At 35.3% G+C, this 72,089-nt stretch overlaps 1 protein-coding gene across 1 annotated transcript; it reads right to left on the reverse strand.

The window, feature by feature from the left end:
* Nucleotides 1-23,583: 23,583 nt before the first annotated feature.
* Nucleotides 23,584-26,027, reverse strand: LOC145115628 (pollen receptor-like kinase 4). Its single transcript, XM_079051969.1, has 3 exons — nt 25,363-26,027; nt 24,600-25,187; nt 23,584-24,461 (listed from the first exon to the last, which is right to left on the reverse strand). The coding sequence occupies exons 1-3, from the start codon at nt 26,021-26,023 to the stop codon at nt 23,791-23,793; spliced, it is 1,920 nt and encodes a 639-aa protein (XP_078908095.1). The 5' UTR covers nt 26,024-26,027; the 3' UTR covers nt 23,584-23,790.
* Nucleotides 26,028-72,089: the final 46,062 nt, after the last annotated feature.

Here is a 72,089-nt window from a genome sequence, read left to right on the forward strand (position 1 = left end):
CATCTCTTTATTGAAAGCGTAAAATGTAAAAATCTAATCCTCGGGTTGCCTCCCGGGAAACCGCCCATTTTTAAAGTCGTTGGCTTGACTTTGCCCAACCGGATTAACTAGCTAGTATGGTTGGGACTTCTTTAAAGCTCAACTATTTTTCTTGTGAATCTAGATCCCTTCAAATGTGGCAAGATGGGTGGATCTGGAACTTGTTCAGCACATTGGAAAGACTTTAGAGTGTCTTCAGATAAGTCATTCAGACGATTAGACTTCTTTCTCTTTCTGATCTTCTTTTTCTTTCCAGAGTTATCTTCTGAAGTTTCTTTTCTTTTCAGATTTTTCTCTGACATCATCATTTTTTCTTTAATCCTTTTCCCATAAATCTTATTTTCCTCATTCTCAGTTTTTATCAGCTTCTGCTAATTTCTCTTCAACAACTAATTTCCCTCATTCGATTTCCCCAAGCTTTTCCTTTTCCAGCTCTTTTGATATGTATGATAAATTTCTGTCTACAAATGTTTCTTGCACAGAGACATTAGAAAACCCACGACATCCCTCTAATAAAGTAGTGTTGGTAACAAGATAATTTACAGAAATATTTTCAGAAGGAAAATCATCATTATTAATTTGAATTTTAACCACTTCCTCATCAAACTCCATTGAAATCATTCCATTAAAAACATCAATTTTAGTTTTTTTCAGTTTTCATAAAAGGCCTTCCCAAAATAATAGAGTTTGTATCTGACGTGTCCAAGTTTCCCATGTCCAAAATATAAAAATCAGCGGGAAAAATCAGATTATCGACTTGGACAAGAACATCCTTTAGTACACCTTTTGGGTGTACTATCGAGTGGTCAGCCAATTGTATAATTGTCCCGGTCTTTTGTAAAGTTCTCATTTATAATTTTTCAAAAACAGAAAAGAGAAGGACATTAACTGAAGCTCCAAGGTCAAGCATGGCTTTTGGAAAATTTAGGTTCCCCAATTTACAAGGAACTGAGAAAATTCTTGGATCCTTGCACTTTGGAGGTAAGCCCTTTTGCAAAATTAAAGAAATATTCTTGCCAACTTTTACAATCTCATTAAATTTTAGTTTTTCCTTTGAAATACATAAAATTTTAAGAAACTTAGCATAGCGAGGGACATGTTGGATAATATCCAAAAGTGGAAGATTTACCTCAACCTTGCGAAAAATTTCCATAATATCTTCATCCTCTCTTTCGCTCTTCGCACTCCTCAGTCTCGATGGGAATGGAGGTAAGGGCTTATATTCTTTCAGATCTGGTCCTTTTGGAAAAGGTGTTGGTTGGAGTTTATTTTTCTTCTAGCTTTTCAGATTCTTCTTCAACCAACACCTCTTTAAACTCTTCAGCTTCAACTTATTTTTCTGTCCCTTCCATGTCTCCTTCTTCCACCAAAACTTCTTTAAACCCTTCCTCAACCTTGTTTTCTGGTTCTGATAAGCTTGGGCCTTCATAAGTCTTTTCGCTTGTCAAGGAGATAGCAGTCACATTGTGCTTCAGTTGTTTTCTGTGTGTCTTGGTAACTTCCCTTGAGACTCCAGACGACCCACATAAGTGGCAAGTTGAGACACCTGCTGCTCCAAATTCTTGATACTAGCTCTGGTTTCTGTCTGGAATGCTTGGGTGCTTGTGGAAAGACTCTTCACTATATCTTCTAAGGCTACGATGGAACTACTGGGTTGCTGATTTGAAGATTGATGCTGAAAATTCAGATTCTGGAAATTGAGCTGAAAATGAGAATTCAACTGAAAGCTTGTCTGCTGAAAACCCAAGGTGGATGAAACTGCTATCTTTGCTGATAACCGTTCTGATAAAAATTTGGAGGCTGATTATAAGTCTTCTGTTGCTGGGATCCTCCGACAGCTTTGACTGGAGCAAAATCCTCTTGAAAAATCGGACACATATCAGGTGGATGTTCCGTCTTCAAGCATATACCACATGGTTTCTTCGCAGCTGCTTTTTCTTTAGTCAACAGCCACACTGCTTTCGTGAGCTCATAAATATGGGTTTCAAGGTGAGCATTGCTGATTTATTTTACTCCTATTGGCTGATCTGGATACCACTCGTCTTTATTTCCAGAATGTTTAGACTCGATCTCCGGCTTTTCGATCAGCTCTCTGATTTCTGTTGTTGTCATATCACCCAAGGAACCACCACTGGAAGCTTTTATCAGGCACCTCTCCATGGGTTTCATACCTTCACAAAATCCATTATAAAGTTGATAATAACTGATCCCATGTTGTGGGCACCGAACCAGCAGCTTCTTGAACCTTTCCCAGTAAGTATGTAAAGCCTCTCTTTTTCCTTGTTTGATCCCAAGGATTTCCCTTCTGAGACTGGAGACTCGCGTTTCCGGAAAGTGTTTTTCTAAGTACAGCTTCGCGAGTTCTGTCCAAGTAGTGATGGAACCAGATGGGAGTTCATATAACCATTCCCTTGCTAAATCTTGAAGTAAAAAGGGGGAATGCCCTTAGTTTGATATGGTCTTCAGTAACTGCATGCGGCTTCATTCCTGAACAAACCACATGAAATTCCTTGAGGAATTTATATGGGTCTTCGTTTTCCAGTCCGCGAAATGTGGGAATGTCACACCCCAAACCGGATGGCGGAAATGTCCGGGGGTGGAACGATAACACAATATCACAATAATTGTATACAACTAAACACAAGTACATAAACAACCATCATATCATATGATTATATCAGTTACATTACCCATATGTTACTTAGTATCAAAATACATTACAATGTTTGCATGTTATCAAATAAAGTAGTTCCCGTAATGATATTTGGTGTCTTGTCTTCAAAAGTAGCTCCACTGATCCGAGCTTAATTGTTTCCTGAGATTACATGCCATTTTAAAGGTCAACATAAAGTTGGTGAGTTCATATGAGTTCAGTTGTAGAAAAATCTGATATTTTTCCGTAGATGAAAATCGTATCTCCGTCTTGTAAAAAGTTTTGTATTTGTACTCCTTCAGCGTAAAAGAAGAATGCATGTGTGTAGTATGTATCCAAAAGCATTCGTAAAATAAAAGTTCCCATAACTTCTAAACTTATAAAAAGTGTGACTTGTCATGTGATTTTTATTATCCAAAAATCGAGTGTATAAGTAAATAGTCATATTATAAATGTAGTATATAAGTAAATAACCATACTTATAAATGTTGTGTATAAGTAAATAACCATACTTATAAATGTTGTGTATAAGTAAATAACTATACTTATAAATTTATAAATGTGGTGTATAAGTAAATAACCATACTTATAAATGTTGTGTATAAGTAAATAACCATACTTATAAATGTAGTGTATAAGTAAATAACCATACTTATAAATGTAGTGTATAAGTAAATAACCATACTTATAAATGTTGTGTATAAGTAAATAACCATACTTATAAATGTGTTTTGCACTAGAATTTCACTATTCGATGTTATAGTGAGCCCTTATAATCGAGCTATCGACTGTAATGCTGCCCGCCACGACGCTTCTTCGGACGCCGTGAAATGTTAAGACAATTGTCACCCCAGACCTGCCGGTCTAGCTGTAACTAGCAGCTTAGGTGCGGGATTGTCAGTCCCATATAGATCTATACATAATTCTCCTGCTCACTTACAATTTAATGATTATAAGGTCTGGGACTTAGTGTAATGGTTGAAGAAATGTCTCACATAATCCGTCGAAAGTATCGTGTTCTTGGTTGTAAATGGAATCAAAGCTTTTCCATGTTCAAAATGTTGTTCAAAATGTATGTTGATTACCCAGTGTGTAATAGTATTACCCAACGGATAATGGTATTATCCAATGGGTAATGGTTTTATCCAATGTGTAAACAAAAAGTTTTAATCTTTCATAACTAGACTTTTGGTAAAAATGTTAGTTTATGTTTATCCAATGTGTAATAATATTATCCAATGGATAAATATATTATCCACCGTACAATAACTCTAATATGAGAAATTTGTGCATATGAAAGAATAAGAGTTGTGTGCTTTCTTTAAAAACATGAATATATGTATATGTCTTCATAAAAAGAACACAAGCATGCATGTAATAATATTATCCAAAGGTTAAAAGTTTTATCCAACATATATTAGATGTAGGACCTTTGTCTAAAGTTATTGTCCAAAATGTATTTTGTTTGCATGGCATGTAACCTCCACCGAAAGTGTAAAATGAGGGAAAACTAGTAGAAAAGGGGGTATGAACTCACCTTTTGTGCTTTCCCTAGAAGATGGCAAGAAATGGTGAGAAAGATGAGGTAGAATTCGAGCTTTGGAAGACAACACCTTCTTGAACTTCAAGATCTTAGCTAGGGTTTTTGTTTAAAGAGTGAAAATGAGATAACCAAAATATGAAGATAGAATGGAGAAGGATCTCGAAAATATGAAGGGAAACTTACCAAAATGCCTTGCAAAATACTTGCCAAAGACTCTTGAATTAGCTAGAGTGTTTCTTGGAGAGTTTAGAGAGAATAAGAGTAAGTTTGAAGGAGTAATGAGAGAGGGGGAAGGGCCTCTTGGCCATGTTTTATAGGAGGAAGAGGTGGTGTTTTTTGATTAAATTAATCAAGGTAAGGTTCATTGATTATTAAAATGAAGTATGGTGTTTTGAATATAAAAATATATGGTAAGGTTTTTTCATTATTATAACATTAGAATATAATGATGATGTTGGGAAATGGTGGGATATTTTGGAAGATGAGAGACATAATTTGTCTTATATGGTTTTTATAAAAGCCTAGCCCTTTTTATAACTGTTTGACATTTTTATAAAAGTGCGGTGAGATTTGAGAAATTGGTAAGGTTTAATAAATAATAAAAATATTGTTATTTAATATTATTAACAATAATATTAAAACCTTATTATTAATTTTTTTTCTTCTCAAACTCGTTGTATAAAATGTGAGCGTTAAACGTGATAACTTTCATTTTCTTGATGTATGACCCTTTTTCCAGAACAGCCACCGGAGTATCAACTAAATAGTAAGTCATATGATGTTTAAAATGTGTTTATGGATTTTTGAACACGTAAACCTCGTGTTATGAATACCCAATTCCCGATAATATTTGTATGTTTTACCGAATTACTACATTACCGTAGTTTATTGAACGCAATAAAAGCGTTTATTCGATAATGGATTTCAAAATAGCGTAAGTAGCGTTATAATATTCAATAATACATTGTGGATGTTATGAAAATTACATTTCGCCCTTTTCTTCCTAATATACGCACAATTGACTTTTGCTGACCCTCGTTGACTTTTGTTGACCAAAATTTGATGGATGTCACACGGAAGAAAATGAATCAGCCCAGATTCAAGTTCGAAGTTCTAGGCTTTTGGAAATGTAATGCAAAGGGGCTGCTGATTGACCTCTTGGGTGGCCCACTCTCTGAGTGTCTTTTCTGCTTCGTCTCCACTCATGGTTGATCCTTCAGATTCGGATTTTGAAGAATTTGTGGGTTCAGATTTGATGGAAGTGGGTGGGGAATATGTTTTATAAGGGATATTTTGAGGAGAAGATGGGGGGGTACTTTCGGAAAAAACATATCTGATTTGTTCCACAAGGGAGTTCCTTGTGGTGTGGAGGCTCTGGGGGTATGCATGATGATGCACCAAAGAGACCAGGTGATCGTTTCTTTCTTGTTGTTTCTTTCTTTAGTCTCCTTGTAGTTCTTTCGATTTCTGGATCAAAACTAAAGGTATACCTGAACGAAAAATTCTTGGCATAAAACTATTAGAAAGCACCGTGTCCCCAACAACGACGCCAATTTGTTAAACCCGGTTGTCGCACCCGATTTAAACAAACAAAATGATCACTGCTGGTTGCACTAAAAATATAGCATAGAGAAACAGAATTGAATCCTCAGGGACACAACGTAATGGTCAAGGCCTTTTTGCATCAGGCACACTCTAGTCAAAACATAAATTATTAAGAAGGGGATTTTCAAATTAAACTAAAAACTAAAAATGCAGTGCTATTAAAATTAAACAAAAATCAATATTAAAAACGATTTCAGTTCTGCTGCGACTTTCCTAATCATGCAACTAGCCCAAATATGATTATTTGAGATGCATTCTATCTAACCAGGTACTGAGAAAAACTAACAAGCTCTAGTATACCCTCTTTTACCTAGATTATTTAACAAAAACAAGCTCTTTGAATTAACCCTAACTTTTTAATGTTTAATTAAAAAATCTCTTAATTAAATCAGGAAAGTTGCATTAAGTTCTGTAAAATACCCAACAATACCCAACACTTCTCATAAACTCGGAAGCATAAAAGTATGATTTTTCCAGTTTATACCAGAGTTAAATCGCAAAACGGAACCAATCTGATACTTGTTAATTATTACCAGTTGACAAGAACAATTACATATTCTATTAACTGATTAACTGGGATGATTAAACCCTAATTAGGTAATCAGACTAACAAGAATTTAAAATCAAACATTCATTAAGCTCAAAACTGAAAAATGTAGATAGAAACACAAAACGAAAATCAGATCTGAAAACTAATCACATGAAAAGTACTAGTCTATGAAGAACTGAAAACTAAAGTTTAGCCATACATGGCTAAAATCAGATGAAAACAGATGAAATGAGACATCAAACAACTAATCTTACTAATCTAATTGAGGGAGATGATCCACAGTCTTTAGAAATCGTTGAAAACGGAGAAGAAACGCCTCCAAAATCATATTTTCGTCGTTTGGAACTTCAGGAATCGACTAGGGTACCAAATCCCCCAACTAGAATGTCATTTGAGTCTTTTTATAAGCCCAACAGGAAAAACGACAATACATGCGATCGCATGTAGCAAGGTTGCGATTGCATGTTTATAAAAAAATGCATCTCGAGTCTTTTTAATGAAGTAGAATGATATTTTGGAAGTTTTCGGCAAAGATGCGATCGCATATGGCAAAGTTGCTATCGCATGTTTTCATTTTTTTCTCCTAGATGAATTTTTGGCACAAAAAAACCTTGAAGACAAGTCACGACCATAAATGCGATCGCATAAATGCTCCATGCGATAGCATTGACAAGAGTTGCAATCACATGTTTTTCCTAAGTCGTCCGGAATTTTTTCTACTTTTCAGAATATTTTAAATCTCATCAATCGAAGTTACGGTTCATGAGATATGGTCAAAATACTGGCAGGGGGTCAAAGCTGCCAACAACATCCTTTATTTTCAGATTGTAGAATCTATCTTCGTGTGATCAATTCGATCGAATGTTTCTTGACCAAAACATCTTCCAAGCATTCCTCAAAATCCTTCATAAGTTCCAAGCTCCATTTTAAGCTTCAAACGCACATCCAACTGCTCCCAAAGCACTGCTTTACTCGAACTATCTAAAATTGACATAAAAACATGAGCAGTACGGGAATTCTAATGAAAGACATGAGCTGGAAATTATTTAAATAAATGACATGCAAATGTACAAAATATTATGCTAAAATGATAATAAAAATACCCTAAAATATTCATAAAGTGACATCTAGCACACCAATATACAACCGATTTGTAAATTCCAACTTATGTATCTCCATTTGAAGAATAGTAGATATTATCGTCTTAGAATTACTCGTGACTAGATCCATAAAGTAATTTCTAAGCTTGAGTTTATCAAATACCTAAAATCTATATTTTCAAAGTACTCATGATTATTGTAGCAATTCCAATTGCAACGTCTTAACCTCAATCAACAATCTATAATCAATTCATGACAGTCTTGATTCACTATTTACTTCTAAAAGTACGAACGATTGTGGAGGTTTGAATAATTCATATTACTCAGGAAGTATAAACATTCAAAAAGAAACACAATAATAAATAATTGAATAAGGCAGTATAATACTCATAAACAATTATCTATTATTTATTCACCAAAACAATTACCTTTATTTTGTCATACATTTCAAAAATATCACCTAACTACTTCAACTAATATCGTCTCTTAGGTCAATGCTCCTAGCATGCCGGTAGTGTTTGACTCTGCTCAAGGATTTTGTGAAAGGATTTGTAACATTATCTTCTGATGATACTTTCTTCACTAAAAGGTGTCACTCTTCTACCCGATGTTGAATATAATGGTATTTTCTGTCGATATGCTTGTTCTGCCATGATCCTTTAGTTCTTTCGTCAAAGCAACCGAACCTTCATTATCACAGAAAAGCTCCATTGATTCCTAAATAGTTGGAACGACTCCAAGATCTCCAATAAAGTTCTTTAGCGAAGTCGCTTCCTTCGATGCTTCACTCGCTGCAATGCACTCTGACTCACAGGTGGAATCATCCACTGTGTCGTGCTTGGAACTCTTCCATGTAACTGCTCCCCATTTAATAAGAACACCTAGCCAAACTGCGAACATAATTTGTCTCGGTCTATTTGAAAGTTGGCGTCACTGTAATCTTTAATTCTTAATCTATCACTACCGCCAAGAACTAGGAACATATCTTTTGTTCTTCTCAGATACTTAAGAATATTTTTCACTGCAATTCAATGGTCTCTGCCAAGATTTTCCTAAAATCGACTAACCCTGCTCAAAGCATAAGACACATCAGGACGAGTACATGTCATTACATATATGATCGATCCTATAGCCGAAGCATAGGGAACTTGACTTATGTCAACAATTTCTTCATCACTGCTGGAACTTTGAGTCTTACTCAACTTGATAGCACTATGAATAGGAAATTATCGTTTCTTTAAACTCTCCATACTGAAATGTTTCAGTATTTTATCCAAATATGTACTTTGGCTAAAACCAATAAGATGATTCTTTCTATCACGATGAATCCTTCTTCCCAGAATATAGGTTGCTTCTTCTAGATCCTTTATAGTGAAACATTTCCCAAGCCAAGACTTAACTTCTTACAATGTTGGAACATTGTTTCATGTAAAGAGTATGTCATCAACATACAACACTAGGAAAGTTACTATACTTCCACTAGCTTTGACATATACACAAGACTCATTTTTGCTTCTAGAGAATCCAAACTCTTTTACTTTCTCATGGAAGCAAAGATTCAAGATGTGAGATTCTTGTTTCAATCCATATTTGAATTTCTTAAGCATACACACTCTATCAGGAAACTTGGATTGTACAAAACCTTCTGGTTGACTCATGTAGACGTCCTCTGATAACTTCCCATTAAGGAACACGATTTTAACATCCATCTGCCAAATTTCATAATCGTGAAACACAACTATAGAAAGCATAATCTTGATAGACTTTATCTTAGCTACTGGTGAAAAGGTCTCATTAGAGTCAACCCCTTGGGTTTGAGTAAAGCCCTTTATAACCAACCTAGCTTTGAAAGGGTGTACTTTCCCATCCATGTCGTTCTTCTTCTTCAAGATCCATTTGCACCCGACTATCTTTCGACTAGGTACTTGATCAACCAAGTTCCACACTTGATTATCATACATCGACTGAATCTCACTCTCCATTGCCTCCTTCCATTTAGCAGCCTTAGGGCCTACCATTGCTTCCTTGTAGTTAACAGGTTCATCAAAATTTACCAGTGTTTGATCACTGATAAACATATCACCATCCGATGTAATTAGGAAACCATAGAACGTGGGTGACATGCTAACCTTACTAGATTACGAAGGGGTAATGAGTTGTCAACTAGCTCAACTAGAATTTCTTCCTCAACTTGAGTGCTAGTGTTTTCATAGGTTCCTTCATTGGATGACTCTTGAATTTCTTAAATATCAATAGCACTCCGATCGTCCTCTTTGAATACGAGATCTCCCTCGCAAAAGACTCCTCTTCGAGATACAAAGACCACATTCTCACTAAGTCTGTAGAACAAGTATCCAAAGGACTTTTGTGGGTAGCCTATCAAATAAAACTTCTCGGCTCTAGGTTCAAGTTTTTCGTGAATCTCTCGTCTTACGAGTGCCTCACAACCACATTCCTTGATATGTGCAAGCGAGGGAGCTTTCTCCATCCACATTTCATGAGACGTTTTGGCAACTTCTTTATTGGGACAAGATTCAAGATATGGGTAATTGTCTCTAACGCATACCCCCAGAAATGAATAGGAAGAGAAGCTCGAATCATCATGGAACAAACTATATATAGTAAGGTTCGATTACTCCTCTAAGCCACACCATTAATTTGTGGTGTTCTTGGAGGAGTCAATTGTGAAAAAAATTCCACATTCCTTAAGATAGTTCTGGAACTCGATGCTAAGATACTCACCACATCTATCACATATGAGCATCTTTATCTTCCTGCCCAATTGATTCTCGACTTCGTGCTTAAACTCTTTGAACTTTTCAAAGGTTTCCGATTTATGTTTGAGCAAGTAGATATAACCATATCTGCTATAATCATCTGTAAACATAACCTAATATCGATTTGCATCTCTTGTGGTGGATCTGAATGGGCCACACACATCTGTATGGATGAGATCCAGTAATCCTTCACCTCTTTCACATGTTCTGGTGAAAGTTGATTTCTTCATCTTGTCAAAGAGATAAGATTCACATTCATCATTTGTCCTAAGGTCAAATGATTCCAACACTCCATCTTTTTGGAGTTGGTTGATGCGTTTCTTGTTTATGTGCCCAAGATGACAATGCCACAAACATGCCTTGTCTACACCATTGGACAAATCAATATGAAACATATTATTGCCTAAGTTATCAACACAAACACAATTTCATACACTCCATTACAAGGTAAAGATTTAAACATAAAAACACCATTTTTGAAAGCAGAAATTGAACTAATATCATTATCAAAAGTGTATTTAAAACCTTGTCTGAACAATGCATGGAAAGAAATAATGGTTTGTGTCATTTCTGACGAGTAGGAACAATTCAACAAATCAATCCTAACATCACTACTAAGCATAAGTTCATAAGTCCCAATCTTGGTAACAGGTGAAGATCACCTAATCCCTATGATCAGGTACACTCTTTCATGCTCCACTTCCTCACTTTTTCTTACTCCCTGAAAATCAGAACAAATGTGGAAACGACATCATGTATCAAGAACCCAAATATAAGAAAGTTGTGTGTTATTGACTTGGATAGTGTAAATACTTGATAAGGATGCCTTGAATTTTCCATCCTTCAAGTCCTGCAAGTATTTTGGGCAGCTTCTTCTCCAATGACCCTTTTTGCCACAATGGAAGAAAGTGGCCTATTTTGGATCATTGATCGCAGACACATTAAAGTTGGGCTTCGTATTAGACCCATTGCTAGACCCTCCATCACGGTCCTTCCCTTTCCTAGTGGATCACTATTGCAGTAGAGGCATAATTTTTCTTCATCACCGAATCAATAGTTTGCAACAAATTATGGAGCTGGGTCAATGTTGTCTCCGTGTTGTTCAAATGATTAGTTAGAAAAACCTAATCATAAGAGTCAAGGAGTTAAGGACCATATCAATGGCCAACTCCTCATCGAACGACACATCGATCCTCTGGAGTTTCTTCATGTACATTTTCATTTTTTGTACGTGAGCACAAATCGATTTTCCTTCTTTGAGCTTGCATTCCATAAGAGATTTGACCACTTCATAGTGCTTTTGTCTGGCCTTCTTACAGAACTTTCCAGCAAGGTCAAGACTCATCTCATATGGCCAGTAGTCCTCATAGAATTTGGCCAGGTCAGGTGCCATAATGGCCACCATGATGCAAACGACCTTCGTGGCGTCATTAAAATGCTTGTTGCAGAAAGCAATTTCCTCAGGAGTAGCGGTGGATTGATTGATTTCAACAAGAGGCTTATCGAGGACATTTTCCTTGCCCTCGTATCGAAGATTCATCTTCAAATTTCTCATCCAATCCATGTACTTAGGACCAATGAGCTTTTCTTGTAACAAAACTGAGAGTAAGGAGAAGTTTGAGTTTGAGGAGCCGGTCTTAGTAGTTGAGAGATCACTGTTTCCAGACATCTATTAAGAGACATAGTTTTAGTTAGTAATATAAATCTTTAGTATTTTAACCCAAAATTAATATTCAAGGCTAGGATCCTAAATACAATTCACAACAAAGAAAAGGGATGCTGTAATCTAATTATGAATTTATTAAGGTAGGTAACATAAATTTACTAATTCCAAACTATCTTGAAATTCCTATATTATTTGAGATTCATTGAATCTTATCAATGACATGTTTAATCTGAGATTATGCTCTTCAATTTGTGACTAGGATACCAATGATCACAAATATGATGTGAATAACCATGTAAAACCTCTTGACAACATCGATGTAATTTATCATCTAAAGTTAATGTGCTAGTAAACCATACACGCTCCATTAACAATGATAAATTTCGATTTATCCATCACTCAAATTTATAGTCCCAAATTAGTGTGTTGGTTAACAATATGCGCTCCACTAACGACTTATAAAGAGTGATGTGTGTTTTCATTGATTAGCATACATTTCACATTTTGTCTTAAAGTAACCACAGTTGGGATTTTATAAAAGGTTTAGTTACTTTATAACGTCATACTTTTAGAGGTTATGTCCTATCAACCCGTTCGGCTAACGACCCTTCACAATGCAAGGGTGCTGTGAGTAAGAGTGGACACCCATTCAACGATCATTTTACAGGCCGTTTTCTTATACCCCCTTATAGCAAGGCTTCCTTAATGAGGCCTACTAACGATCGACTGACTTGTCTTATACATATAATATATTAAACTGTTAATCCTATATATAGTATAAGATGTACTTTAAAACTTTTAAAAATACGAGGTTTAAATATTAATTATCCAAATTATCATATAATTAGTTAATCATTTTAAACATATTATGACTTTATAATTATCATTTAATTATATTACTATTAAATTAATTATTAAATTTATAAGAGATAATTCAATCTAATTTTATCTAATTAAAAATTATAAAATAAGGATATCTCCTAATATTTATGGTTTTATGGATTATCACATAAGACATTCAAAGTTTAGAATCTTATAGGATTAATATCGAATAATTACCAAAATTAACACATAAATTTGATTAGGAGGATGAAAACCCGAAATTCTGGAAAACGCTAAGCTCACGTCGTGAGAGTTATCTCTCACGCCCCGAGATCAGTATTTTGAAAAACACATTTAGTTCGATTCATCTCATGTGCAATCAATGTTTGAAAAATCTAGGCTCTAATACCAATGATGGGTTTTGTAGATAGAAAGTATGTATAATACGGAAAACAATTAACAATTAATAGGGTACACGCATCCTATAAAAGATCTATTTCATACACCTTGATAGCAACATACAATGAACAACTAAGCCAGCCTAAACCAAGTGTAAATTGAAAATTACAAAGTTTAGGTTACATAACTTCTGATTTGTTATAGAAAATAAGTCAAACCAATCCTTGAAGTTATGAAGCTTGGAAAGACTAGAACCAAAGAGATGATGCTCTAATGGTTTGTACCCAAACCTTACCAACAAGAACACAAGAGGAGAGAGGAGAGTATAGCACAATTTTGGCTTCGGAAAGAGTATGAGAGGTGCATGAAAATATGAACCCAAGGGGTCCTATTTATAGGTGACAATGAATCCTTGGATAACACTCGATTGAATATAATAGTAATATCTCAAAACAGGTAGTTATCCAAACCTTTTATTTATCCTCCAAGGCTTCCTAGAAGCCTTAGAAATCTCTACCAAAACTGTCCCCTAGGGGGAGGTTCTAGAAACTCTCTATTGCTCAACTTTTTAATAATGTCACCTTAAGTCCACGCACTTCCAATTAATTTAATTAATCCCGAAATTAATTCTTATTAATTTCTAATTAATTCTAAACTAATAGTTACTATTTCTAATTAATATATTAATCACATAATATATTAATAAATTATCCTCTCTCAAAATGTAATTCTTCTCAGTTTCTAGTTTTGAGGGCAACCCAAAAAGGACTTTGCTTTTATTTCAAGAATCTACTAATTTAGTTATTGGCTTGGACATCAAAATCAACAAACAAAAGGATCATTGTCGGTTGACTCTTGCAAGATTTGGCATATGAGTTTTCTCTCGAGGAACATTCCTTGATGAGCTAAAACAAATATTCAAAATTTCTTGCGGATTCCCAACAAGAGAACACTTCATACAATAGGACTCAATTTATCTTTTATTTCTTGTTCAATGAAAACTTCAAAACTCCAATTCTAAATTTGCTAGAGTAAGGAAATCATTATTACTCCACATTTTACGATGTGTTATCATCATTCTTAGTTTGAAATGAGTTTCAAGATACAATTTAAAGTTACTAAAGTATGGATCTAAAACTTGATTAGAATAAAGTATGACTTATCTATGATTGAACCACTTCTTAGTCATCCAATTCACTAAGATGTTCTTAGATGATTAATTGTGATACAATTCCACAATTACCAAGATGATCAAAAAACGTGATACTAAAGTACTCTCCTTTCTTTTTTTATATTGGAGAATCTTTTATCTTTTTTCCTAACAGATTCTTCTATTCGTTCTGCAACTCTTTGAACCTTTCTAAAGTATTAGAATTCTATTTAATCTTATAAAAACAACCATATTTACTGAAGCATCAGTAAATCATGACGAATAGAGTCATTGTCCCGTGTGGTGGATTTAAAGAGACCATATCAACATGTACTGTATCGATTAGTCCTTCACTTTTCTCACATAAACATGTGAACAACGAATTAGTCATAATTTTCCAATGAACAAGATTCTCATTCATCATGCAATTCAAATTGTATGACTATAACTTTTTGTCCAATTGAAACATGGCGATAAGATTTCTTTTCACGTCATGAAATATGACTGTACCACAAGCACATTCTAAAAGAATCAATATCCATTATCAATATTGCTATTATGAGAAACATAACCAATACTTTCATAAATACCATTTCAAGGAAATACATAAATAAGGAAACTTCATAAACCAAAACTTCATTTTATTGCTAAAAAGAAAGTTGGAACTTGTCCTTACAATCCATAAAATGAAAAGTATATTTCTAGATATCTTTGAAGAGTAATAGAAATGTATTAACATTATCCTAACTCCTTAGTAGTAGCTCCAAATTCTGACCATCGAAACATTTGACCAAAGTCCATTTCCCATAATTAGATTTAGCTCACGTTGCTTAAGTTTCCTTCTTTCTTTTATATCCTGCAATACCATCAAAATGTGATCATCACATAATGTATTAAGAGTTTATGAATAAGAACTTATGGAGTTAGATAATGGATGTACCTGAAATAGAGTTTCACAAATTGAAATTACCATCTTTAACATCATTTAGGTATTTAGGGCAGCTTTGTTTTCAATGCCCCTTTAGTTGGCAGTAGAAACAAATAGACTCATTTGGGTCAACATGTGGAATGATATCAAAACGAGCCTTTATCTTTACCATATGATTAAACGGTTTGACCTTGGCCAATCCCTTTTGATTGGGAAGAGAAATTTTTTTCTTGATCACTAATGTTACCATTGTCAATGTCTATGGAATTCTTGAGATTAGATCTCTTAAGCATTTATGCTTTAGTTGTGTTGTTAAGCATCCCTACTTCAACAACCATCAACATATGGGAAAAAACAATTAGGGTGACATCAACATTCTTCATATGAAAATTCTTAACGAACTGACCATATGAATTTGGAAGCGAATGAAGAACCAATTCATTGGCTTTCTCCTTTGGGAATACGACACCCATTCTTTCCAATTTGCCAGTATGCGATCTTAATAGAATCTCCATCTTGATGTTTACATGCCAATAAGGCTTGAGTAGTCTCATATCTTTCAACTTGAGAAAAACATGACGTTGGGATAGTCACAAGAGGAGGATGTCGAGGAGTTGAAGAGAGATAATGTCCAGTTCCCCTATTTCCTGAGGAAGTGGAGACAATTTCACCTTGACTTGAATGTGGAAGGTTATCTCCAGAAGAACGAGGAAAAACATTTCTAAAAGAAAGAGGAAGACCATATCTATCTTCATAAGACTTCTAAAATTGGGAGAAGAGAGAATTCAAGTTACTTGATTTTAATCCTTAATTATTAACCCATAATTTAAAATAAGGCTAGGATCCATATTTTCATTTCGTAATATGAAGAAGGATGTCGTAGTCATACCACAAAACTATTTTAGGTAGGTAGAAACATTTCACCAATTTCAATCACATGAAACTCCTAGATCCTTTTTGATTCATTGAATCTTATTAATGACATGTTTAATCTCAGGTTATGCTCTAACCAATTGTGACTAGGATGCTGACGGTCACAATTAAGATTTGAATAACCATGCAAACCCACTCAAACACCGTCGATTGATTTTTGATCTCCCATTTATGTGTCGGTTAACCACATATGATCCATCATCTTTATAATCCCAAATTAGTGTTTCGGTTAACCACACACGCTCCACTAATGAATCATAAATAATTGATGTGCGTTTTCATGGGTTAGCATACAATTTCACATTTTTCCTAATGTAACTAGAGTGAGATTTTAAAAGAATGTTGTGGTACTTTATAAATTATACTTTTAATCTTTTATCTCCTATGAAATCTGTCCGGCTACCGACCCTCCACCATACAAATGAGCGGTTGGTGAAAAAGGCACCCATTCAACGATCATTTTATAGGCGGTTCCTTATATCCCTCTTAGAGTATGACTTCATGAATGCGACCTACTATTGATTCGACTGACTTTTAGTTATGCATATAGTAATAAACATTTTATATATGTATAAGGTGTATTTTAAAACTTTTTAAAGCATAAGGTTTAAATATTAACTATCGAAATTATCATATAATTAATTAATCAATTTAAACCTATCAATAGATTTATAATTATCATTTAATTATCTTATAAATAAATATATTAAATCCATAAGGATAATTCATTTAATTAATCTTATAATTAAATATTATCTTTCCAAGACTATATCATAGTATTTAGGGTTTTTATTTTAATCATCTAAGGCATCAAAAATTAGATTTTGATAGATTTAAAAACAAATAATTACCAAAATTAACCAAACAAATCAGATTAGGCAGAAAATCTGGAATTTTCGTATTGAGCTGGAGTCACATCGTGACAGGCAGAGCATCACGACATGACCAATAGATTTTAGTAAAATCGATTTTGTTCAGTTCAACTCATGTACAATAAAAGTTAGACATACCTAGACTCTGATATGACTGATGGATTTTATAGGTTACAAGAACTATATGCTTGCGAAATTACACTTAACACTTAAGGGCACATGCAACCTCAATGATCTATGTCATAACACTTTAAATGTGACATACTATGAACAATAAAATTAACATGTACCCTAATTAAAACCATAGTATAACCAAAATACAAGAATTAGGGTTACATACCATTTATTTGTTGTAGCAAACAAATCACTTCAATCCCTTGTAGTTGTTGGTCTTGGAAAGCTTAACACCAAAAGGATAATGTCTTTAATGTCTCACACCCAAACTCTAGAACTAGATGACAACAGAGGAGAGAAGAGAGAGGTAAATTTTTGTTCACATCCCTTTAGGAAGTGAGAGCCATGAAAATAAGGACCCAGAAGGTCATATTTATAGCTACATCTCAAGGATAAACCCTGATTTGAATAATTAAATATTAGATTTAATCTATTCAAGGCAGTTATCTTTATCAGCTTCAGTAGGCTTCTAGAAACCTTAAAAGCTCCACAAAAATCGTTCAACCTATAGAACCATCTAGATTTGCCTTTCCTTGCTCAACTATGAACAATTACAATTCACCCCTTGCACCTTTAATTAATTCCGATTAATCCCGAATCAATTCAAGATTAGTTCTGATTAATAATTTATTAATCATGTAAATTAACAAATCAATTATTTAACAATTGATCTCATGTTAATTTATTAATCGCATAATAAATTAACAAATCAACTATCTATTTTCCAATTAATATATTAATCATATAATATATTAACCAATTATTTCCTCATAATTTCCAATTAGTTTATTAATCATATAATAATCTAATAAATTATCCTTGATCTACAAATGTGTTTCTAACCAAGTTCTCATTATGAGGGCAGCCTAAAAAAGTCTTTGCTTCTAATTACATGTTTATATCAATTTAGTTATGAGTTTAAACACATTAATCCAACAAGCATACTCTGCCATGTAAAATGTTCCTGAAATTAAGAAATTTAGAGATTCTCTTAGCATAAAAAACCTAACTATACTTCGGGTGCTTAGAACAATCGCAAAACATTAGAGATAATAATCGAAAAACTTTCTTTTTGGCAGTTTGAAGTCTAATAAGGGAATAAATCACTTAGTTGTTGGCTATTTGAACTCAAAAAAGACAGAATTCATTCAATAAACATCAAATTCAAACGTATCTAATCAGAAGTTGGGGGATTCAAACGTGAAAAACACAACCCTTTAGAAGAGGGTATTGGCAATTTCACAAATCTAGTTAGCAAAATATAAGGTAATCAAAATAAAAAATAAGAAAACTCATGAAAGTTTCAGAACTGGAAACAAGAGCAGGATGTAATGAGTGAATTGGAATAAAAAATTAGAAAACTTAGGAACGTTTCGGTCTTCAGGAAAACGAGAAAGACAATCGAAACCTAGTTGCGTTAGTTTCCTGTAATACATTCAGGATTTCAAGGATTCAAGAGTTTTCTCCTCGTTTTTTAAAACAACCTGAAGACATTCCATATCCTCGTCTTCTAAACTGAGTTGTAATTTCTGCCTTTACTTCAAGTTGATTCGGCGTGGACGTGACTAGTACTTCAACTAGCGGTGTATGTATATCTGGATAAATATGGGCCTAAATTCATAGGCTAACACTTAACAAGTATAATTAAAATTGATGCCCCTTACAACTTGTTGGCCTGGGCTATGGCCCAACTCGCCCAACCTTTGCGCTGACCCTGAAGACTAACATTTGATATATCTTCCAAACCAATCTTCCTTTTCATCTAATACATAAATTCACTAAATTTGATGGCCTCATAAAATGATACACCGTAATTGAACATTCTTGGATTATAATCTGGTGGCTATACATATGATAGTTGAGAACCAACTAATTGCCATCTCTTTTTATTGATAACCAAAACGAAATATTCAACTTAACTTATACTATGATATTTGAGAGGAAAAATAACACTGAAACTATTTTCATTAGAAAGTCGTTTATGACACACAATTTTCTTTAGAAAGTCGCTTATGACACACACGACTACGTGTTTGGGTCAATTGTGGTCTGGGTGGTTTTTATGGGATATTGGCTAATTTTGGTTAAATTGTGAAAGGTCATTAGCCTTTTACACTAAATTTGTAATTTTATTTTCTTATATATATATATATATATATATATATATATATATATATATATATATATATATATATATATATATATATATATATATATATATATATATATATATATATAGTAGGAGCGTACCCGCGCGATGCGGCGGACGGGTGATTATGGGGCAGTGAATAGTTTCATTTTAGTGATTAGTTTCTATTTGGGAGTCGGCAGTCGATTAAATTGTTTCCCATAAGGAAAATAGTTTTTTTTTTTCGAAAATCCGGAATTGGGAAACCTGCGCGATGCAGCGGACGGGTGATTATGGGGTGGTGAATAGTTTCATTTTAGTGATTAGTTTCTATTTGGGAGTTGACAGTCGATTAAATTGTTTCCCTTAGGAAAATAGCTTCTTGTCGAAATTATGGTATACTAAAAATTGCAATAGATCGACAAATATCATTTATTGACAACCATGAATTGTATTTTTGGTGGCTAATTTGCTTTTAGAAAAGTTACAACCATGTTATTATTTTTTATGTAAAGTAAATATTAATAACTTGTTATTATGGATAAAAATAAATATGTCTAATTATTTTGCCTAAAAAGTAAAAGAACGTCGTTATTGAAAAATGTGCATTCCATCTTAGTTTGGTGGACAATTTAGTTGGTTGATTTTGTGTTTGATGGAATTTCGTTTAAGTTAGTATCATACTAATGGTCATGACATGCGGTGGTAGTGATTAGTTTCAATTTGAGCGATTGTTTTTTCTTTGTAAAATTTGTTTTCTTTCAATTAATTCAATTAGATTTGTTTATGTTTGTTAATTATCGTTTGTATCCGTTTGTTTAGATTTGTTTGCGTTTGTAGATATTTATATTGTCCTAATTTTATTCTAGAAACATATATTAAAAAGTCATATATGTTCAACATAAAGTTTTATGCTCATCGCTATGAACGGTCTTATATTATAAAAAAAATATAAAAAATAAATAATATAAAATCAAATAATTAATGTTGGATACCCAAATCTAGTTTTTGTATGTCTTTTATACTATCTAAGTGATCGAAATGTCTGCATATATTAAAAAAATGTAATTTTTTTTGTTGAAGGAAATAGAAGATGTTACGTGTATATAAATCAAAATCAAGTGAACCTATATAAAATGTCTTGTTTTTACGTCCATAAAAACTTCAAAAATAATAACCAAAATTTTAAAATTTTAAAATATTTCCTTTATCTGCAAAAATAATAACCAAAATTTTCAAAAAAGAAAAATGTCTTGTCTTATAAAGTGTGTTTAGGTATATGAGTGAGTAGGCAGTAGCTGTCATTTCCTTTATCTGAAAAAAAAAATGATGAAATACATTTATTTTATTCTCATCGGTTCATTTATCGATACATAGTAAAATAATATTATTTATATAAAAAATAAATAAAAAGATAATCAAATTCTAATTTGATATCAATTATAATTATAACTAGAAAAGATTCCCCGGCGTTACTGGGGTCGGAAGGTATTGTTTTGTAAAGTAAAGTAGCATGTTGGTTGCTTTTTGTCCGTTAATGTGAGGGTAATTTGGTCTTTTAAAATAGTAGAGACTGAATTTGTCACCATGGGTAAACCATATGGACCATTTATGTAATTTTGACGGTGGTGGTGGTGGTGATGATGACAGATGGTGGCTGGGTTTATAGTATTGGGTGAGTATTTTCTAATAAATAAAACATTAATTTTAAACCAAAAAGAAAATGTTAAATCGGGTAAACCACAGGGACCAATCGTATAATTTTGTCTAACAATAATAATGAGGGACTTTAATATATATATAATAATCAAACACACCTCTTTCTCAATTTCTAATACTTAGTTCCTTGATTGTATCATTACTACCACGGCATATTAAACAATTATTTTTAGCATTTCTTTATTATATGTTTATACAAATAATATTTGTTTTTTAAAATAACTTACAATATAATAATTAATTTTTAACATATTTAATTAATAAACGTTGTTTTTTTAATAGTACTTAACTTTTTATATAATAATAAAATAAGTTAATAAAATACAAATAATATTGTATAATATAATCCACTCACACAGTCACACAAAGCCATTTAAACATAAACTTAGTGTTACACTCTTAAGGTTTTTTGAAATAGTTTTTAGACCAAAGAACTTTTTAATCCACATTTATGTTAAAAAAAAGCTTCTACAAACTTTTGATTAGTCTTAAAAGCTCATTTTTAATTATATTTATAATAAAATAATTCATTAAATATATTCCAGCAGCAAATTGCTTCTCTTAAATAAAAATTAAATCAAGCTAATCGTGGAAATATATTCGTCTATCAAATTAATAGTTTAGTTTTTAGCACATTTCTTTAAACTGAATTTTATATATATCTTCATCATATTTCGTTTTATATAATTTAATAAATATTTATTATAAACTAAAACTACCGTTTTAAAAGAATTGTAACAATCTTTATATTAAAGACATTATATTACAACAATAGTATATGACTACTATAATTATAATAAATTACATTCATAATCAAATAATAAAAACAGAACAAACATGATGAACAAACATGCAGAGAGATCTAAAAACCAAAATTATTTATGTACACAGCAAAGAGATCTTGACAAAACCTTTTACAACAACGAAAAATAATAGCAAAAAGAACAAAGTTTATATCATATACATAACACCACATCACCATCCTAATCTCCTCTAATGATTTCTCGGTGTCCTCCGTTTTTCTCAGATATGCAATATATAAAAGAGAAGACAAACTAATATTAACGCATATTACTCAGATTTATACATACACTAAGATATTAAAAATCTAACTATTACTTTTAAAATGGTACAATTATTTCGTAACTCATGCCACGTATAAGTTAATAATAGTAATGACAAATTTGATAGATGTACATGGAAGTATTTTTTTTAAGATCATATACTTTCATTTTATATTCATTTATCTAAAAATAAATGCAATTTATGAGTTTTTAGTTCCAACCTGTATTGGAAATCCTATCGAAAAAAAATACATTATAAAAAAATATTAACAGTAACAATATTCATGAGTTATAATCCATTATATTTATTATTTTAGCAACAAAAATGACGATATTTTTTCATAAATAATAGGTGTAGAAATATAATAAAGATATTATGTAGGATCAATTTGTAAATTCCATCTGCATTACATAATCGCTATCAGGTTTGCATATGTATAACGAAAGACAATAAATTAATCATATTAATACACATCCACATATTTGTACATCCTCCATCAGATTTATAAATAGCCACAGAGTTTTATACATACACTAAGATCTAAAGCGTGCACACACAAGCATATACACATATCTGAATAATCCTAGCATAACCTATAGTTACACAATCAACAAACAATCCATCAAAAGAACCAATGTTTAAGGTAGGGCACAGGCGACCGCCGATCTCCTTACAACTTTTAAATTTTCTAATTTTCCCGGTTTCATGTCTTGATTACGAGATTTGGATCTAGTTCAACGATCAGATCCATGAACAGGTTCATGAACCAGCAAAAGAGGCGGAGAGGTCATGACCGCGAACAGAAAATGACAGAGAAGGGAAGCGATGATATCTATACGATAGCATGGTTTACTGAAGGTGAGTGGTGGTGCGGTGGTGGAGGATTATGTTGGTAATGATGGCTAAGGGTGGTAGTTCTAGGGTTTTAGAGAGAGGTTGAGACTTGTGAGAGAGTGGGGGGTGAGGAGAGAAAGTAATGATCGATCTCTATAATGTGTGAGATACAATGTTTGGGTGCAGGCAAGTATGATACATTTATAGACTAAATGTGTTGATTTTGATTGGTTGATTTTTATTTATTTGGATCACCATTTTATAAATGTATACCATTAAAATTAGATCAATGGCTCATATTTGAGCTCCTTATTTTTAAGACTTTGGTGTTAAAACTTTTAAATTTCATATTATATATGCATTATAAAGTAGTATATATATATATATATATATATATATATATATATATATATATATATATATATATATATATATATGTGTGTGTGTGTGTGTGTGTTTAGGTAGATGTATTTATGTGTGTCTATGAGTTACAAAAATGAAATGTACAACATAATACATATACAAAACCGTTTTATTGTAAAATTTGGAGGATAAAAAAAGTGAAAGCCTTATTACATAAATAGAAATTAATTTGTTCAGAAGTTGCCAATTCTGTTATAGTATTCCTACGGTAACTAAAAAAACAAAACAAGATGGACATAAGATATAGGACTAGATCTTTTACATATGACATGCATCTTTGAGATACCCATAGTTATATCCATTTAGTTTTGACGTAAAACACATCAGCATCGGAAAACCTTTCTGTTTGTTATCTTTTCATCTTAAGTATTGTATGATTGTGCAAGCAATCGGCATTATCAGACACCAAGTTAACTGGTAACAGAGAAAGAAAAGTTATCTTCATCCATGGCTCTTGAAGAGTAAGCGTCTCCTTCACTTGCATAAGATGAGTACTCCTCATCCTCTTCCCTCTCCTTCAACTCCTCTATCTTCTCAATGGCCTCTTTTATATCCCACCTCCTCGTGATATCCCACTCGCAGCAGCACATCCCAATCTTCAATAGCTTCAGCATCTCACCCTCGCCGTTCTTTGTCTCTTTCATGTCTTTATCAAAAACCTCGCCTGTCCATTCTTCTCTCACCACAGAGTTCACCCATGTCCCCAGATCTGGTTTCCCGCCCTTACCTTGGTCCATATAGTTTCCTGGAAATTTCCCTGTAAGCATCTCTAGTATCAAGATCCCAAGGCACCACACGTCTGTTTTCTTTGTGGTGCGTTCGTGTTGAGTAAATTCTGGAGACTTGTACGCCACCATGAGTTGTTGTGCGTGTTCCTTGTTTATAACGGGTATTAGAGCATAGTCTGCTAGAAGGGGATTGAAAGTATCGTCAAGAAGGACATTAGACGATTTTAGGTGACCATGAGGTAGCGACAATCGAGGAAGCTCGTGGTAAAGATAATCAAGCCCTCGTGCTACACCTTTGATTATTTTTAGCCGTGTCGCCCAATTCAATCCTGGTTCATCAGGTCTCCGTTTGACTGTATATATACAAAACAAGATAAATCAAAGAGGATTTTAAATTTTAATCCTCTCATATAAACTCCTAAAGTGATGTTTGCTCAGACATGAGTCTCTATATGTTCGAACAAGGGAAATATATTGAATGAAACACTTACCATGAAGATGACTAGCCAAGCTACCATTTACAGCAAAATCAGTGATCAAAAGCTTTTCATCTTTCTTGTAGTAGAAAGCCACAAGAGGTAGCAAATTCGGGTGTGACAAGCTTCCTAGCAATCTCATATGTGCATAAAAGTCTTCTTTGCCAGCATTGCTCATTTCCTTGAATCTCTTTACAACCACCTCTACTCCTCCCGCAAGAATCGCCTTGTATGAAGATCCAAAACTCCCACTTCCTAAAACATCAGCCGAGGCTCTAAGAAGGTCTTCCAACTCGAATTTTTCCCTATCAGTCCTCACAAAGTGAAGCTTCCCACCATTGTCAGTTCTTTTGTAAGTTTCTTGCTTGTTGTGCATCTGGATTTCAGTTCCATTCGCCTTGTAAGTATTCTTTTTTTCGGTCTTTGTTAGTTGCTGGTGTGTGTACTTGTTTTTGGGTTTCCTTCTACGCAAGACCAATAAGAGTATGGTAATGATAACCAAGACTGCAAGAAGGGATGCAATACCGATGATGATGATCTTTCGCTTGTTTAGTTTCTTTTTTACCTTACAGGGGCCAAGAGGTTTACCACAAACGTCGTTTCCTGCATGTCCCAAATCACAAATTTCCTTCTTAAAAATGTTTTACTCATTAGCTTAGTAATCAAACATTTAGTAAAACAGTATATCAAATCAATTAAATATTGCATTATCTAAAGAAAATAGTATTGATGGAAGACTTTCGAGATGTATGAAAAGGCATTGATATTGTACAATTACCTGCAAATGACTTTGGATCCTGGTTGCTGAGCCCATTAGGTATTGAACCATCAAGTTTATTGTTTGCAAAATTTACTATCAGATCTTTCTGCTCAAAATCTGGTATCTCTCCTTCAAACGCGTTGTTCTGAAGCTGCAAATCCACAAGGATTGGCAACTGTGTAAGAGATATTGGAATTTTACCCGTGAAACCATTATTCCCCAATTCCACTTTCCTCAAGTCACTCATTCCCGAAAAAGCGTCTACTCCTATCTCCCCAGAAAACTTGTTATGTGAGAGGAAAACCCCATGCAACGCGCCAATTTTACCCACGTTAGGGATTGAGCCCTCAAAGCTATTATTAATGAAACTTAACGTTCTGATACTGGTTACCTCAGCCAACGTGTCCATATCTATCGTCCCTCCTAAACCCATGTTCTCGAGCTGTAACCCAAACACATTTCCATTTTTATCACAGATCACTCCTTTCCAGTTTTCTTTTAGACCATTGCAAGGTGGAACAGTATCCGACCAGTCACTTAGTTCCCCGACGTTGGTGAGTGAGCCTCTGAACTTTATTAGCCTTGCATGGTCTTGTTCGTCGGATATAACTGGTGACCATGTTAGTGAAAGGAGAATCGTGAGGAGTGGAAGCCAATACGGTGGCCTGAAACATGCCATATGTGGCAAAAATTGGAAGGAACAACAGAAGTTGGGCTGTATTAAGTGCTTTTCGGTGGGCGATATCACATATAATGTGTCGACGTCAGGGAAAAAGTGGAGGGAAATGGTTGAAGGGCTGAAATACTGAGGTTTTTATGGGAAAAAGACAAGGTGTCAAGGGGTGAAAGTCCCAATGTCTTGGGATTGATTCTTCTCAGCTGTTTTCTTGAAAGCCGGCAAATATTTATGCCATATGTTTGAGTTATAACCTCTAACCGCTAGAACAGATCAAACTAAAGTTTATGATCAGTTTTGTTTCATTCGATTCTGAAGGTGTTTTGTGTGGTTGTTTATTTATAATGTAAAATGAAGGATAATTTGGCCAACAGTTTAATTCAATCCGGAGTAAATTAGACGGATCAACCTTCTAGTCGCTATCGATCCTGTTATGATATAAGAAAAGCATGGAAACACAAAGCCAAGACAATTTTGATGGAGAATTATTGTTATCAATGTTCCCTTGTTTGATTTTGTCCGTTGACTCTTGTGTTGGTTGGCCTCATCGCCATAGATTTCAGTGTTGTTTGTATTTGTAACTTAAAGAAACAAGAGAAGTTGCATTCACACTATATATAAAGTCTTTATTTACTAACTTAGTGTTGTCTGTCTTTTCGTTAGATACAACGTGTAAGACCAGCCACATCGGGCTGACCAACATCTTGCAAATAAAACACTTGCATATGACAATTTGCTAGCAAAGTAGATGCCACCTTTCAAAATTTGAAAGAGTTGTTGCATTGCCACAGGTAGATATGCAAGCAAAGTAGAATGCCATCTTTCAATTCTTTAAGGGATTGAGACCTTTTCAAACATTTGTTAGGGCTAGGTCAATGGTACTTTAGCATTATTAAACTGCTAACTACATCCTATTTTATTTATGCTATTTATAAAGAATATGTATTACATAGGAATGGTTATCTTTTAGTCTAATTCATCACCTTTTTTTTTTTGGAAGTTCTATGATCTCATATTCTCATGAAATGGTATGTTGAATGTTCGGTTTTTCACAACCTTATATATAATCCAAAAATATCCTATAAATAACATGATTTTATAGTTGACAAGTTTTATTTTTTGGTCTAATTAAGTCGCAATTAAGATGAATTTCTGAATTTAAATTCATTGTGTTCTATATTTTTGTAATACATATGGATTTAAATTAGGAAAAATGAATTATGAGGATAACTAATTGTCATTTTTGTTCAATTTTGATAACTACTTTTTATACACACGTTTGAATATTAAACTTACGTAAAGTGTTCAAAAATTACAATTATAACTAATAGTTAAAGATTAAATCGGTTTCCGACAGCTTTACCGACTACCGTTAAATTTATGAGGGTAGTTGCAATTGAACACATTAATTTCGTCATTTTTTGTATACATATTCAATCAATAAACTTATATTATTGTCAAATTTAGCTAACAAACTAGTTAATTTTGTTTTGTACACATTTCTTTTTGTATAATGTTTTTTACAATTTATATATATGCCTTTTATACACTTGTTTACTTATGTATCCTTATATTTTTATTTGTATGAATGTTTTTATTTGATTTTTTCCTAATCAGAAATTAGTTTTCTATTTATAAATTAGTTTTTTTTAATAAATTCGATTTTTAACTATTTTACATAATAAATTTCATGCATATAGAATGTAAAACTCATTTTCTTAAAAAAAATATTCCCACTATTAGAAAAAAGAGGGATTTCTTACGAATATTTCCGAGGAAAAAGAATTTATCGATATTACCTACGAATTACCGAGGAAAATCTTAGGAATAACCATAAACGCGATTTCCTCCGAAATCCCTCGGAAGTTCATACACTTATCCTAGGATATTTATAAATACCAAACTTTCCTCGATATTTCCTTAGTAATAATTTTTTAACAAATTTTTTCTTGTAACAAAAAAAATCATATCGAGTTTATGTAGAGAATACACTCATTGTTCCTACACTTTTCCTATGAAGATTGTGCTAACTACACTTTCCCTCAGTATTTGTAACATTCCGATGTGAGGTACTTCTAAATTAACCTCTTTAATTCATTTATATTGCATTTGGTTCCAACGTTCAATAAATGTATGAAAAAGGGCATTAAGGGCATTGTTGTAATTAGGGACCTTCGGAGTATGTCATGCGTATGTGGTGTATGCTGAGCATACTAGGGCGTGCCCTAGTACGCTGGGTGTACATCAGTGTACGCTGGGCGTACTTACTAAATAAAGCAACCCTAATTTTTAGGGTTTGACTGGTATTTAAGCATCCTTTTGACCTTATTTCTCTTCATCTTATCAGCTTCCACCATCTCATTTGTGTTTGTAGCCCTAGCTCACCTTGAGAAGCCATTTCTAGCCAAAAAGTATGTGTTTGTGTGCTTAGAAGAAGAAGGAAGGAAGCCAAGCTCATCTTGGAAGAGTGGAGCATTAAGGATCTGGGACTTATTCTTCATTTACAACCTTTCAAGGGTATAAAACTTGCAACTTTATCTTTCAATAAAGTAGATCTAGAAATGGGTGTTTTAGTGATGGTTTTTCTCCCAAATGTCTTATCTTGAGCATGACATGTTCTTGACGATTTGAGTTGTCCTTTCAGACCCTAGGAGGGGTTCTAAGTCATAAAAATGTAGTCCCAATGGTTAGTTTTGCTTCATGCATCTTGTAGAAGGTCTTAATGGATTAAGACCTTAAGTTAAGCACTTAATGGGCATGTAAAGTCATAAAGTTGGAAACTTTATGACTCTAGTATGTATTTTAGCCTTGGATGTGAACTGTGGACGTAAGTGCTTAAGCCATCAAGCACTTATTGAGTTTTGAAGTCTGCGAGAGTACGCCCCGCATACTCAGAGTACACCCTGCGTACGAGGTCAACCACCCCGATGGTGGTCAACTGTGAAGGTTTGGAGTTTGCTCTGCGTACCTTCGGAGTATGCCCCACGTACTTGCACTGGGTCAATCTGGTTGAGTGACTCGGTTGGGTTGACTCAGTTAACTTAGTGGATTTCACCAATTGACTTTGACTTTGACCAAGTTTTACCTTAAGTGTATTTTGGGTATTTTGGGATTTTGATTGAGATTTGGGTCATTTTGTTGGAATAGGAGTCCGTTAGAGCTGAGGTTCGGCGTCGAGATCTCATCAGATTTTGTCCAGTTTGCGAGGTGAGTTTTCCTCATTGTACTTGCAGGTTGAAGGCATTAAGGCCGGAGTCGAGGTTATTATGTTGTAGTGATCTGTTACATCGGAATCCTGGTATATAGGATGATGCTATGCTTAGATCTGTCTGTTGACTCGTTATATGTATAAATGTTTATTTGTTATGTTTATGTCGACATGTTGTGTGGTTGGGTTGAGGCGGAACAATGTAGACTAAAGGCCAAGAGACCCAGGGCGGCCCAGATAGACTGAAGGCCTGTGAGGCGGACGAGTCAGGCCGAAGGCTGTAACATCCTGTTTCGGATCGTTTGTGATTTAAGGCTCGTGGGCTGTAACCCGAGCATGAGAAGGTTATGAGGCTTTGAAGGAGAGAAAGGTTTAGGCCTTTTTTGGATATGGATAAGGTAGGTTATGTGATAAAAGAGTTCAGGTTGTGCTTTAGAGCCCAAGAGTATCGATGTTAGCTCAGTCTTTTTATGAATTTAAGGTTTTTTTTCGTGGGGTTTTAAGACTGTGATGAGTTGCTAGAAGCGTAGGGCTTCTCGCCACCTTTCAATGGATATAAGGTTCGTTGGAAACGAACTTATAACGAAGAAGTTATGATAGTTTGAAGTTTTGGCAAGTTTAGTCCTTATTGAGAAATGGGTGCCAACTGAGTATGTGGGGCGTAAGCATGTGTATGGTCAGCGTACTCATGTGCGTCGCATGAACGCGAAGGCCACCTAGTACACTGGGCGTACCAGAGGATACGCTGAGCGTACTAGGCTCAGAGTGTAAACCCTAATGACTTGTGTGCCCCTATTTAAGGAACATGGTGGCCTCATTTCCAGCCACCATTTCCAGCCTCCAACTCCCCTCAAACCCTATATCCCGTTTCCATAGCTTGTGTGAGTATTTGTGGCTTATTGAGTGTTCTTGTGGAGTTCTTTTGTGAAGAAGGAACCTTGAAGGAAGGAGATTTGGTGTCGAAGCTCTTGGATCTAGGTTTTTCTATGATTGGTGCATCGTCTAGAGGTATCAAGCTCGAAGCTTTCTAATTATTTTGAATAGTTCATGTTTTGGTACATTTATATGGTTTTATATCCCAAGCTTGAAGCTTTATGAGTTTGATGAACTCTAGAGCATAGCTCCTGTCCTTGTAGGTGTTTTTAGACGTTTGGGTACATAAAAATGAGATCTTGGTTGTTAAGATCTCCCCATGCATGAGATTGATGGGTTTTGAGCATTCTAACACTTCCTAAGTGTACATGCAACCCTAATAACCTTGGATCTATGTTTGTCTAATTATCATGCAAAGTTGAATTCCAAGGTTATATTCCTATGTAGCATACATGGGGAACAAATTTTAGCTTGCATGAAAGATAGAATAACTTACCTTGTTGTTGCTTATGATCCTTGAAACCTTGTGAGCCTAGCACCCCAAGTGTGATGCCTCAAATGCTTCACACAACACCAAATGCTTTTGGAATAACTTTAGAGAGAATACACACTTCTAAAATCGGCCTAGCCCTCTTGTTTCTTATTGTCGCCGATTTTGGTGGAGAATGGGTTTCTTATATAGTGTTGACACATCTAGGGTTACACCATGTAAACCCTAATGTGTCATGACTCTTCATTTCCATGACCCATGGGTTTGTAACTCCCATGGAGCATCCATGGAGCATCCTATAGGTGGAACCCAACTTGATAATCCATGGAGCCTCTTAGCCCACTATATAAGATATGGAAGATTTACATAATCTACCCATATATTTAATTAGTTATCTTTTGATCACTTAATTAATTCTAAATTAATTCTTGATCAAACTAATTAATTAATATATTAGAACTTATAATATATTAATAAACCATAAGTGTTATTTCTCTCATTTTAGTTTATCCAATTGCATGGTGCCATGCAACCCAAATAGACCATGCCGGGTCGGGTCAAGTACATACCAGAAATAGTTATGGACTTATACACCTTATCCAACAGTCTCCCACTTGGATAAGTCTAATAACTATAACTGCAATACTTCAGGAACCGATCGGCAATCGTAGCTCTTTCAAGGTCTCTCGGAACTGAGAAGATGATGATACGCCATTTAAGATAAGTGATCATATAATCCTCTGTTCTAGATATCAGCCGGACAAATACATGGAACAATGTCTTACTTATTGTCGAGCAGTTTGTTTCCCGATTTCCGATTTGTTTGACAAAGAACTTAATTGAACACATCAACTTAGTTCTGACCGGGCCCGGTACATAGGTCAAAACAAAATCATCGAGGGGCCCAGATATCAGCTTCTAATCCAAGAAGGAACAGATAAACTTCGACTCATATGTTTGTTCTACCACTCATTGAATTATACACAAAAGCACGTTTTATAACATCGAGTTACCAATGCGTTAACGTACAATCAATGCATAACCAACTCATAAGTAACAAATCATATCTCTAGGTCTGAAGACTTATATGATATTACCGTCTCACGATCACTCGAGATAAATTCCATGAAGTGATTCCAGTGAGCGTGGGTTGAGTCCAATGCTCAGAACTTATGAGCACTCATGAGTGTTGTAGCCATGTCCAACAACTTAGACCTCTGCAATCAATCATGACAGTCTTGATTCGTACCTACTTCCGACATATGACCGACTGTGGAGGTTCGAATAATATGTATACCAAACATAATTATTCTGGAAGTCAAAACATGCAAAAGAAATATAGTAAACGATCGACAAGAGATAGGAACACTTTACTCATAAATAAAACACCTTTTATTCATCATCTAATGTCAATTACACTTTACAAATTTCAAGGTTATCTAACTACTAAATCTAATATCATCCTTCAGCCTTATGCTCCGAGCATGCTGGAGATGCTTAACCCGAGTCAGTCCTTTCGTGAGGGGATCTGCTGGATTCTTATCCGATGATACCCTCTTTGCCACGAGGAGTCCTTCTTCTATTCGATGTATGATGAAATGGTATTTTATGTCGATGTGTCTGGATCTCCCGTGATCCCTTGGTTCCTTGGCTAAGGCAACTGCACTTTCACTATCACAGAAAATTTCCATTGGCTCTTTAATAGCTGGTACAACTCCAAGGTCTCCAATGAAGTTCTTCAGCCATATCGCCTCCTTTTCTGCCTCGCTAGCTGCTATATACTCTGATTCGCAAGTTGAATCAGCCACTGTCTCTTGCTTGGAACTCTTCCAAGAAATTGCTCCTCCATTTAAGGTAAAGACCCAGCCTGACTGAGAGCGGAAATTATCCCTATCAGTCTGAAAGCTAGCATCACTATACCCTACAACTCTCAAGTCTTCACTCCCACCGAGGGTAAGGACCCAGTCCTTAGTCCTCCGTAGGTACTTGAGGATATTCTTTACCGCAGTCCAGTGTGCCTTGCCAGGGTTCCCCTGATACCTGCTAACCATGCTCAAAGAAAAGGCTACATCAGGTCGAGTACACGTCACAACATACATGATCGATCCTACAGCCGAAGCATAAGGTATTCGACTCATTTCTGCTATCTCAGCCTCAGTACTAGGGCTTTGTGTCTTACTCAATCCGGCGTTACTCTGGATGGGTAACTCTCCTTTCTTGGAGTCCTGCATGCCGAATCTCTTCAGCACCTTATCCAAGTAGGTACTCTGACTAAGTCCAATTAGTCTTTTACTCCGGTCTCTCAAGATCCTTATCCCTAGAATATAGGCAGCTTCTCCTAGGTCCTTCATAGAGAAACACTTCCCAAGCCAGGACTTAACTTCCTGCAGAGTTGGGATGTCATTTCCTATGAGTAGTATGTCATCCACATACAATACCAAAAAGCTAACTATACTCCCACTATCCTTGACATATACACAAGATTCATCTTCACTCCTAGAAAAGCCAAATTCCTTGACTTTCTCATCAAAGCAAAGATTCCATCTGTGAGGTGCTTGCTTTAACCCATAAATGGATTTCTCAAGCTTACACACTCTATTAGGGTACTCTGTGTTGACAAAACCCTCTGGCTGACTCATGTAAACATCCTCAGCCAACTTTCCATTAAGGAAAGCGGTTTTGACATCCATTTGCCATATTTCATAGTCATGAAATGCGGCTATGGCTAACAGAACCCTAATAGACTTAATCTTGGCCACTGGAGAAAAGGTCTCATCATAATCAACTCCCGGAGTTTGTGAGAAACCCTTTGCAACCAGTCGTGCCTTATAAGTGTGTACATTACCATCCATGTCGGTCTTCTTCTTGAAGATCCATTTGCACCCTATAGTCTGACGACCTGGTACATTCTCAACCAAGTTCCAAACTTGATTGTCATACATGGACTGTATCTCGCTGTCCATTGCCTCTTTCCACTTGGCTGACTCAGGGCCTGCCATGGCTTCCGCGTAACTGTTAGGTTCATCCAGACCTATCAGTGTCTCATCACTGATAAGTGTATCACCTTCCGCAGTAATATGGAATCCATAGTAATGCTCAGGTGCATTCCTAACCCTTGTGGAACGCCTCAGAGGTACAGACTTGTCAATTGGCTCAACAGAAGTTTCCTCCTCAAGTTGAGTGCTAGGGTTTGAAGTTCCTTCACCACTTGACTCTTGAATTTCTTCAAGGTCAACTTGCCTCACACTGTCTCCTTGGCTTATGAACTCTCTCTCTCGAAAGAAAGCCCTCCTAGCTACAAAGACTACATTCTCACTAGGTCTGTAGAAGAGGTAACCAAAGGATTTCTGTGGGTAGCCGATGAAAATACACCTCTCACTTCGAGGTTTGAGCTTATCATCAGTCTCGCATCTCACAAAAGCCTCGCAACCCCAAATCTTAATGTGGTCTAGTTTGGGTACTTTACCGGCCCACATCTCATGAGGAGTTTTGGCAACTTTCTTTGTGGGAACTAGATTAAGGATATGGGCGGCAGTCTCTAAGGCATACCCCACAAATGAGATTGGTAGCGAAGCTCGACTCATCATGGAACGAACCATATCCAACAAGGTTCGATTACGCCTCTCAGCTACACCATTCAACTGCGGTGTCTTGGGAGGTGTCATGTCACACCCCGCTAAAGCGGAAACACGATGCGTGGCAGTATAAAGGGTTTCATAGCAAAAGTTAAAAGACAACACCAACCATAGTATTAAAAATCATTACAAATTTACAATGGGTTTGAACAACTTTTAAAAGAAATTACAATGTAAATTGAAATACAACCCATGCGAATGCTCCTAAAAGTGATGTGTCCCTAAGTGCCACTTACTCGATGATTCCTGAAAAAGCATGTAAAACGAGCGTCAACTATAAAAATAGTTGGTGAGTACTCACAAGTTTAACAAAATAATATTGGTTCATGAATTGAAATCAAAGTTTTGATAAAAGTTTCCAATAATAAAAGTATATTGTTAAAATGAGTAAATAAGTTTGTAAAAACAAAGTTCTTTGTCATCATGAGAGATAAAGTATGTTGCCCAAATAAGATGCAACATTCATATTCTCATGGAAGATAAAGTTCGTTACTCAAACGAGTAAACAAGTTTCATTGCTAAAATGAGCAATCAATTTCGTTGCTACAAGGAGCAAACAATTTCATTGCTAAAACATGTAAATAAGTTTTCAGTAATAAAAGTTCGTTGTTGTAATGAGAAACAAAGTTCATTGCTATAATTAATAACAAGTTTATTGCTATAACGAGAAACGAGTTTGTATGTGTATGAGCAAACAATGAGTCTCAACCAAACCTATGACTGAAGCCCTATCAAGATCTATGCTTATCGTTCCATAGATGAATATGGTATCATGCACTCCAGCAATAAGGCGAGTGAGGAGTTGTCAATTCCTAATAGCGCTATCCATAATGACCATTGGCTCAAAGAGTTAATGGTTAGAGATAAGGGAAGGGCCTTAGTACGATAAGTTCTCATGTTCCGTGTTGCATAGACATACATAGAGAGACATAGCAATAAAATAGCAATCATGTTTGATACAAATCAATTTAAATACAACATTCAAATAATAGTTTTTCGGGACATGCTTTTCCACCCCAAAACATAAAAACTGAAAATAGGGGAGTGTGTGAATACTCACTATATATAAAATATAGTAACCAAGTTTATACGAGTCAAATAAATACAACGAATATAAATAGTTTAGGACATGCTTTTCCACCCCAAAACATTTAAAAACCAAAAATAAGGGAGTGGTGAATACTCACTATGCATTTAGATGATGCAAATGGTGCCTTGAACTACGTTCCACGTGTACCACTACCGATTCCTACAATAATGGTATTCGCTAGTGAGTCTCTAATCGAAATCTAACACTAGTATACTTACTACTACAATAGAATTATGCCAATAATGTGTCAAAAATTAATATTGATAAGTTACAAATATTTTTCTGTGGAAATTAAGTTTCAATGGATCAATTGTTATATAACAATTTAAGTGGAAAATTCTCATTATTGAAATGTTAATATTTAATATTTTAAGAAGTGTTCAAATGATTAAATATTCAAAAACTAAATCAATTTAGTTCTAAATTTCCCAAACTTTGTATTTCAGTTTTAATTGAAGTCAAAGACCTTAAGATAAAGTTTCTTGACTTTTTGATTTGTCTAACTATTTTTCACCATTTAATTCCTTGAATAATCATAAAATCATGGAAAAATAGTAAACTATCATGAAAAATTCTTATAATTTTTGTGTAACTGTTTTATAGTGTACATAATCTAGGAAAAATATTAATATGTGTTTTCAAAAAGTTTAACACAATTTGTCTGATTTTTGTACATTTAAGTGTATTAAATCTTGGGAAAATAGAAGAAAAATAGCATACAGAAGATAAAATTCATCAAAATTTTTATGTATCATCCTAACATATTATGAGAGTTTCTGGTAAATTTTCATGAATTTTGGATGAGTAAAACTATTTTTCCTGTTTTTAGTCCATTATAAACACAAAAATTCAAGAAAAATAGATATACATTTTCAAAAATTCCCAAAATATTTTTCTGAGTCTTAAATATAAGGTACAAGCTGCGAAAAATAAGAACTAATATTTTCACATTCCCTAAAGTGGTTTTATGATTTATTGGAGCTAAATAAAAAGAAAATTAAAAACTACACTAAACAGTAACAAAAATCGATGAAACTTAATGAGAGATGTTTATTAATTTAAAGGGTCATCCACAAATATTTCCAGAATTTATTTACAAGCTTAAGCATTTTATATGCTTTAACACTCTATTTTATTATTATTTTCATGTAAAAATAAAGAAAATATATATTGAGCTGAAAATTTCCAGAATGCATCTTCAACCAATTTAATAAAAATGAAAAATTGTTTTCTTATTTTTGATGTCGAAAAACATGCCTAAAGGCTCAAACAATTTTAGAGAAAACTTGATTTTTGTGATTTTGGTAAAGATTATTGATGTTACTTTAAGAATTTTTGCAACATGTTATAAAGACTTTTGAATCAAGATCTTTTTGTACCTATTAATACATGGTATTAAGAGTTCAAAATAATTTTTGAATGATTTTTAGTGATGAATAAGTCATTTGAACATGCAATACAAAACTAGTATTCACAAAAAGGTGCTGATTGAGCAACAGTTTTGTAAAAAGAATCCCGAATTTTGGTTAAGAAATGAGTGAGATATGACAGTTTAAAGTCAAGTAAAGAAATCTGGCAGATTGCATGCATGATGATTGGTTAGAAAAGTGAGTTTTCATCATTTCCTTGAGTAAATCTTTTGAAATATTTTAAATATATCATGATAAACTCATATTTTAGTCATGTTTCCAGAGATCAAAAGATTAAAACCTATCAAAATGTATACATGCATTTATGAACAAAATTTTGTTTCTCAAAAACTCTTAACTTGAGTTTGATGTTTTAGTCCTTAAAACCGATTTTTGCACTAAGATCATGATCATGCAACCTTGTTTATCATACATGCATGGTGTTAAAACACATCCATGATGTTCTAAAAACCATTTTAACAAAAAAGAAAACAATTTTGAAGAAGATGAAGAAGGAGAAAGTGTAAGAAAAATAGCAAAACTTGAAGGAATAGTGAAGTAGAAATCGTTTTTACCTTCAAGAACACCACAAGATGATGAAGATTTCGAGTTTGAGGAGTATTCTTGGGTTTGTTTTCTGGAAAATTTCGTGGTTCTTAGAGGGAGGAAGAGAGAATGGAGTGGTGTTTGGAGAAAAAATTAGAGAGAAGGTAGAGAGAGTTTTCTAGAGAGAGAAAGAAGAGAGATGTGTGTGTGTTGGAGAATGAGAGTGTGAGAGAGAGATATGGGGAGAGAGGGATCCGAATTTTTTAGTATAATAACCCTTTCTCATTCATTTTCTTTTATAAAATTTAATTTCTTTTATAAAATATCTCAATTTTTATATAAAATGTGCACTAAAATCAAGTTTTTATTCATAAAACGTTGATTTTTGATTTAAAAATTAAGGGTAAATGTTAATGAGTTAAATTTTATTTTCCTTGAATGAATTTTTATAATTTTAATTATTATAAGTTCATATTATGAGGTTCATAACTATGTTTATAGAAATTTTAAGGTTAAATTTCATAAATTTAGGTTTTTAGGGCATTTAGGGTTTTGGAGAGTTTGTAAGTCTTTGGATATCAAAATAAATTGAATCTTTGAGACTTTAAATTATTTTTGAGTTTCATAACCCTTATTCAAATTAGAAATAATTCTTCTAATTTATTTTTACCGGTTTATTGGCATTCTATGTAGCGATTCCGAGATTCAAGCGAAATTGAGGAATCAAGTATACTAGTCCTAGTATGCAACTTTGAATTAAGTTTCTATGAGACTTTGACCTAATTTCTACTACTAATTCAAGTGCACAATGTGTGTATATGATTCATGAAAAGGTGTTCGAGTCAAAGAGTGACCCGAATATGGATAGTGTCTACAGTTAAGTAGTTATAGAATTCACATATCAATGTGAAATCTAAGTACACCATCCATTGTTTCTATCTGTTTCCAAGTTTCTACTAGGTTATAACTTAGTTTCTAGTCACTAAGTCTAGTATGTGTTGTGCCTATATGTGCAACTAAGTTTATCAAATCTAGAACTGACTCGAATTTTGACGGTTGTCACAGTCTCCCCCGGTTGAAAGAATTTCGTCCCGAAATTCAATTCGTGACACATTCTATTAGAACTCAGCCGAATACAATAGTATAATTGGAGAGATGGTGACTTGAAGAGCTCTTTGATTATTTTGGGTTAATTCCTCAAGGGAAGAGCCCAACTCTTTAGCTATAATCAAATTAATGTTTCCCTAATTCGAGTTCTACAATCTAGATTGCGAGAAATTAGGATCATGGAAATCATGATCCAACCATGGCGACCTAGTTGAAAAAGATTATATAGTTAGATATTATCTAACTTAAAAGAACGTTATAAGTTTTGCTGAAGCACCAACTGCATTGAGCGTTAAATCCACATTGATCCTCAAGTCGCATTTTAAATTAGCACTAAGTGTAAATCGTCATCTAATAAAGAAGGGATTAAGAACAATTTGTTCACTTCCGGGTTGGCGACTAAATTTGGAAAATACATATTCCGAAATAAGAAGGGGTAGCACGAATGAAAATAAATGATCAAGGGTAAGTTCCTAAAGATACGTACTAAGGGTAAGCAACGAAGTTTTTGGTACCTCTCGAATGTAAGGGCTATTTAAGTGTCGTCTATAAAATAAATTACGAAATGATCGAGGATTTCCGAAGCAATATTTACTACTACGGTTACTCTTACTATAATAAAACAATATTCGAAGAATATGTATATTTAGAGAGTTATTGTCGCAAATGGAGGTGATGCAAGTTTATGATAAATTAAATCACATTGTGTAGATAGCATTTTAAGTGTTTAGAAGTGATAAAAATCTCACTGTTATCAAAATGTGTGTTTAGAAATGATAATTAATCTCACTATTATCAAAATGTGTCATAATTCCAAGATAATGAAGATATATGTGTGGCGATCCAACGAAGTAGTAAAATAATATAAAGATTAATTAATGTTAAAGGTTTAAGTCGTCATTAAAGGAATTTATATAGAAATATTTGTATTAAATTTTTGAGAAATTGTCCAATTGTCTAAGTCAGGACAAATTCAAGTTTACGAGGAGTCAGAATACTTATGAAAACAAGTTTGAGAGTTTAGGAACTCACTGAAAATTGCAAAGTAAAATACTATTTTAAGAAATGTGTAAAAATGTCAATCTTTGAAAATAGTACACTCTTAGTTTAGTGTTTCTACAAAAACAATCATTTAGAGAATAGATCATAGTAAAATTCAAGACTTTTGATGTATTTAAAGAAAACAAGAAGCATAAGAAAATGTATTCTTTCACATATATTTTATGGATTTAGAAAAATGATAAGAACAATGGTATTCATCTTGTGTATTAATTGTAACAAAAATACAATGAAAATTACATATTAAATCAAGTTTCCGAATTTAGGACGAAAAAGCAAATGTAAATAAGGATTACTTGTTTATTGTAGATTTCAAAATAAAAACAAGATGTATATGGTAAAAGGCGTAATTGAATATATCAAAGTTAACTAAATCAAAATTATTCTTCAAGACTATACACGTATTAATCGCTCAAAACGAAAGGGCAGACTTCTAGTCTATATGTGCACGGACATGGTACCAAGAGAAGCAAAATACAGAGAAACAGAGTTAGACAATGTACTATGTTATTATTATGGGTTTGCGAGATCTCATATCAGAGGGAGAGCAAGAATCAAGTTCGGGGGAAAGAAAAAGGAAGGTAGCGGCGGCAATGATTGCGATTGTTAAAATTTTGAAAACAATACACATAGGTAGATTTAAAACCAGGTTGAGATATATTTCAAACTTCAATATTTGATTTATATTGATGATTAAATAGACATGTGAGAGTCTTAAAATGTTTGCTAAAAATCATGAGTTATCTTATTAAGTTAAACTCCATTTGTGAAAAAAAAAGAAGAAGCACTACAAACGGTAGTTGAAAATCTGAGAATTTGACTTTTTAGAATGGAGTTCAATAATAGTTAAAACATATAAGGTAAACACTCAATAGATTTAGAAGAGTATTTATACATTGTTGAAAGTGCGTCACTGGAAATTTAAAAGTGAACACTAAGTTTTGCAATGCTTTATATTTTAGAAGTTTTACAGATTGTATAACTAATTTGTAATAAAATATACAAATAAGGTGTGTTTTGAAATGTAGGCATCAGTGATGTCTTGTAAACACATTTGGATTACAAAGTTGTAAAAATACCATGTTAGGTTACTAGAAAACACATTTAAGTTAAGTACAATGCCTAAATGAGAAAGTAGTCAAAAGACTTAAAACAAAAGTGGTTTGAAGATCCGATGAAGCTTTTAGACATACTATGAACTTTAATGTTATATGTTTAAGTTTTATAGCATAGAGTTTAAACACTTTTATAAAATAAAATGGTTCTAAGTTTTTCGAAAACGTGTCAAAATGGTAAGCAAGGTTTAAAATGGTGTATATGCCCTTAAAAGCACATCTATCCATTGAAATGGATTGAAATGAAATTGAAATATCAATGTTAAAACAAATATTGGTTAAATTGAGTTTTGAAGAAAAGTGTTAAATTAAAGCAAGTTGTCAAAAGATTTTTAGCGAGAATATGGCTTACATTGTTAGGAAATGTCTACTAAGTTGAATGAAGTGGTTATAAAATATTTTATCAATGATAAATAAAAACGATGAAGCGAAATAATTTTTCGATGGAAGATTAAGAAGTAAGGAATAAGTATGTTAGTGTAGCTGATCGTACCTAAATACTAAGGCGAGTACAAGGCGAGTATAAGACGAGTACCGATGTCTTTTTCCCAAAGATAAAGGACAAGAAAAATTGTTTGAAAAACGTTTTATGGTGTCAATGTAGTTTACGACCTTTTATACAGGTCAAAGGGACATCTTATGTTAAGTTTTAAGCTCAAGGTGGAAACAACCTAGAGCTAAGTCGTAACGTAGTAATAAGGTCTCACGTATGGGTTAAACCTCCGTGTCTCCTCATGAGTCGAACCCGGAATGTCTGCCAATGGTATCCAAGTGATTACATAGTGGCGACTCATCTACCTCCTTACGTGATGCTTCAATTTTCATCTGTGTCGGTATCGAAAAGCTTTCCTAGTTGTAACTATGGTACAAAGACGATGAAGAGGTATTGAGGTATAATTGGTATAGGTTTCGACTTAAGATTATTACTAGTGTCTATCTAGCTACTAACCTTACATCTAAATTCAATAGCTACCAAGGAATACTCATTCTCAGTACTAAGTGCATTGCTCCTAGAGTGGCTAGTGATATAACCTAAGTGGTTAACATAGCACTTGATAAAGGATAAGAATATTTCTAAATAAAGGCATTGTTATAAAAGTGCACTTAGTTTCTAAGTGTATATAGATGAATGCCTATAATATGCAATGCCCGTACGCACGCCGAAAAATTTTGTTTTTCAAAAGTTTAAGTTGAAAATTGGGTTGAACATAATTCTACTATAACCGTTTCCAGCCTCACATTAACTTTCCTTAATTAAGCATAGTTGGCCAGGCTATACTTAATTAAAGTCCAATAATGCGTACTCGAATTAGTTATACCATTAGTATGTTCAGTATTTTAAAAACGTTTAGAAAATTTTTGGCTATAGTTGTGGTTTTCCAAAGGAAAACCGGTATTCTCTATAACCTTCGGCTCTGATACCATTTCCTGTCACACCCCGCTAAAGCGGAAACACGAGGCGTGGCAGTATAAAGGGTTTCATAGCAAAAGTTAAAAGACAACACCAACCATAGTATTAAAAATCATTACAAATTTACAATGGGTTTGAACAACTTTTAAAAGAAATTACAATGTAAATTGAAATACAACACATGCGAATGCTCCTAAAAGTGATGTGTCCCTAAGTGCCACTTACTCGATGATTCCTAAAAAAGCATGTAAAACGAGCGTCAACTATAAAAATAGTTGGTGAGTACTCACAAGTTTAACAAAATAATATTGGTTCATGAATTGAAATCAAAGTTTTGATAAAAGTTTCCAATAATAAAAGTATATTGTTAAAATGAGTAAATAAGTTTGTAAAAACAAAGTTCTTTGTCATCATGAGAGATAAAGTATGTTGCCCAAATAAGATGCAACATTCATATTCTCATGGAAGATAAAGTTCGTTACTCAAACGAGTAAACAAGTTTCATTGCTAAAATGAGCAATCAATTTCGTTGCTACAAGGAGCAAACAATTTCATTGCTAAAACATGTATATAAGTTTTCAGTAATAAAAGTTCGTTGTTGTAATGAGAAACAAAGTTCATTGCTATAATTAATAACAAGTTTATTGCTATAACGAGAAACGAGTTTGTATGTGTATGAGCAAACAATGAGTCTCAACCAAACCTATGACTGAAGCCCTATCAAGATCTATGCTTATCGTTCCATAGATGAATATGGTATCATGCACTCCAGCAATAGGGCGAGTGAGGAGTTGTCAATTCCTAATAGCGCTATCCATAATGACCATTGGCTCAAAGAGTTAATGGTTAGAGATAAGGGAAGGGCCTTAGTACGATAAGTTCTCATGTTCCGTGTTGCATAGACATACATAGAGAGACATAGCAATAAAATAGCAATCATGTTTGATACAAATCAATTTAAATACAACATTCAAATAATAGTTTTTCGGGACATGCTTTTCCACCCCAAAACATAAAAACTGAAAATAGGGGAGTGTGTGAATACTCACTATATATAAAATATAGTAACCAAGTTTATACGAGTCAAATAAATACAACGAATATAAATAGTTTAGGACATGCTTTTCCACCCCAAAACATTTAAAAACCAAAAATAAGGGAGTGGTGAATACTCAATATGCATTTAGATGATGCAAATGGTGCCTTGAACTACGTTCCACATGTACCACTACCGATTCCTACAATAATGGTATTCGCTAGTGAGTCTCTAATCGAAATCTAACACTAGTATACTTACTACTACAATAGAATTATGCCAATAATGTGTCAAAATTTAATATTGATAAGTTACAAATATTTTCCTGTGGAAATTAAGTTTCAATGGATCAATTGTTATATAACAATTTAAGTGGAAAATTCTCATTATTGAAATGTTAATATTTAACATTTTAAGAAGTGTTCTAATGATTAAATATTCAAAAACTAAATCAATTTAGTTCTAAATTTCCCAAACTTTGTATTTCAGTTTAATTGAAGTCAAAGACCTTAAGATAAATTTTCTTGACTTTTTGATTTGTCTAACTATTTTTCACCATTTAATTCCTTGAATAATCATAAAATCATGGAAAAATAGTAAACTATCATGAAAAGTTCTTATAATTTTTGTGTAACTGTTTTATAGTGTACATAATCTGGGAAAAATATTAATATGTGTTTTCAAAAAGTTTAACACAATTTTTCTGATTTTTGTACATTTAAGTGTATTAAATCTTGGGAAAATAGAAGAAAAATAGCATACAGAAGATAAAATTCATCAAAATTTTTATGTATCATCCTAACATATTATGAGAGTTTCTGGTAAATGTTCATGAATTTTGGATGAGTAAAACTATTTTTCCTGTTTTTAGTCCTTTATAAACACAAAAATTCAAGAAAAATATATATACATTTTCAAAAATTCCCAAAATATTTTTCTGAGTCTTAAATATAAGGTACAAGCTGCGAAAAATAAGAACTAATATTTTCACATTCCCTAAAGTGGTTTTATGATTTATTGGAGCTAAATAAAAAGAAAATTAAAAACTACACTAAACAGTAACAAAAATCGATGAAACTTAATGAGAGATGTTTATTAACTTAAAAGGGTCATCCACAAATATTTCCAGAATTTATTTACAAGCTTAAGCATTTTATATGCTTTAACACTCTATTTTATTATTATTTTCATGTAAAAATAAAGAAAATATATATTGAGCTGAAAATTTCCAGAATGCATCTTCAACCAATTTAATAACAATGAAAAATTGTTTTCTTATTTTTGATGTCGAAAAATATGCCTAAAGGCTCAAACAATTTTAGAGAAAACTTGATTTTTGTGATTTTGGTAAAGATTATTGATGTTACTTTGAGAATTTTTGTAACATGTTACAAAGACTTTTAAATCAAGATCTTTTTGTATCTATTAATACATGGTATTAAGAGTTCAAAATAATTTTTGAATGATTTTTAGTGATGAATAATTCATTTGAACATGCAATACAAAACTAGTATTCACAAAAAGGTGCTGATTGAGCAACAGTTTTGTACAAATTGCTAAAAATCGAAATATTTGAATTTTCCAGTGAGGCCAGATGGGTTTGAAAGCTAGCTCAAAATATTATATTTCAGAAAAAGAATCCAGAATTTTGGTTAAGAAATGAGTGAGATATGACAGTTTAAAGTCAAGTAAAGAAATCTGGCAGATTGCATGCATGATGATTGGTTAGAAAAGTGAGTTTTCATCATTTCCTTGAGTAAATCTTTTGAAATATTTTAAATATATCATGATAAACTCATATTTTAGTCATGTTTCCAGAGATCAAAAGATTAAAACCTATAAAAATGTATACATTCATTTATGAAAAAAATTTTGTTTTTAAAAAACTCTTAACTTGAGTTTGATGTTTTAGTCCTTAAAATCGATTTTTGCACTAAGATCATGAACATGCAACCTTGTTTATCATACATGCATGGTGTTAAAACACATCCATGATGTTCTAAAAACCATTTTAACAAAAAAGAAAACAAGTTTGAAGAAGATGAAGAAGGAGAAAGTGTAAGAAAAATAGCAAAACTTGAAGGAATAGTGAAGTAGAAATCGATTTTACCTTCAAGAACACCACAAGATGATGAAGATTTCGAGTTTGAGGAGTATTCTTGGGTTTGTTTTCTGGAAAATTTCGTGGTTCTTAGAGGGAGGAAGAGAGAATGGAGTTGTGTTTGGAGAAAAAAGTAGAGAGAAGGTAGAGAGAGTTTTCTAGAGAGAGAAAGAAGAGAGATGTGTGTGTGTTGGAGAATGAGAGTGTGAGAGAGAGATATGGGGAGAGAGGGATACGAATTTTTTAGTATAATAACCCTTTCTCATACATTTTCTTTTATAAAATTTAATTTCTTTTATAAAATATCTCAATTTTTATATAAAATGTGCACTAAAATCAAGTTTTTATTCATAAAACCTTGATTTTTGATTTAAAAATTAAGGGTAAATGTTAATGAGTTAAATTTTATTTTCCTTGAATGAATTTTTATAATTTTAATTATTATAAGTTCATATTATGAGGTTCATAACTATGTTTATAGAAATTTTAAGGTTAAATTTCATAAATTTAGGTTTTTAGGGCATTTAGGGTTTTGGAGGGTTTGTAAGTCTTTGGATATCAAAATAAATTGAATCTTTGAGACTTTAAATTATTTTTGAGTTTCATAACCCTTATTCAAATTAGAAATAATGCTTCTAATTTATTTTTACCGGTTTATTGACATTCTATGTAGCGATTCCGAGATTCAAGCGAAATTGAGGAATCAAGGATACTAGTCCTAGTATGCAACTTTGACTTAAGTTTCTATGAGACTTTGACCTAATTTCTACTACTAAGTCAAGTGCACAATGTGTGTATATGATTCATGAAAAGGTGTTCGAGTCAAAGAGTGACCCGAATATGGATAGTGTCTACAGTTAAGTAGTTATAGAATTCACATATCAATGTGAAATCTAAGTACACCATCCATTGTTTCTATCTGTTTCAAAGTTTCTACTAGGTTATAACTTAGCTTCTAGTCACTAAGTCTAGTATGTGTTGTGCCTATATGTGCAACTAAGTTTATCAAATCTAGAACTGACTCGAATTTTGACGGTTGTCACATGTCAATTGTGAGACAATCCCACATTCCCTAAGATAGTCGAGGAACTCTGAACTAAGATACTCACCACCTCGATCGGATCGAAGCATCTTAATGTTCCTGCCCAATTGATTCTCGACTTCCTGTTTAAACTCTTTAAACCTCTCAAAAGTCTCTGACTTATGCTTGATTAAGTAGACATATCCATATCTACTGTAATCATCAGTAAAAGTCAAATAATAACGATTAGCATCCCTTGTGGCATGTTTGAAGGGCCCACACACATCCGTGTATATAAGATCCAACAAACCTTCACCCCTCTCACAAGAGCCTGTGAAGGGTGACTTTGTCATTTTTCCAAGTAAGCATGATTCGCAACTATCTTCTGACTTTAGGTCAAATGACTCCAATACTCCATCCTTTTGGAGTTGGCTTATGCGTTTCTTGCTTATATGTCCAAGATGACAATGCCATAATGATGCTTTATCCAAGTTATTATCATTAACAGAATCAATACACAATACATTATTTCCTAAGTTATCAACCACAGATACAGTTTCATACACACCATCACAAAGTAATGCTTTAAAATAAAGAACATTATTAAAGAAAGCATTAATCGAACCAACTTCATTATCAAATGAAAAGGTGAAACCTTGTTTATACAATGCATGAAAGGAAATAATATTTCTTGCCATTTCTGGCGAATAACAACATTTATTCAAATCTAAACTAAACCCACTACTTAGCGATAAAGTATAAACTCCAATCTTGGTGACAGGTAAAGCTTTCCTATTCCCCATGATTAAGTTTATTCTTCCATGCTCCACATTCTCACTTCTTCTTAGTCCCTGCAAATCAGAACAAATATGAATACCACAACCGGTATCAAGGACCCAAGAGTTAGAATGGGGTGAGTTATTAGATAAGATAGTGTAAATACCTGCATGGTTGGGTTTAACTTTCCCATCCTTCACATATTGCTGGTACTTTGGGCAGTTCAGCTTCCAATGTGACTTTTCATGGCAATAGAAGCATTCAGCCTCTTTAGGGTCAGAAGAAGGAGTGACAAAACCTTTCTTGGTTCCACTTGAAGAAGAGCCATCAAGGGACCTAGCCTTGGTACCCTTCGAAGAGCTCTTCCTCTTCGTCCCTCTACCTTTCCCGATTGCCAAAACCGGGGCAGAGTTTGGAGTAGGAGTGTTAACAACCGACTTAACAACCGACTTCCTCTTCGTCCCTCTACCTTTCCCGATTGCCAAAACCGGGGCAGAGTTTGGAGTAGGAGTGTTAACAACCGACTTACCCTTAAGACCTGTTTCTGCGGTTTTGAGGAGTCCCTGAAGTTTGCTGAGTGTGACCTCTTCCTTATTCATGTGATATGTCATGCGAAATTGATCATAGCATGATGGTAAGGAGTGCAAAATGATATCTATTGCAAGCTCCTCAGGGAAGTTCACATTAAGCTTCAGCAACCGATCCACATACCTTTGCATTTTCTGCATGTGGCTCGTGACGGATTCCCCGTCCTTCATCATGGTTGTTATGATAGAGCATATGATTTCATACCTCTCTTGTCATGCACTTTGATGGTATCTTTCCATCAGATCTTGGTGCATTTCAAAAGGGTAGAAGTCCTCATAGAACTTTTGGAGTTCCGCTGTCATGGTGGCCAACATGATGCATGCCACTTTTGTAGCATCCCTTTCATGTGCCCGGAAGTCAGTGATCTCCTGGGGAGTTGCAGTGGTCTCATCAATCTCCTTAAGCTCCTTGTCAAGGACATATTCTTTGTCCGCGTAGCGGGTAATCATCCTGATGTTTCTGATCCATTCATTGAAGTTGGATCCATCAAAAGTGACTTTCCCACACAAGTTCATAAGGGTAAAGGAGCCATTAGGATTAGAGCCAGAAGCAGCATTGTTTGAAGACATCTGAAAGAAGAGAACAAGATTATTTTAGATATTAAGAGAGTCCTTAATAAAACACCCAAATGTAATATTAAGGCTAGGATCCAATCACAATATATTATAACTTAGAAGAGGTATGCCGTAATCCAAGCTATAACATATTTGAAAGGTAGGTGAATGACGATTCACCAATTTCCACCATGAAAAACAAAATATAAATATTAGGTTTTTAATTGGTTCTTAGAAATTCCTAGATTCTTTTGAGATTCAATGAACTTTTCAAAGGCATGTTTCAATCTCGAGTGTGCCCTCGAAGTTTTGTGACTGAGATACCGAGGATCACAAAACGCGGTGTGAAGTAACCATGCAAATCACTTGGTACCCTCAAGGTTTATCACTCAATCGATGTGACGGTAAACCACACACGCTCCACCGATGCTATGGTAAACCTTAAGTCACCCTTTACCTACCTTGTTAAGTCCAAGTTAGTGTACCGGTTAACCACACACGCTCCACCAACGACTTAAACAAAGTGTAAAGTGTAATTTCATGGATTAGCACCTTATTCATATTTTCCTAAAGTAACTAAGATTGGGAATTTAATAAAAGCATTTAGTTACTTTATAATATTCATCATACTTTTAATGAGAATTTATAAGTCCTTGTCCTACCCGTTCGGCTAACGACCCTCTACCGATCAAGGAAGCGGTGGGTGAGAGTGGACACCCATTAAGTTGCCATTTTATAGGCAACAACCTTATACCCCCCTTATAGACCGGCTTCGTGAATGAGGCGTACTAGCGGTAAGACGACTTGACGTTTACATATATATATTAGTAACTTATAATATTATAAAGTATAAGGGTTGAATTTTAACTTTTAAAATTCTAAGGGTTGGAACTAAAGTTTTAATCAAGACTTTACATGTTCCAAAACTTGAGGGCAAGTTTTGTAAACTTCCAAAACTTTTCATTTCTTATAACTTATGAATTAATTGAGTAATAAAAATGAAGACTCTTCATTTTTATAACCCTTGTGTTCTTTTAATGGCTTTAATAAAATGAGACTTTTGGTTTTCCATAACTTGAGGACAAGTTATGGACTCCATTAAAACACATTATGATCATGAATTAAACTACCATGAAGGTTACAAACAATTCCTATGATCATCTAATCTTCATAAGTTCAAGAACATGAATATGAACACTTTCAAGAATCAAAAATTACACTTAAAAAAAAACTTGTAATTTTAATAATTGCCATTGTAAATGGATTAGCATAAACATTACACAATCTAAAACAAGCTTTAAAACATCAAAACAGTTTAGGGTAATGTTTCTAGTCCATTTCCAGCAACAAATGTGCAAACTTTCATACGAGCAGAAAACAAAAAAAACGATTTTTTTTCAAGCTGTTTGCACACAAAAAAAAAACAACAAACAAACCTAGGCTCTGATACCACTGATGGGTTTTGAGCATTCTAACACTTCCTAAGTGTACATGCAACCCTAATAACCTTGGATCTATGTTTGTCTAATTATCATGCAAAGTTGAATTCCAAGGTTATATTCCTATCTAGCATACATGGGGAACAAATTTTAACTTGCATGAAAGATAGAATAACTTACCTTGTTGTTGCTTATGATCCTTGAAACCTTGTGAGCCTAGCACCCCAAGTGTGATGCCTCAAATGCTTCACACAACACCAAATGCTTTTGGAATGACTTTAGAGAGAATACACACTTCTAAAATCGGCCTAACCCTCTTGTTTCTTATTGTCGCCGATTTTGGTGGAGAATGGGTTTCTTATATAGTGTTGACACATCTAGGGTTACACCATGTAAACCCTAATGTGTCATGACTCTTCATTTCCATGACCCATGGGTTTGTAACTCCCATGGAGCATCCATGGAGCATCATATGGGTGGAACCCAACTTGATAATCCATGGAGCCTCTTGGCCCACTATATAAGATATGGAAGATTTACATAATCTACCCATATATTTAATTAGTTATCTTTTGATCACTTAATTAATTCTAAATTAATTCTTGATCAAACTAATTAATTAATATATTAGAACTTATAATATATTAATAAACCATAAGTGTTATTTCTCTCATTTTAGTTTCTCCAATTGCATGGTGCCATGCAACCCAAATGGACCATGCCGGGTCGGGTCAAGTACATACCAGAAATAGTTATGGACTTATACACCTTATCCAAGAGAGATATGAGGATCTTTGTGATTAGAGGATTAGAGTTTATGAGTTGTAGACTTGTCCAGCCTTGCTAAGGCTTAAAGTCGCCAACTTTATGGAGGAATGGAACTTATTCAACCCAGATCAGTAGTGGTAGCAACTGTCTTAACAGATTAAGACCAAATGAGTGAAAAGAAGAAGTCTGGAGAGTACGTCGTGCGTCCTCCCAACTATGCGCCGCGTAGAACTAAGCCACCCTGATGCATGCATGGCTAGTTGTACGCCTACTGTAGAGGGATATATGCCCAACGTACACGCTCGGTGTTGACTTTCTTTGACTTTTAGGGTTTTGGTCAAGATGTGGACTTTTGAGGGGCAAAATGGACTTTTACACTCCTGCAGTTTAGTAGAGAAACTTGGTCTAACATTTTAAGGGTTGTTCATGACAATTATTAATCAAAGGTATATGTGACATACGTTAGGCGGAGACTAGACCGGCAGTTCGGGTGCAAGATTTACTTGCTTTGCTTGCGAGGTGAGTCTTCTCACTATACTTACCTGTGTGGTAATGCATGAGTGACTAGAGGGTCATATTATGTTATTGACCGGAGGGTCTTATTTATTTTGTTTCCCGAAGGGTCTTATTTATATTATTGACTGGAGGGTCTTATTTGTATTACTGACCGGAGGGTCTTATCTGCTTTATGTGTTATTATGCATTCTGTCTTTGTGACTTCAGTTGTTATATTATTCTATACATATGTTGCGCTATGAGCGGAGGGTCCATATCGATCCGTGAGACCGAAGGGTCTTCACTGAGACACATGACCAGATGGTCCACACAGAGCCGTGAGACCGGAGGGTCCTCACTGAAACACATGACCGGAGGGTCCATACCGAGATATAGCCATGAGAGGCTTATTATTTGTGTATGTGATATTTTTGGGGAACTCACTAAGCTTCATGCTTACGTGTAGAGTTAAATGTGTTTCTGGTACTTCTGTGGATTCCGGGAAGGCGGAGGCATGATTGTACACATCCATCGACTTATGAAGATTTGAGGATTTTGGGATACTATGATGTTGTTTTGATAATAACTTACAATTTATGTGAAGACTTGAATTTATGAGTAATATTTTGAGAATTAAAAATGAAAAATTTATCTTGAAATTTGAGGTGTTACAATTTGGTATTAGAGTCTTGGTCTGAGGGATTCGGGCACACCCTCGGGTGTGTCTGGACTCAAACTGAGGAGTTGATAACTTTTCAAAAAGAATGATTTTTCATCTCACGATTTTCCAAGGAGATTAAGGAGTTTTGAAAGTAGATCGGAAGCGGTGTGTACAATCATCCAGAGCACGAGCGGTGATTTCCCAAAATACCCTTACTTGATTATGTGTTGTTATTATGAGCTGATAGAACTGCATGCTAGATTAGGGCTAGGGATCTGCTCAGAATTGCATGTGAGTGTGCCTTCTTAGGAGAGGTACCTTTATGAATGTTATATGAGTTGGTAGTGTTGCATATGTATGATTAGAGATCTCCAAGGAGTTGAGCGGTAGGATTGCCTGAGTTCGGTGATGCCTTTTGTGTTGTGGATAGAGCAATTGGAGTTATATGCTAGAGTGGTTTTATGAGCTGGTGGAGGTTGCTCGATACCCGAATGTTGCTTTCTTTGTGCTTTGTGGAACTCATGAGTGATGCGAGTTAGCAATTAAGTGAATATGTCAAGTCACATGTGAAAAAAAGGTTGGATAATCTCAGAGTGAAGGATTTGACCCTGCTGCGCAGCTCTTGTTTTAGTGTAACCGTTGCAGGGATGAGTCTGTTACTCGAAGGACTATCCGAGCTTTGTTGTCTGTGATTGTATTCATGAGATAGCTAATTGACATTGCGAGGAGTTCTTTAGTAGCAGAAGGCAGAGAAGTGTGGGAACCTAGGAGAGCCTAGGGAGTAATTTCAATCCGATGAGTGCGCTGTTTAGAGGTGAGTATTCGCTGGGGAGAGAGCATGTGTAATGGGATTGGTCGATCGAGAAAGTTGAGCAGCTACTTCGGAAATCTGGGACGAGCCTTGAGGAAAGTATGGGTAGATGTGGAAGGTAGTATTGGGCTCGTACTACTGAAAATACAGGACCCATACTCGAAACAAGGAGAATTCCAGAGGTTCTAAGTAGGAGGTTGAGGGGAGATAACATGGTTTGGGTACCATGATTCGTAGCAGAGTGTGTTTCCATCTTTACCGGTTATCCGGCTGTGGTTGTTCAAACTAGGTGTGGATATGGTAAATTATGGGGCAAGATGGCCATGTCGGTCGAGCTTAAATGCAATATAACTTGCGAGGAAAAATTGAGTTTAGGTCTCGAGGGATTTGACTGGTGAGGTGCCAGTTAGAGTCACTGGACTAAAAAAGGAAGTGGAGATGATGCGTTGTGGAGGATTGCAGTCTAAGTTGAGTTATCAGCCGATGGATTGTGATGGCAATTTTTATGACGAGGATTATATTATTCCCGCTTTCCATTTTGGAAGCAAGGTGAGTGAGCTTCTGATTTCAGAGATTAGAGGAAGACCTCGTGGGGTACCAGATAGTTCTGATATTAACACCAAATGGATTTTTATGGTATGAGTGCCTTGAGATATTTCTTATGCCGGGAGGGAGTCATCAGTGGGACTGTGACAAACGAGGACAAGGATGCGCCTCAAATGAGTATGGTAAGGCGTATGCTATCAACAGTTCCAGGTAACCAGGGGGAGTATCTCGGGACGACGACCTTCGTTGTCTATGCTGCGAATCGACTGTGAGAGTGAGGTCTCTTATTTCTATGTTGATTCTTGCGATAAGCTGTTGGGTGACGATCCAGAGAATGAAGCGGGTGATAGTTCATTATTTCCAGATAAAGAGTCGATACTATTTTAGGACGATCGGAATATCTGTTTGCCTAGCTGTATGATATTCTTGGTGATTGGAGGCGGTCACATTAGGAAGTTTTCGAGGTCTCCATATGAGATTCAGAATACTTGGAGTTGATTGGTATTTATTTGTAAGATCTTCGAGTGTTGCGTGGTACGTTCCAAGAGTTAGGTATGGTATATATGGTGAGCCAGTTCGTAGTGTGGTCTGTTTGGTATGCCAATGGTGATGGTTCGAACCCTAAGTGGGGGAGAAGTGGATATCCTGTTGGGAGGATCATCAATCTGTTTAAGTTGCAGTTCAGAAGATTGGGTTATGGGGCTCTGCGGTCCGGGTATATGAGACTTGGGTCTAGTGGTAGTCAAGGTAAGTTACAGAGCAAGATGATGTATGTTGTATGTGCTCAGGAAAGAACGAGTTTCTTCACGGCAGGTAGCCGTTGGTCAGGGATCTTTTGTGGTCAATGTTTCTTTCAGGTTCGCCAATGTTCGAGTTTCGAGGAGGTTGGGTCGTTGAGGTCAAGTTTCGATTGTTGAGAGACTTGCTAGTCTAACGTATAGATTACTATCTATACTCCGGGAGGGGTAGCAGTTGACCAACTTCAGAGTCGGTATGTGTAGTTTCGCATGGGTTTTGATCAGTAGTAGTAGCAAATGTCTTAACAGATTAAGACCAAATGAGTGAATAAAAGAAGTCTGGCGTACTCCCAGCTATGCGCCGCGTAGAACCGAGCCACCCCGATGCATGCATGGCTAGTTGTACGCCCACCGTAGAGGGATATATGCCCAACGCACGCGCTAGGTGTTGACTTTCTTTGACTTTTAGGGTTTTGGTCAAGATGTGGACTTTTGAGGGGAAAATGGTCTTTTACCCTCTTGAGGTTTAGTAGAGAAACTTGGTCTAACATTTTAAGGGTTGTTCATGTTAATTTTTAATTAAAGGTATATGTGATATATGTTAGGCGGAGACTAGACCGGCAGTTCGGGTGCAGGATGTACTTGCTTTGCTTGCGAGGTGAGTCTTCTCACTATACTTACCTGTGTGGTAATGCATGAGTGACTAGAGGGTCTTATTGTGTTATTAACCGGAGGGTCTTATTTATGTTGTTTACCGGAGAGTCTTATTTATTTTATTGACCGGAGGGTCTTATTTGTATTACTAACCGGAGGGTCTTATCTGCTTTATGTGTTATTATGCATTCTGTCTTTGTGACTTATGCTGTTATATTATTCTGTACATATGTTGCGCTACGACCGTAGGGTCTATATCGATCCGTGAGACCGAAGGGTCTTCCCTGAGACACATGACCGAATTATCCACACCGAGCCGTGAGACCGGAGGGTCCTCACTGAGACAAATGACCGGAGGGTCTATATCGAGATATAGCCATGAGAGGCTTATTATTTGTGTATGTGGTATTTTTGGGGAACTCACTAAGCTTCACGCTTACCGTGTAGAGTTAAATGTGTTTCAGGTACTTCTGTGGATTCCGGGAAGGCGGAGGCATGATTGTACACACCCGTCGGCTTATGAAGATTTGAGGATTTTGGGATACTCTGATGTTATTTTGATAATAACTTACAATTTATGTGAATACTTGAATTTATGAGTAATATTTTGAGAATTAAAAATGAAAATTTTATCTTGAAATTTCAGGTGTTACAATTTGGTTATCAGATCCTTGGTGTGATGGATTCAGGAACACCCTCGGGTATGTCTGGACTCAAACGGAGGAGTTGATAACTTTTCAAAAAGATTGATTTTTCATCTCACGATTTTCCAAGGAGATTAAGGAGTTTTGAAAGCATATCGGAAGCAGTGTGTACAATCATCCAGAGCACGAGCGGTGATTTCCCAAAATACCCTTACTTGATATGTGTTGTTATTATGAGCTGATAGAACTGTTGGATAAGGTGTCTAAGTCCATAACTTATTTGGTATATACTTGACCCGACCCGGCATGGTCCATTTGGGTTGCACTTCACCCAAACGATTTATGGATAATTTTATGAGAATTGTATACTTACGATTTATTAATATATATTATAAGTTATAATATATTAATATAAAGTCATGTTATTTAATTAGTTTTAATCTTGAATTAATTATGAATTGATTTAGTGATTAAAAGGAAGACTAATTAAATCATGGGATATTATATTTATATGGTGTGGGCTAATGCTCATTTGTTAATGGGCTAAGTTTATATGGAAGTCCATGGATGATCCATAGAGCTTTTAACCCATGGATCATTGGAAGAGGAAAAGACATGGGTTATTAGGGTTTCACCCTAACCATGCACACTATATAAACAAGCTTATGTTGCATGAAAGACACCTAGTGTTTGGGTAATAGTGGTGGCCGATTTCTAAGTGTTAGTATACTCTCTCATACATTTTCCAAGTTTGTGGTGATTTGTGATTTCCATTTGAGGCATTCACATTATTGGTGCTTGACTCTCAAACTCCAAGGAATCAACAATCAACAAAAGGTATGTAATTCATCTAGTCCTTTTATGTTTAAAAGTACCCCATGCCATGCTAGATAGGTTATAAACCTTGGAAAATAATATTTTGCATGTACGTTAGACAAACATAGATCCAAGGTTTATTAGGGTTGCATGTACACTTAGGAAGTGTTAGAATGCTCAAAACCCAACAGTGGTTTCAGAGCCTAGGCTTGTTTGTTTGATACTTGATGCAAAATAGTGAAAAAAGTCGAATTTTTTGCTGTCTGCCTGATGAACTCGCCGAGTCCATGGGGGGACTCGCCGAGTTCATGTGTAAACTCATCCTACTCGGCGAGTAGGTTCGTGCACTCGGCGAGTAGGAGCCTCAGAATGCAGATTTTCGACTTTTGCTGCTGGAAATGGACTAGAAACATTACCCTAAACTGTTTTGGTGTTTTAAAACTTGTTTTAGTTGGTGTAATGGTTGTTCTAATCCATTTACAATAGCTTATATCAAAATTTCATGCTTTGTATGTGTTCATATAATTCTTGAAACTTTGATGATCATGTTCATGTTCTTATGAATTTAGAAGATGATAGGAATTATTTGCTGAATTGTTTAGGATTAATTCTTGATCATTTATGTGTTTTAATGGAGTCCATAATTTGTCCTCAAGTTATGGATATCCAAAGGTCACTTCTTTTAAACACACATTTAAAACACATAAGTTACATAAAATGAAGAGTCTTCATTTTTATGAACCTTTAATTCATAAGTTATGAAATGAAAAGTTTTGGATAGTTACAAAACTTGCCCTCAAGTTTTGGAATTTGTAAAGTTTCACACACTTTAATAAACTTTAATTCCAAACCCTTAGAGTTTTAAAAGTTGAAATTCAACCCTTATACTATTTATAACATTAATGGTTAATTATTATATATATGTATAAGATTAAGTCGTTTTACCGTTACTAGGCCTCATTGACGAAGCCGGTCTATAAGGGGGGTATAAGGTTGTTCCCTATAAAATGGCAGCTTAATGGGTGTCCACTCTCACCCACCGCTTCCTTGATCGGTGGAGGGTCGTTAGCCGAACGGGTAGGACAATGACTTTAAATTCTCATTAAAAGTATAATGAATATTATAAAGTAACTAAACCTTTTATAAATTCCCAATCTTAGTTACTTTAGGAAAATGTGAATATGGTGCTAACCCATGAAATTCACACTTTGTACCTTACCAAGTCGTTGGTGGAGCGTGTGTGGTTAACCGGCACACTAACTTGGACTAGTAAGGATCACGAAGGGTGACTTAATGTTTATCATAGATCGGTGGAGCATGTGTGGTTAACCGGCACATTGATTAGGTGATAATATTAAGGGGACCAAGTGAATTTGCATGGTTATTCACACCTTGTTTTGTGATCCTCGGCATCCCAGTCACAAAACTTGAAGGGCACAATCGAGATTGAAACATGCCATTGAAAAGTTCAATGAATCTCAAAAGAATCTAGGAATTTCAAAACCAATTAAACCTAATAATTCATTTCGTTTTCATGGTGGAAATTGGTGAATCGTCATTCACCTACCTTAAAATTTGTTGTAGCTTAGATTACGGCATCCCTCTTTTAAGTTATAATATATTGTGTTGGATCCTAGCCTTAATATTACATTTGGGTGTATTATTAAGGATTCGATATATCTAATCTAAACTTGTTTTCTTCTTTTCAGATGTCTTCCAACAACAATGCTTCGGGCTCTAACCCTACTGGCTCCTTTTCCCTCATGAACCTTTGTGGGAGGGTCATCTTTGATGGTTCCAACTTCATGGATTGGATCCGAAACATCAGGATGGTCACTCGTTACGAGGACAAGGAATATGTCCTCGATAAGGAACTAAAGGAGCTTGATGAGTCCACTGCTACTCCTGAGGAGGTCGCTGAGTATCAGGCACATGAAAGAGATGCCACCAAGGTGGCATGCATCATGATGGCCACCATGACAGCTGAACTCCAAAAGTCCTATGAGGACTATTACCCTTTTGAGATGCATCAGGATCTGATGGAAAGGTACCATCAGAGTGCTCGTCAAGAGCGGTATGAAATAATCTCCTCCATGATCACTACCCGTATGAAGGATAGCGAACCAATCACAAACCACATGCAGAAAATGCAAAGGTATATGCACCGTCTAATGAAACTGAATGTGAACTTCCCTGAGGAGTTGGCAATTGATATCATTTTGCACTCCTTGCCCTCATGTTATGATCAATTTCGTATGACATACCACATGAACAAGGAGGAAGTCACACTCAGTAAGCTTCAAGGACTTCTGAAGACTGCCGAAAGTTGTCTTAAAAATAAGTTGGTTGCTACTCCTACTCCTACTACTACCTCTGTTTTGGCTATCAGGCAAGGAAAAGGGAAAAACAGGAAGCACCCTTCGAAGGGTACCAAGGGAAAGTCCCTTGAAGGCTCCTCATCTGGAACCAAAGGTGGTTTTATCATTCCTTCTGCCATCCCTAAGGATGCTGAATGCTTCTACTGTCAAAATAAGGGGCACTGGAAGCGAAACTGCCCAAAGTACTTGCAGGATGTCAAGGATGGGAAAGTGAAACCATCTCATTCAGGTATTTACACTATATTGTCTAATAACTCACCATATTCTAATTCTTGGGTTCTTGATACAGGTTGTGGTATTCACATCTGTTGTGACTTGCAGGGCCTAAGAAGAAGTGAGGATGTGGAGCACGGAAAGATAAACTTAATCATGGGGAACAAGAAGGTTACACCTGTTACCAAGATTGGAGTTTATATTTTGTTGCTAGATAGTGGGTTAAAGTTAGATTTGAATAAATGTGTTTACTCGTCTGAAATGGCGAAGAATATTATTTCCTTTCATGCTTTGTACAAACAAGGTTTTACCTTTTCTTTTGATAATGAAGTTGGTAGTATTAATTCTTTCTTTAATAATGTTCTTTATTTTAAAGCATTACCTTGTGATGGTGTGTATGAAGCTGTATCGGTTGTAGATAATTTAGGAAATAATGTATTATGTATTGATTCTTCTACTAGCTTGGATAAAGCATCTTTGTGGCATTGTCGTCTTGGACATGTAAGCAAGAAACGCATAGGCCAGCTCCAAAAGGATGGAGTCTTGGAGTCGTTCGACCTCAAGTCGGATGATAGTTGTGAGTCTTGTCTACTTGGAAAAATAACAAAATCACCCTTCACTGGTACTTGTGCAAGGGGTGAGGGTTTGTTGGACCTTATACATACTGATGTATGTGGACCATTCAAAACCGCCACAAGGGATGCTAATCGCTATTATGTGACTTTTATTGATGATTTTAGTAGATATGGTTATGTCTACTTAATCAAACATAAGTCAGAAACTTTTGAAAGGTTTAAAGAGTTTAAACAGGAAGTAGAAAATCAATTGGGCAGGAACATTAAGATGCTTCGATCCGATCGAGGTGGTGAGTATCTTAGTACTGAGTTCCTCGACTATCTTAAGGAGCGTGGGATTGTCTCACAATTGACACCTCCCAGGACACCACAGCTGAATGGTGTAGCTGAGAGGCGTAATCAAACTTTGTTGGACATGGTTCGCTCTATGATGAGTCGAGCTTCGCTACCAATCTCTTTTTGGGGGTATGCCTTAGAGACTGCCGCCCACATCCTTAATCTAGTCCCTACAAAGAAGGTTACCAAAACACCTCATGAGATGTGGACTGGGAAAGTTCCCAATTTGGACCATATCAAGATTTGGGGTTGCGAGGCTTTCGTGAGGCGCGAGACTCATGACAAGCTCGAACCTCTAAGTGAAAGGTGTATTTTCATCTGCTATCCACAAAAATCCTTTGGTTACCTCTTCTACAGAACCAGTGAGAATGTGGTCTTTGTGGCTAGGAGAGGGGTCTTTCGAGAGAGAGAATTTATAAGCCAAGGAGACAGTGGGAGGCAAATTGACCTTGAAGAAATTCAAGAGTCAATTGGTGAAGGAACCTCATACACTAGCAATCAACCTGAGGAAACTCCTGTTGATCCAGCTGACGAGTCTGTACCTCCGAGGCGTTCCACAAGGGTTAGGAACACACCTGAGTTTTATTATGGATTTCATATTACTACAGAAGGTGATACATTTATCAGTGACAGTACACTGGTAAATCTGGATGAACCTAACAGTGTTAAGGAAGCCATGGCAGGCCCGGAGTCTGCTGAATGGAAGGACGCTATGGACAGCGAGATACAATCCATGTATGACAATCAAGTTTGGAACTTGGTTGACAATGTACCAGGCCGTAAGACAGTCGGGTGCAAATGGATCTTCAAGAAGAAGACCGACATGTAAGGAAAGGTGCACACTTATAAGGCTCGACTGGTTGCGAAGGGTTTTACTCAGACTCAGGGTATTGATTATGATGAAACCTTCTCACCGGTAGCAAAGATTAAGTCTATTAGGGTTATGCTAGCCATTGCTGCATTTCATGATTATGAAATATGGAAAATGGATGTCAAAACCGCTTTTCTTAATGGAAAGTTGGCTGAGGATGTGTACATGAATCAGCCAGAGGGTTTTGTCAGTGCAGAATACCCTAATAGAGTGTGCAAGCTTGAGAAATCCATTTATGGATTAAAACAAGCATCTCGTAGCTGGAATCTTTGTTTCGATGAGAAGGTCAAAGAGTTTGGCTTCTTGAGAAGTGAAGATGAGTCTTGCGTGTATGTAAGAGCTAGTGGGAGTATAGTTAGCTTCTTGGTACTGTATGTAAATGACATACTACTCATAGGAAATGACATCCCAACCTTGCAGGAGGTTAAGTCCTGGCTTGGGAAGTGCTTTGCTATGAAGGATCTAGGGGAAGCTGCCTATATCCTAGGGACAAGGATATTAAGAGAAAGGAGTAAAAGACGAATTGGACTTAGTCAGAGCATCTACTTGGATAAGGTGTTGAAAAGGTTCAACATGCAGAATTCCAAGAAAGGAGAATTACCGATCCACAGCAATGCCAAACTGAGCAAGGCTCAGAGCCCGAGTACAGAAGATGAGATAGCTGAGATGAGTCGATTACCTTATGCTTCCGCTGTTGGTTCGATCATGTATGCTATGACTTGTACCCGTCCTGATGTGGCCTTCGCTTTGAGCATGGTCAGCAGATATCATGGGAACCCGGGCAAGGCTTATTGGACTGCGGTAAAGAATATTCTTAAGTACCTGCAGAGGACTAAGGATTAGATCCTTACCCTTGGTGGGAGTGATGACTTGAGAGTAGTAGGGTATAGTGATGCTAGCTTTCAGACTGATAGGGATAACTTCCGCTCTCAGTCGGGCTGGGTCTTTACCTTAAATGGAGGGGCAATCACTTGGAAGAGTTCCAAACAGGAGACGGTAGCTGATTCGACTTGTGAATCAGAGTACATAGCAGCGAGTGAAGCCACGAAGGAGGCGATATGGCTGAAGAACTTCATCGGAGACCTTGGAGTTGTACCAGCTATTAAGGAGCCTATGGAGATTTTCTGTGACAGCAATAGTGCGGTTGCCTTAGCCAAGGAACCAAGAGATCATGGCAGATCCCGACACATTGACAGAAAATATCACTTCATAAGACACAAGATAGAAGAAGGACTCCTCGTGGCAAAGAGGGTATCGTCAGATGAGAACCCTACAGATCCCCTTACGAAGGGACTGAGGAGGGTTAAGCATTTGCAGCATGCGAGGCGCATCGGGCTGAGGGACGATATTAGTTTTACAGATTAGATAGCCTTTTCTGAAATTTGTAAAAGTAATCGACGTTTGATGATGAATAAAATTTGTGATTTATTTATGAGTAAAGTGTTGCTATAATTGTCAATTATTTACTATTGTTTCAGTTTTGCATGTTTTGACTTCCAGAATAATTAATTTATTCAAACTATCCACAGTCGGTCATATGTCGGAAGTAGGTATGAATCAAGACTGTCATGAATTGGGATTGTAGATGACTAAAGGTGTTTAGCCATAACAATGGTTGCTACAACATTCATGAGTACTCATAAGTTATGAGTATTGGAATAAACCCACGCTCACTTGTATCACTTCATGGAATTTATCTCAAGTGATCGTGAGACGGTAATATCATATAAGTCTTCAAACCAAGAGATATGAGTTGTTACCTATGAGTTGGTTGTGCATTGATTGCACGTAAACGCATCAGTAACTTGATGTTATAAAACGTGCCTTTGTGTGCAATTCAATAAGTAGTAGAACAAGCATATGAGTCGAAGTTTATCTGTTCCTTCTAGAAATAGAAGCGATATCTGGGCCCCTCAATGATTTTGTTTTGACCTATGTACCGGGCCCGATCAGAACTAAATTGATGTGTTCGATTAAGTTCTTTGTCAAACAAATCGGAAATCGGGAAACAAATGCTGGACAATAAGCAAGACCATGTTCCATATATTTGTCCGGCTGATATCATGAGAGCAGAGGATTATGTGATCACTTATCTAAAATGACACTTCATAGTTCAACAGAGTTTTCGAGAGCTACGATTGTCGGTTGGTTCCTGAAGTAATATGGGCAAATACAGTTATTAGACTTATCCAAGTGGGAGTCTATTGGATAAGGTGTCTAAGTCCATAACTTATTTGGTATATACTTGACCCGACCCGGCATGGTCCATTTGGGTTGCACTTCACCCAAACGATTTATGGATAATTTTATGAGAATTGTATACTTAAGATTTATTAATATATATTATAAGTTATAATATATTAATATAAAGTCATGTTATTTAATTAGTTTTAATCTTGAATTAATTATGAATTGATTTAGTGATTAAAAGGAAGACTAATTAAATCATGGGCTATTATATTTATATGGTGTGGGCTAATGCTCATTTGTTAATGGGCTAAGCTTATATGGAAGTCCATGGATGATCCATGGAGCTTTTAACCCATGGATCCTTGGAAGAGGAAAAGACATGGGTTATTAGGGTTTCACCCTAACCATGCACACTATATAAACAAGCTTATGTTGCATGAAAGACACCTAGTGTGTGGGTAATAGTGGTGGCCGATTTCTAAGTGTTAGTATACTCTCTCATACATTTTCCAAGTTTGTGGTGATTTGTGATTTCCATTTGAGGCATTCACATTATTGGTGCTTGGCTCTCAAACTCCAATGAATCAACAATCAACAAAAGGTATGTAATTCATCTAGTCCTTTTATGTTTAAAAGTACCCCATGCCATGCTAGATAGGTTATAAACCTTGGAAAATAACATTTTGCATGTACCTTAGACAAACATAGATCTAAGGTTTATTAGGCTTGCATGTACACTTAGGAAGTGTTAGAATGCTCAAAACCCAACAAGAACTACATGCTAGATTAGGGCTAGGGATTTGCTCAGAATTGCATGTTAGTGTGCCTTATTAGGATAGGTACCTTTATGAATGTTATATGAGCTGGTAGTGTTGCATATGTATGATTAGAGATCTCCAAAGAGTTGAGCGGTAGGATTGCCTGAGTTCGGTGATGCCTTTTGTGATGTGGATAGAGTAATTGGAGTTGTATGCTAGAGTGGTTTTATGAGCTGGTGGAGGTTGCTCGATGCCCGAATGCTGCTTTCTTTGTGCTTTGTGGAACTCATGAGTGATGCGAGTTAGCAATTAAGTGAATATGTCAAGTCACATGTGAAAAAAAGGTTGGATAATCTCAGAGTGAAGGATTTGACCCTGCTGTGCAGCTCTTGTTTTAGTGTAACCGTTGCAGGGATGAGTCTTTTACTCGAAGGATTATCCGAGCTTTGTTGTCTGTGATTGTATTCTTGAGATAGCTAATTGACATTGCGAGGAGTTCTTTAGTAGCAGAAGGCAGAGAAGTGTGGGAACCTAGGAGAGCCTAGGGAGTAATTTCAGTCCGATGAGTGCGCTGTTTAGAGGTGAGTATTCGCTGGGGAGCGAGCATGTTTAATTGGATTGGTCGATTGGGAAAGTTGAGCAGCTACTTAGGAAATCTGGGACGAGCCTTGAGGAAAGTATGGGTAGATGTGGAAGGTAGTATTGGGCCCGTACTACTGAAAATAGAGGACCCATACTTGAAACAAAGAGAATTACAGAGGTTCTAAGTAGGAGGTTGAGGGGAGATAACCTGGTTTGGGTACCATGATTCGTAGCAGAGTGTGTTTCCGTCTTTACCGGTTATCTGGCTGTGGTTGTTAAGACTGGGAGTGGATATGGTAAATTGTGGGGCCAGAGGGCCATGTCAGTCAAGATTAAATGCAATATAACTTGCAAGGTGAAATTGAGTTTAGGTCTCGAGGGATTTGACTGCTGAGGTGCCAGTTGGAGTCGCAGGACTCAAAAAAGGAAGTGGAGATGATGCGTTGTGGAGGATTGCAGTCTGGGTTGAGTGATCGGCCGATGGATTGTGATGGCAATTTCTATGACGAGGATTATATTATTCCCGCTTTCTGTTTTGGAAGGAAGGGTGAGTGATCTTCTGATTTCAAAGATTAGAGGAAGACCCCGTAGGGTACCATATAGTTGCGGTATTAACACCAAAGGGATTTTTGTGGTATGAGTGCCTTGAGTTATTTCTTATGCCAGGAGGGAGTCCTCAGTGGGGACTGTGATAGACGAGGACAAGGATGCGCCTCAAATGAGTATGGTAAGGCGTATGCTAGCAACAGTTCCAGGTAACGAGGGGGAGTATCTCGGGATGATGACCTTCGTTGTCTATGTTGCGAATCGACTGTGAGAGTGAGGTATCTTACTTCTATGTTGATTCTGTTGGATTAGTGTCTAAGTCCATAACTATAATTGGTATGTACTTGACCCGACTCGGCATGGTCCATTTAGGTTGCATGGCATCAGAACATTTGGATAGACCGTTTGTGAGAAGAGGACATTTGTGACATATTAATATATTATAAGTTCTAATATATTAATATGAAATCATGTTATTTAATTAGTATTGATCAAGAATTAATTTGGACTTAATTTAGTGATCAAAAGAGACTAATTAAATATATGGGGATTGATTGTGTAAATCATTAATTCTTATATATATGTGGGCTTATGATCCAAGATTCCTTATGTTGGGTTTAACCCATGTGGTGACCCATGGATACTCCATGGAGGGTAAAACCCATGGACCATAAGGAATGGGTAAAGTCATGAGTTACATGGTGTAACCCTAATAGCAACACTATATAAAGACCCCTTTAGCTCAAGAAATTGGAACTAGTGATACATATCTGAGGGCTAGCCGATTTGAGCATGGAGTGTCTTCTTCTCATGGTTATTCCATGTGTTGGTGATGTTGTGTGAACCATTTGAGGTGTCACACTTGGGGCACTAGGCTCTCGAGCTTCATGAAGTCAAGCTACATCAATAAGGTATGCATTCTATCCATTTTATTATCCAAGTATGAAAAGATTGTATGCTAGTTAGGGTAATACCTTGGAATATTCATATTTATATGTATAATAGAGAAAACATAGATCCAACGTATATAGGGTTGCATGTACACCTAGGAGTGTTAGAATGCTCAAAACCCAACAGTAGTATCAGAGCCTAGGCTTGTTTTCACTTATACTTGATGCAAACTTGTTTTTTCAAAGCTGAAACTGTCCAGACCTTAAAACTCGACGAGTTTATGCAAAAAACTCGACGAGTTCATCATTTTGGGCATGAACTCGACGAGTTTTGGGTGCTGACAGCTTGCTGTTTGATGTTTTTGGCTGGAATTGGACTAGGAACATTACCCTAAGCTGTTTTTGAACTTGTAAACCTGTTTTGATGTGGTAATGTTCATGCTAATCCAATTTTAAAGATAATTGTCAATAGATTCATGTTTTGTATTAGTTTAAGGATTAGGCTAATTACATGAAAAAGTTTGATCTGAATTATCTTGCTCTTATGAGTTGCTTAGATTAATAGAAAAGTTATGTGAAATTGTTGTTTTCAATCCAAATTAATCTAAGAGTTAGTTCTAAAATGTGTTTTTGTAACTTGTCCTCAAGTTATATGAAAAATCACATTTAAGATCCATAAAACTCATAAAGATTTTCATAAGTTATGAATAAGGAAGAGTCACATTCTTTTATTTGTTTAAAGTCTTCCATAACTTGTCCTCAAGTTATGGAACTTGAAGAGTTTTTGGATTAAAACTACTTTAAACACATAAGTTATGGAAATTGAATAGTTTTGAATAGTTTCAAAACTTGCCCTCAAGTTTTGGAATTTGAAAAGTTTTCCCTTATGAATACTTTAATTCCAAGTTAAGCCCTTAGAATTTTAAAAAAAATTAAAATTCAACCCTTATACTTTACAATATTATAAGTTAATAATATTTATATATATGTATAAGAGCAAGTCGTCTTACCATTAGTAGGCCTCATTTACGAAGCCGATCTATAAGGGGGTATAAGCTTACTGCCTATAAAATGGCAGTTTAATGGGTGTCCACTCTCACCCACCGCTTCCTTGACTGGTGGAGGGTCGTTAGCCGAACAGGTAGGACAAGGACTATAATTCTCCCTTCATTAAAAGTATTAATGATAAATACTAAGTAAGTAAACTCTTATTAATACCCAATCTTAGTTACTTAGGAAAATGTGAATAAGGTGCTAATCCATGAAATTACACTTTTCACTTTGCTTAAGTCGGTTAGTGGAGCGTGTGTGGTTAACCGGCACACTAGCTTGATTTAACAAGTTAGGCAAAGGGTAACTTAATATTTATCATAGTATCGGTGGAGCGCGTGTTGTGACAACCCGAAATTTTCTTTTGTATAATCTCTATAGTCAAGCACTACAAATAAAAGTCAATTTCATCTCAGTACATTTTTGGCCAGATTTAAGTCCGTTTGGGTGTTTTTAAATTTAAATTCGTCAAGCGAATAAATAAAAGGAAGTATCGTTATGAGTGAAGTGTAACAAACAAATCAAACAACACCTTAGCTAGGTGTTTACGGCCAAACAAGAGGAGTTTGGGCTGTAAACTCCATTTTACCAAGAACTCATGCATATAGCATGAGTTTACCCACTATTCCCTCACTTTACATCTTCAAGTTCAAGAACACCCACCACTTTTCTCTCAAGTATCATCACACACTTCTTCCAAATCCGCCAAAAATGTAAGTATTTCCTTCCTAGGTTCGTTCATACAACACTTTATCTAGTGTTTATACATCATTTCATCCATGGATTCTTGATTTTTACTTAGATCTTCAAGTGTTCTTCAAAACACCAAGAACAGCAAGAACACACACTAGTGTTTTTGGGTCCTAAACACTCTTACAAGCTTCCTATAAGTAAGTACACTCCTCCTGTCTGGTTATTTGCTTAGGATACTTGTTAATCCATTCGAAGAACATCAAAATCCCCAAGAACATATGTGTTTACGGTCAAGGGAGATCCTTGAACCGTAAACACCACCAAGTGGTGTTTATGTGCCCCTAACACCTTCTATGGCTTGGATAAAAGACTAGAACCTTGCATGCATGAGCTGGAAACACCAAATCACGAAATGGTTGGAGTAACCATGAGTTTACGCCCGTAAACTCATGGGTTTACGACCGTAAACTCAAGGGTTTACGACCGTAAACTCTCCAAGGTGGTCCAAGGACCGTAAACTCCAAAGAAGGTCGATTTCGAGCCTAACCACTTCCTAAGCCTTTGATTCAAACTTAGAACACTTCCTTGTGAAGTATAAGACCTTAAAACACACAAATGCACCAAGTACCATGAGTTTACGGCCGTAAACTCATGGGGGAAATGGTCCAGAAACAGTAAACACATCTAGGGTTACCAAATGAGGAGTAAACTCCAATGTGAGGCCATACTCTCCTTAGATGCAACCCTTTAGCACTCCTAACACTTAAAACAAAGTGTTTCCATGTATTAGGAGGTCTTTACTTGATTAATTAGTTGTTAAATGACTAATTAGATACATTTATGTATCACTACATGTTACATAGGATCCGTGTGTGTGTTCAAGTCCTCACTTGACACCTAGCATCCTACCCGGCACTTCCATCCAATCCACTCACTGCAGGTGAGTTCATACCCCTTAATTAACCTTTTAAATGTTTTTAAATGCTTTTATGGGGGGAATACAAGTTGGACATTTCTAGTTATAGTTTTAATCGCATGTGATTAATAACTAGAACAAACAGAAAGATTTACTACTTCTTTCAAATTGCTATCAAATTTATGGATTTTCAAGCTTTCAAACCTTTTTACTAAACTCTTTTGATGCTAAAACTGCTTTCAAACTCATTTATATTTGTAATACTTTCAAATCAATATCTACAGCAGTATATTTATATAAGTAAGACTTGAAGGACTTAAGACTGATAGCTCACCTTACTTCCTGTTCCTTGTTTGGTTGTGGACTTAGGGTATCCTGTTATCTGTCCGAATGTCGTTGAATTCTTAGTTATATATATATATATATATATATATATATATCTATATATATATATATATATATATATATATATATATATATATATATATATATATATGTGTGTGTGTGTGTGTGTGTGTGTGTGTTACATATAAAGGCTTTCACTTCAGTTTAGTACCTTTGTGTAACAAAGGCATCCAAACAACCTTACTATTTAACTATTATAGGTATAGTTAAGGGATTACTACTCACTACTACTATTACAACGACCTATCCAAGAGCCAATACATTTATGAGTCAATACATACTATACACTATACAAGAGAACATACTATACACTATACAAGAGAACATACTATACACTACATAAACATTAGAATACTAAAACAGAATGTGACATACTACTTCTCGATACGGGACTTCATTGTGCTATCACCGTGTAACCAGAGTCTCCTGGAGGGAGAGCGGGCATTATGTGTATAGATCTATACGGGACAGACACTCCCACATCCCGATTGCTAGCTACAGTCCGAGCCGATAGGCCCAGGGGTGACAAAATGTCACCTTACTACGTGTGACATGGAGGGTCATCAGTTATTCAGCCATCGATCAACATGGTTACATACGAGTTCACATTTAAATCTTAAATTAACTAAATAAGGATTTAAGGCAAAAATGGACTTTGCGAGGCGTATCGCCTGGGGTCTACATATTTTCTACTTTGGAATTTTCGAGGCGTATCGCCTGGAGTCTACATATTTTCTACTTCGGACTTTTCGAGGTTGATCGCCTGGAGTCTACATATTTTCTACTTTGGACTTTTCGAGGCGTATCGCCTGGAGTCTACATATTTCTACTTTAGACTTTTCGAGGCGTACTGCTGATTCAGTACCATCTGGAGTCTGTATTTTCATTACTTTGTGACTTTGTCACATACTCGTTTCAGTAAACTATATTTTTATACTATTAGTTTTCACTGGGGAAAAACCCTTTCATTTACAAAAGAACAATTATACAAACAATCGGGTCTTGGTAGAGGACTACCTTTTTACTGGAAAACATAGGGTTTTCTAGGAAGTATACTATTTCCAAAAACATTTGAAACAAATTACTACACTACATTGTTACTAACATTTTTATACAAGCAATGACACTAAATACTTATGAACTCACCAGCTTTATGCTGATACTCGCTTTCAAAATAACTTGTATTCTCAGGTCATCAGTAGACAGGTACAGATGAAGCTTTTTGAGAAGATGGAGCACATACAAGACTCATCTTTTATTTTGATTACACTTTTGGTGTCTTACAAACTGTACAGAACACGCTTGTATTATAATTATTATATTAATGCAATGGATGTTGTTGCTTGTCTTTACTATTATGCATTGTTATGATACTGCACATGACGTTCTCCACCCCAGAACGTTTTCGCCGTTCTCGGTTTTGGGGTGTGACACGTGTGGTTAACCGACACATCGATTAAGGGGTAAATATTAAGGGTACCAAGTAATTTGCATGGTTACTTGACACCTTGTTTTGTGATCCTGGATGTCCCAGTCAGAAAACCTGAAGGGCACACTCGAGATTGAAACATGCCATTGAACAGTTCAATGAATCTCAAAAGATCTAGGAGTTTCAAATCCATTTAAAAACCTAATAATTTATTTCGTTTTTCATGGTGGAAATTGGTGAATCGTCATTCACCTACCTTCAAATATTCTATAGCTTGGATTATGGCATCCCTCTTCCAAGTTATAAAAATATTGTGTTGGGTCCTAGCCTTAATATTTCATATTGGGTGTTATATTAAGGACTTTATATTAACTATCTTGAATATCTCCCAAAAAGATGTCTGGTTCAGACATCTATGATCTTCCCAAGTCTTTTGAAACTTCACTTCCTCCACCTCATCCAATTATTCTCCCTTACCCACAAGTTCAAGGTCACTCAAGCACTAATGGCAAGCAAGGTCTATGTGTGCTCACATCTTAGAGATGAAGTCACATATTGACAAGCCGGGAGAGTTGGGTGTCAAAGTCTTAAGAAAGTTGGATGTTCAATCAGTTTCTAAGTCACATAGTGAGTTACCTTTGGGACTACTGTGAAATAGACTATGACATGACCCTTAATGATCTTATCTATTTGCTTGGTACTGCTGAATCAGCAATGATTTGAAGCTTTGGTAAAGAAAATTTGATTAGTAGATCAACTTTCCAAACCTTCAATGGACATTGACAATGGTTGCATTGGATACCCAGTAAAAGCTTTCTCTTCCCAATGGAAAGGGATTGGCCATAGTCAACTCGGTTGACCAAATGGTAAAGAGAAAGGCTAAGTCTGAGATTGTCCCATGTACCATTCCCAAAGGATCCATATGGTTCTATTGCCAAAAGGAAAGGGCATTGGTTGCGAAGCTGCCAAATTTACCTGAAAGATCATAAGGCTGGTAAAGTCAATAAGTTTGACTCTACTTCAGGTAAAGTCCACTATCTAACTCGATTAAGTTTCTATTCTAAGATTCTTATTACATTATGTGACTGGGTCACATGTTGATGTTTTAAGAATCAAAGGAAAAGTGAAGGAAACTTAAACAAAGAGTATGCTGAATCTGACCGCGAAGATGGATTTCTATCGCTTGATTGAAGATCAGATTCTCGAACTACTCTTAGGAGTTATGATAGATTGTTAGGAAACATGTAATAGCATAGTTTCCATTTAAAGTTGCATTGTAAGGAAAAGTTTTTTCCGCATTTTATAAATAAAATAAAAAGTTTGTTTTACTTTATTTTATATCTCCTTGCAATGGCATTTATGAAAACGTGATGTTTGTATGTTTCTAGCAATATTGAAAATATGAATTTGATGCTTTCATTTGTGGTAGTGTCTAAATTTACCAAATAAGGAAAGCTTCTCATCACCCAAGCTTTCAGTTGGATAGAAACTTGGAATCATACAAGTTGTACAATATGATGAATGAGAACTTTCAGCTTTGGAGAAATAAGACCAGTTCCTTGTTCGCATGTATATGTGAGTCAAGTGAAGGACTAAGGGATCGAGTACACATTCTTGTGAACTGATCTTGTCCACCATAAAAGATCGATAAGACTATTCGTCATGATTTACTAAAGTTTAGTAAATTTGGTTATACTTACAAGTATAATTCTGAAACATTGGAATAATGTCGAATGAGAAGAATCAAATTAGGCAGAAGGATAAAAGTTTCTCAAATCTGAAAAGATGGGAGAGTACTTTAGTATCATGTCTTGTGTTCATCTTAATGATTAAGAAACCATGTCACAATTGGTCCTCTAAAGACATCTTAGTGCATTCTTATGACTTAGAAGAGGAATCTTGAATTGTTGGAATGGTTAAATCAAGAAGATGAGTCATACTTCGTTCCAAAACAAGTCTTAGAGTCATACTCCAAGACTGTAAGTTGAGTGACATATCTTAAAGAAAGGTTTAAAACACTTGTCAAATGTAAGAGTAAAAGTGTCCTACTCTTGTACATTTGAAATTGGTAAGTTGTGATGTTTTGGGTTAAACAAAGACCAACTTAGGCCAAGTGTGTGAAGTGTTGTCTTGATAAAGAATCTGCACTATCTCTTGAATATTTGGCAAGATAGTCTTATATGTCAAGAGGACAGTGGGAGTCTTAGAGATTATAAAAGCTTCAAGGTCTAATCAAGAATAAAAAACCTATAGTTTAACACTAGCACACGACGTGAGGTTTATAACCTATATTGTTGACATATTTCTATTTCCGTGCCCATTCCAGTTAAAGTTGGCTTTGCATATGAGTTCTGAGAGTTCTCAATTGGTTGCATATCAACTTGGAAGTAATGGCAGGCCCTTGAGCTACCAGGTGGCAAGAAATTAAGATTGTGTTCAGTCCATATGAGTTTGGATTTGTCATTATCCTTGTCTTGTGACTATGGTTTTGACAATTCACATGGATAAGAACACATACACCATAAAATCTAAGGGTCATAAGGTTTCTCTCCGATTCATGAAAATGATGGTGAGGAAACACTTCCACCAAGTAGATTTGAACCAGATGGCAAAAGGTCTAAACAATTGAGACTCTGATTATGACAT

Source organism: Lactuca virosa, chromosome 5 (genome assembly GCF_052849685.1).
Source record: "Lactuca virosa cultivar CGN04683 chromosome 5, Lactuca_virosa_CGN04683_v6, whole genome shotgun sequence".
Lineage (NCBI taxonomy): Eukaryota > Viridiplantae > Streptophyta > Magnoliopsida > Asterales > Asteraceae > Lactuca > Lactuca virosa.

Excerpts from the sequence above, each read along its gene's own strand:
- LOC145115628 (XM_079051969.1), bottom strand. The coding sequence starts at position 26,023 with ATGGCATGTTTCAGGCCACCGTATTGGCTTCCACTCCTCACGATTCTC. Across the intron at positions 25,188-25,362 it reads GGATCCAAAGTCATTTGCAG|GAAACGACGTTTGTGGTAAA; the intron begins GTAATTGTACAA and ends TGGGACATGCAG. Across the intron at positions 24,462-24,599 it reads CTTGGCTAGTCATCTTCATG|TCAAACGGAGACCTGATGAA; the intron begins GTAAGTGTTTCA and ends GTATATATACAG.